General features: G+C 47.3%; 1 protein-coding gene and 2 long non-coding RNA genes across 10 annotated transcripts; 2 read left to right on the top strand and 1 right to left on the bottom strand.

The window, feature by feature from the left end:
- Window positions 1–19525: 19525 nt before the first annotated feature.
- COPS8 (COP9 signalosome subunit 8) lies at window positions 19526–33492 on the top strand. 2 transcript variants are annotated; one of them, XM_037009712.2, is made up of 8 exons: window positions 19530–19711; window positions 20674–20744; window positions 21877–21925; window positions 23067–23199; window positions 27110–27217; window positions 30634–30696; window positions 31726–31773; window positions 32493–33492. In XM_037009712.2, exons 1-8 carry the CDS (start codon window positions 19634–19636, stop codon window positions 32570–32572), a joined length of 630 nt encoding a protein of 209 aa, XP_036865607.1. In that variant the 5' UTR covers window positions 19530–19633; the 3' UTR covers window positions 32573–33492. The 2 variants fall into 2 exon arrangements, with proteins under 2 accessions (XP_073074030.1, XP_036865607.1); XM_073217929.1 differs by lacking the exon at window positions 31726–31773 and having other exon boundaries at window positions 19526–19711.
- A 6282-nt stretch (window positions 33493–39774) lies between these two features.
- On the bottom strand, window positions 39775–43999 carry LOC118970795 (uncharacterized). 6 transcript variants are annotated; one of them, XR_012123423.1, is made up of 3 exons: window positions 42703–43999; window positions 40742–40964; window positions 39775–40295 (listed from the first exon to the last, which is right to left on the bottom strand). It is a non-coding gene; the product is annotated as an uncharacterized lncRNA (long non-coding RNA). The 6 variants fall into 6 exon arrangements; XR_012123424.1 differs by having other exon boundaries at window positions 40742–40816; XR_005058922.2 differs by having other exon boundaries at window positions 39775–40964; window positions 42703–43362; window positions 43653–43999.
- A 7-nt stretch (window positions 44000–44006) lies between these two features.
- On the top strand, window positions 44007–48488 carry LOC140844900 (uncharacterized). Of its 2 annotated transcripts, none has more exons than XR_012123425.1 (2): window positions 44007–44630; window positions 47260–48488. It is a non-coding gene; the product is annotated as an uncharacterized lncRNA (long non-coding RNA). The 2 variants fall into 2 exon arrangements; XR_012123426.1 differs by having other exon boundaries at window positions 45049–48488.
- Window positions 48489–70917: the final 22429 nt, after the last annotated feature.

The following is a 70917-nucleotide window of genomic DNA, read 5'->3' as shown; positions in this document are numbered from 1 at the left end:
GGCTCCCTGTCAACTCAACCACAACAGAAGCTACAGTACGTGAGGCAGGGGCACGAGCCCACAGCATTGCCTCAGTGCCGACTCCGCCTCACTGCTGACAAGTGCCTTTCCCCTTAGCTGGTGTTTTAAGAAATATGCTTGAAGTAAAAAATAAAGTATATTTATTTTTTAAAAAAGAAGAAGAATATTAAGGGTATCTATAATCCCACTGTGTAGAGATAACCACTGGTGAAATGTTTATAAAGCATATAGTTTGAATTTACTGTTTTTCAACTGCTATTTTCTTTATTCCATATCACTGGGTATTTTTCAATATTGTTTATTTAACAGGTGCATAAAGCTCATTTTCTGATAAGTATAAATCCATTTTCCATCGTTTGGGATTGAAGTCAACTTCATCTTAAATATCATATATATCTTCCATCAAGATACACATGTCTTGATTCCAGCAGATTTCGTAGAAGTTCCTATGTTTCCCCCTCTCACCCTGGCAGGTGACCTTCAAGACAGTGGTATAACCATGTACTTCTTCAGCTCTGGCTGACTGTCTACTAAATATTTGCTCTGAGGCCACATTTCCTGCAGCTGGCCCCAGCCGATGACCAAGTGAGACAGGCCTGTCCTGGGGAGACCTGGGCTGAGTCATCTGATCAACCACACATTCTGGCTGTGATCACCGTGCTCAGATTAGACAGTCCTGGGAATGAAGCTCACGGAAGGCGGCCTCCCGGTGGCTGGCGGGACCAGGATGCTGGGCCACGGAGGGCTCCCCTCGGCCCTGAACGGCTGGCAGGATTTAGTGAGGATATTTCAGACACACTTGAAATTAATATTTTGTTTATACAAACCCACATACAGCACACTAAGAGACTAATAATTATAACAATTTGTTGTTTGTGTGAATTTCCACATGGATACAAAATACTCTTCCTAACGCCAAAGGTCTGGGTTCCTTCCCGGTGCACGTGATTTCTGAAGGTCCTGCCCACTCCATGTCTTCAGGCATGCCCTGCGCCCAGAATAGCGCACTGCTCCCGGGACACAGTGAATGATGCCCTTAACGGTATCTGGGGAATGTAAGAAACAACGGAGGCTGGTATGGTACACAAAAGCACACATCTAATTCTATGCTAGAAATAAAATCATTTTTGCTTAAAACCAGACTCCTCCCTACATCCCTAGAATTATTGGGTTAGGACAAAAGCCACATGATTGCATCTCAAAGGCTGCCCTGCCTGACTCCCTGGCTTTGCCCGCTTCCAGTGCTCTGGAAGGAGAACATTTATCCACACAGAAAATCACAAATGGCAGGGCATTCTGCGGCTCCGTTTGTGTTTACCAGTCGCTTTGAAGATTTCACTTTTCTTCCCCGTGAGTTGAGGAGTCGGCTCCCATTCTTCTGCACTAGACCGTGGAATAAGGCAGGATTAGGTTGTCCAGATCAAGCTGGAAATAGTGTAAAAGGAGAAGGAAAGAATGCCTAGGGAAGTCTCAAATTCCTTTTGTTCTTGTTGTTTTGGTAAATTGCAAGTTCATAGAAAGATCAGATTCCGAGCAAGCTGGACCTGGGCCTAGAATCCTTTTGTGGCGAGTGCCCCCTTGTGGTCCAGCTTTTTTGTTCTCCCTCCCAAGAACGCAAAGTACCTGCTCCCAAGGCTTTGGGAGCAGGGCTCCCCACCTCTCTCACCTAGACAACTATACGGAACTGTCCTGCCAGAGGGCTCGGTCCTGCCGAGGCCCGACCCAGGAAGCTGGTCCCACTTTCTGGAATTAAGACCGAGTGTCATTTTGTTGGCCCAGGACACCAGGGCCCAGGTGACCCGTCATGGCTGCTGGCTGCCAGGCCACCCCTGCTGTCTCAGGTTGCCCCCATACCTGAAATTATTGCCCTAGACAGTGCCCACTCACTCCAGCTGCCCTCCTCATGCCAATTTTGATTCAAAGCCACCACCCACTAGGACACTGCCCTGTCCCACCCAGCTACTTCCCTCCCTCCACATTCAGGCCTGTCCTGCCTGCTGGGGGAGGTCAAGGTGACATCCCCGGTGGGCCCACGAGGCTGGCATGACTTCATGTTGCTCACTAAAGATCCGTTGGGAGGCTCCGTGATAGGCGTTGGGAGAGACCCGAAGCAGCCAGGTCCTGTGGCTTCACAGCAGCATGAAGCTGAGCCAGAGCTCGGTGGCCGCCAGCATCCAGGTGCAGCTGGGCCCTGGGCTTATCTTATCTAATTCATTCCCACAACTCTTTGGGTAGCTATTTCCCCCACTCTACAGATGAGGAAACTGAGGCTCAGGAGAGTCAAGATAAAATGTTTACTTTGAATTTCCCTGGACATTATCAACCTGTTAAATCAGTTACCCGAATTCCACTGGCCTCTGGACTGCGTGGGAGATTTGTAGACTGAGTCTGTAAGGACCCACCCTGGATCGGGAAGCTGGAAGTACACCCCGCAGAATACTTCCACCACGGCAGAGCTAATAACCTCAGGTCTCTGAACCTCAACTACTCGTCTTCAGTGAGGCATCGCCTGCAGGCAGTAGCTACGTGCTTGACATGCTACTCAGGCCTGACCAGCTGCTGAGCAGGTGGGAGGTGGGGGCTCAGTGTGCTCCCTTTGGGGGCCCTCCAAGCACCACAGACTGCTGGGCTGGATTGGCAAGGTGCCATCTGGGACCTCTCTGAAGTGCCAGAGACGGCAGGGCACATGCTGATGCCGCCCGAGCAGCCCACAGTGGTCAGTTGCTTTGGCTTCTGTTTAGATGGGAGCAGCTCTCCACTTCCAAGGAGACTTCTGGAAGTTGAACAGGACCACCTGGGGAGACGGCCAAGCTGGCATCGCATCCTGATGCACATATGGGTAAGCCCCCCGGGGCCTGGGCTATATGCAGAAAGAGACCAGAAAGGAGTATTTATTTCATTTCCCATCCCCTGGACTGACTGAATGGGAAAGTCCTAATGTTAAGCGTCCAAAAAAGGTTTTAGGCCCTGAACTTGAGCAGGATATACTACCCACCTCCTGTGGTCTGTGCTCACAGACAGGGAGCACATGTGTGTCTCATCTCCACCCCATTCATCTTCCCCTGTCCTTCTTACCTCCTCAAGAGAGCAGCCACCTGTGATCCTGTCCACTTAAAACAATACAGTCACAGGCCTAGGGCTGCAGGCACTGAACCACAAAAGAGGGAAAGATGTGATAAATAACATTTAAAGCACTGCAAAGTTTGATTTTCATGTCTAATATCTGCCTCTGGAGATTCTGCTAAATGTCTTTTATTCCCCTGTTCATAAATTCTTATGATAACAGCTTTATTTGGGAATTAATCCAGATTTCCATTATTCACTGAATTGCACTTTTCTTGGTGTGTAAATCCCTTCCTCGTTTTAAGTTACAAAGCTTTGGAACCTACCTTAACTCTTTCTGGCTGCTAGAATGATCGGGAGGTATTGTTAATTCTCACATTTTAGAATTATATCTCAAAATCACTAATGTAGTTGAAAGGGGTTTCCAAATTAACACTCAGGTGAAAAGTGGCTCCTGAGAGAACCTGATTTATACTATTACGGAATGCTTTAAATACACTGCCATCTAGCCCTCTGTCATTACGTCCTGGCCCTACATACGGAACAGACACCCCTCCTGAAGCCACGTGGTAGAGGGGTTAAGCACACAGCCGTGGAGTAGGACCTCCAGCGCCCAAACCTTGACTCCTTCTCTCACTAGCTGTGCGACCTTGGTCAAATTGCAAAACCTCTCTGAGCCTTGGTGTCTTTATGTAAAATGGAGAAAATAACACCCACTTCATGGGGCTCTTGTTAGAACTGAAGGATACTGTGCAAGCAAGGAGCTGAGAATAGTGCTTAGCAAATAGTAACAATAACAGTTAACATTTACTGAGAACTTGCCAAGTGCCAGGCATTATTCCAAGGACTTTGCCGACGATAACTCACTGAGCTGCTCAACAACCTGCGAGGCTGGGCTCAGTGAGGGCTGCCCTTACCTGTCGGTCTGGCTCCTGACATCCACTCACCTGTTTCTAGTGACTCTGTCCAGCCTGAAGCAGGAAACCACCCCACCTGGCCTCCAGGCCCAAAGGCGGTGGGTGGGGCCCATCACATGACAGGGTCTCAGCCAATCAGAGATCTCACCAGCCTGGCCTCAGGGACTGGGCTGTTGGGCTCCTGTCTGTACTTGAACCTGAGAGAGTGTGGGGCTGGAGCTGCTGTAATTCTGAGCAGAGGTCCTGTCTGGGAGTGAGTCAGTTTACAGGGAACTGAGTCACCGACTGGACAAGGGAAGCCGGCTCTGTTGACACGGGGGACCCCACTCAGAAAGCCCCCCTGAAGCTGGCCCTAAGGTGAGGCCTCCCCATTGCTCGTGCCACCAACTCCTTTTGGGTTGAGACGGTTTAGCTGGGTCTCTGACACATGTGACATACAGTCCTAACGACACAGAAATGCAAAGCATGGCCACTGCACCTGGGACCCTGAACTCCATCCCTCGCTTGCCAAGTCCCCAGCAGGGGCCCTAACCGGGGAGCTTGCTGCAGAAGCACCGAGGAGGACCCTGCAGCCCAGACATCACCCCTCCCTTCCCCGCACCAGCAGGCAGCCTTTCTTCATGTGCTCCAGGCGGGGCCTGATGCCCACTGCCTCCACTGGCCCCTTCCAGCTGAACTGACAGAGGGCAGGTGAGCAGGCGCCAGGGCTGGGGCGTGGCAAGGGGAGCTATTGCTCCAGGGAGAGAGTTTCTATTTGGGGAGATGAAAAAGTGGAAATAGGTAATGATGAGAGCCACCCAACATTGTGACTGTGCTCAATGCCACTGCACACTTGAAAAAGGCATCTATGTTATGTGCACACGCATGTGAGTGTATGCACATATGTATAATCTGCCATAACACAAGAACTATTTTACAAATGAAACAAAAACGCAGCTCTGCTGACTAGGTCTCCTTCTCCTCTGCTTTGAACAGAGGCAGCAGGTTCCACCATGAGGAGCGTCTGTGGTGACAGACGGAGCCAGCTGATGGGCAGGCCACCCAGTGGCCCAGAACCAGCCCAGTGAGGCCTCCCGTCTGCCCATGCCGGGATGTGGCAGCCCTCACGCCTGCTCTGTCCTGTCTCCTCCAGCCCCGTCTCCCCCGAGGTCACTGTGACGTCCCTGAGCTCTGGCTCCCTGGGCGCTTCTGACAAGCCAGTGCCCAGTGGTCCTATAGGGCCCCGTTCATCGTCCACGGCTTCCTCCCAGGACTCAGCTTTTCTGCTGCAGCGTCGACTGCAGTTCGCCCTCTTCCTTCCCGGGGGCTGCCAGGACACCCATCTTGTGGCATTAGCATGGTTAGCAGCCAGGAAGGCAGGGGGTGACTCCTTCGCCATCTTGCGCTCTGTCAGATCCCGAGGAGGCAGCTCACGGGGCCTCACTGCGGCAACTTGGAAATAAAGTGAGTGGCCCCTCCCAGCGTGGGCAGGGTGGCTGCCTGGGTGGGAGAGCAGGCCTGCACACTGTGGGGGGAGGCAGCCAGGGGCTCTCTCTGGTTACATAGGGACCTTGGCTGTCGGCCATGGTTGGCACTGATCTGTGTCTTCCGTCTGGTAGCTGTGGCCCTAGGAAAACTCTACCTCTGGCCTGGTGGGTCTGCTGGGCCTGGACTGTCCAGAGATCCTTTATCACCAGCACATACCTGTGATGTCACCCCGGGCTACTGCAAAGGCAGGGGCCAGGCTCCCCGAGCAGCCACATGTCCCCTGCCCACAGTGCAGGCTCTCCCTGTCCCCTGCATCCACAGCCCACTGTGACCCGGAGGCCAAGGAGCCTTGTCTGAGCTTGTCCCAGGCCACACTTCCTAACTGCAGGCTGGCCCCCCCGCCTTTGCCACGTGGGCACCCAGTCTCGGTGTCAGCCCTTCCAACCTCTAGGTCCCCCTGCACCACCGCCACCCAGGCTTTGCCAAACCTGAGGTGGAGAGCGCAGCTCTCCAGACCCTCCACTTGGCCAAGATGCAGACGCCAGCTGCAAGTTCAGGGGTCCCCAGGGCCGTCCTCACTCAAATCATCTGGCTGCAATTTCGGGTGTCCCCACGGACACCTTCAACTTGATAATCTGCTAGAGTAACTCACAGAAGTTAGGAAGACGCTATCCTCACAACATTATCCCAAATGTTGATAAAACCACATTTTATTATTGCAAAAGGATACAAATCGGAACCAGCCAGAGGAAAAGACCCACGGAGCAGACCAGGGCTCAGGAGGGTTCCAAACAGGAAGCCCTCACGCCCCCAGGGCTGCAGGACCCACAGAGTATTGCCAACCAGGAAGGCCCCGGAGTTTCAGTTCTCAGGTTATTATCGCAGCTTCACTCCAAAAGTGGAACTGATTGAATCATCACCTGCCTGACAGAACTCCATGTGCAGTCCCCGCCTGCTCCCCCAGAGCTGGGGCTGATGCATGTGGCTCAAAGCCCCAAATCTCTAGTCACATCTTTGGTCCTTTTGCAATGGCCAAAAGTCACCACCTTCACACATCATCAGCATGAAATATCCGGGGGCTCCCACCAGTCACCTCACCTGCATAAACCATCAGGAGGCGCCCACCACGAACACCAAAGATGCTCCCATCAGTCGGAAATTTCCAAAATTTGGAGGCTACCTGCCAGAAACTGGGGGTAAAGACCAACCAGATTCCTTCCTACACAATCAGATACTGACAGCCCTTTGACTGAACAGGCCCGAGGGCAGGAACACTTCCACTGAAACTCTGCAACTAGGCAGGCATGTAACCAAACAGCCAGATCACAGCCCTACAATTGCGTGCATCGACTGTAATGCCTCTTCGGCCCCCTCTCTCGGAATAACTACTTTTTTTTCCAGTCTCATCATTAATATTAGTACCACATTCTATTGAAGACCGTCTGTTTTGCTGGAGCTCTGTTACCGGGCACCCTGACATTCAGGACCCCCACGTTGGTTTGTCCCCTCAGTTAGGGAGGGAGAAACAATGCGGCAACTGTCTGTAAGCTGGCCGTGCCTGGGCAAGCCACAGGGTTTGCTAGTGACTATCTGGAAAGTCACTTGCCACAGAGCTCTTCTGTGGATTTCAGCACTCGCTAATGCAAAACTAGTAGCGCTCAAAAGAAGTTATTGTGTTTGTAAAAATAGGAAAACTTTCCCTCTTCCTTTGGGCAAATAGGGGAATGGTTTGCTGTCGGCCCAGATGATATCACCAATGACTGAGGTCTTCACAGAATTCACACCGCATGGTTAGTTCCCAGGGCCTCCTGGGATGGAGAGCTCAATTTTGCCATCTGCATTTTGCAGGTTGGAGGGTTGTGAGCTGCAGGGCCCAGAGCTTCCAGGGTAAGACGGCGGCAGCTGAAAACCCAGGTCTCAGCTGAGCGAGTCAGGGAAACCATCCTGTCAGAACCAGAAATGGTCAAACCAGAAGAGTAACACGCCTAAAACAAAGCCCTCAAAAGGCTCAGCATCTTCTAAAATGCTACCTTGAAAACCCCATAATGAAAATACCAGATCTTGGAGGGACCAAAGCCCTCCCATCAACCCCTTCGCTGTCTGTGGGTGGCTTCTGGGAACCAACTTTCAATCTGTGTCACTGTGGTTGGTAGAAAGTGGGAATGGAGGCCTTGGATGACTTGAAAGCCCCTCACCACCAAGAGTCACGGGCCTCCTTGCCTTCCCTAAGGGTTACACTTGCCAAGGAGACCATGATTTCCATGCCCTTGATCATGACATCTGCCCCCAACCCCGAGACATTGTCGGACCTACCACCCATATTCCATGACGTACTCCAATCTCTCATAAGACAGCTGAGAAAGAGGAGGTGTTAAGTTGCTAGTCCTCTGAAAGAACTGGCACAATTCACTTCTGTGTTTTACTAGGCAAAGCAAAACACAAAGCCAGCCCAGATTCGGGATGCGGTCAGCTGCAGTGCGCAGTGGGAGCAATGGACGCCAGGGCGCCGTCTCCGGAGTCAGGCTCCCACAGCTCACGCCGATGTTCTTCAGCCCCTCGTGGACCTTATGCTCTGAAGGCGTCCCACTGAGAGCATGTGCCCCATGGCTTTGTCAGCCAATTGCCTGTATCTCAGCATTTAGGCTGTTTTCAGTTCCAACGCCTGAATGAGTAAGATTGTGCATGTTACTTTGTTATATATTGGATGCGTGTCCTCAGGGTACATTCCTAGGAGAGGCATTATTTGGCTAAAGTGTAAATGTATTCATTGCATAGGGCTGCCCTAACAAAGTACTACAAACTTTTTGGTTTTAAACAAATTTTTCAAGTAAAAGAAATTTATTCTGCCACAATTCAGGAGGCTAGAATTCCAAAATCAAGGTGTTGGTGGGACCATGCTCTTGAAGTAGCCTCAGGGAAAAATACTTCCTCGCCTCTTCCAGCTTCTGGCGTTGTCGGCCACCCTTGACATTCCTCGGCTTACAGACACATCACTCCAATCTCCGTCTCCAAGTCACATGACCTTTTCCCCATGTCTGTGTCTCTTCTCATAAGGACACCAGTCATATTGGATGTAGAACCCAGCCTACTCCAGTGTGAGCTTATCTTAATTACATCTGCACAGACCCTATTTCCAAATAAGGTAACATTCCCAGGTTCCAGGTGAACATGAATTTAGGGAGACACCATTCAATCCACTACTCTAAATGTAAATGTAGTTTGTTATATTGTGTCAAGTTTCCCTCCATGGGGTTGTACCTTATTGCTTCCCCTGCAGAAGTGTATGGGGGCATCTGTTTCTCGGCAATGGGTACATTGTCAAGTTTCTAATTTTTTGCTAACTTGATATGTGGAAAATGGTATTTCAGCATCCTATTTTTCATTATGGATAAAGTTGAGCCTTTTTTATGTGTCTATTTGTACATTTATTTTTCTCTGTTCAAATTTTTGCCCAGTTTTTGAATGGATTTTGGTCCTTTTTCCTCGATTTTTCATATAGAACTCAACTAGGATTTTCCCTCAACTCTGCTCTATTGTCTATTTTTGTGTGATGTTGTTCTTATGACCATTTAGAGGGAATCACGGCGCACACCAGCTTTTCCAATCCACAGAGCCCTCTCGGCTGTTATTTCTGTGAAGTGTTTCCATAATACGGCAGCTTGGCTTGTGAAATTCCTGGCTATTTTGCCTTGTTCAGTTGTATCTGGGCCCCCTCCTTCCTGTTTCTCAATGATCTCTTTTCTGCAAAATGTTTGTCCCTCTCCCTGAAGTTTCTCCTGGGCTTGGGGTCCTGCCATGGAAGAATGCCTGGGTGGGTCTGTTTTGAGGGTCAGTAGGTCCTGGACAGCCGCAGCCCCTTCCAGCTTTTCCAGGGACAGGTGCGGTCATCCACTACTGAGGTCAGCGATGCCCCCTCCCGCTTCTCTGCCGGGCTCACAACCCCCTTCTGGGCTTTATAGTGGAAACATGGCTATTAAAAAGTGGCGATTTGGGGGTTTTCCTCTTATTGGGTCCGTCAGATGCCCTGTTACTCCCTCTGCATTTTCTTACAAGTACAAAAACACACAAATCTTTGTTAGTGGTTTGTTCCCATCTGCTTGAGTTTTGAAGTTACTAATACCTCGTGACCCGTCTCTATGGTCAGTGTTATCCATGGTTTCTCTGCCTGAGTGTTCTGGCTGTCCTCATGGGAAATTCAGAGAGACTGGAAACCAGACCACTGCAAATGAGGCCTGTCTGTGCTCAGACATAGGAATCCGTAAATGTTACTGGAACTGGCCCTGTGTCTCCAATATACATTGCAAATATTTTCTGCCAGACTGTGTTTTGTTCTGTTTTTAACAATGTGTATGATACTCTTTGGTACACAGAGGATCCTTTTCCATTTTCGTGTGCTCCATTTGTACCTCCGGGGGGAAAATCCTGGGGCAAAATACCTCTGAAACCGAAATCAGTCAAAGAGAGAAATAAAGTCCAAGAAACCCGTGTATTTCTTACAAGCAGTTGTCTGGTGTCTCTCCAGACCTGGATGCTGAAGAGAGGGCTGCACCCAACCTCTCTGGTCCAGATAAGCCCCTGCTGGCTCATGGAATCACCTATTGATATGGAGATGAACTAAAGCCAGGTGAGAGATTCTGGAAATATTGCAATATTACCCACATTCTATTTCTCTTTCCCTTCATGACTCTGAATTTTGAGTCATAATGAAAAGCGATTTCCTCATGAAGAAATTCACTGATGCTGCCCTTCTGGAGTTGTGTGATTTCAGATTTTGTTGTGTATGGTGTGAGGTGTGATTATTTTAGTGCCTCAGCACCATTCATTAGAAAGCTCATCACTTTTCCCATATTTGAAATGTCACCTCATCATGGATTAAATTTCCCAAATGCCCTTGGGTAATTCCTGGACTTTTATTCCATGCCAGTGATCTGTGCGTCTATTCCTGCACCAAGATCATGAGTTCTGTTTTTTCAAAAAAGACTTTCTTTTTACTACTTGTATTTATACCAGACAAACAAAAAGGTTTAAAGAGTGGTACAATGACAGCCTATATACCTGCCACCCAACTTAAAAAGAATTAATCACCATCAGTTAGACCAGCCAGAAGGAGGCTGAGGAAGCTATTTATTTGCAAACACTTTCTGCCTTTCATGCACACAGGGAAGACGGCTGTGAGTCAGGAGCCCGGAGGGCAGAGCCAAGAGGTACAGAAAACTATTCCCAGGCCTTGAGACCTAATTGAGGAACTTTCAACATTGGTCTGGCTGAATTTTAGAATTGCTACAGACCAATGACTCCTTCATATCCTCCAGAGCACCAATCCCCAGGAGTCGCATAGGAGTTTGGACACAGTTGCAGTGAGGGCTCATTGGTGTGCAGGGGCCCCTCAGTCCCTGTGCAGTGTTGCTGAGAACACAGGCCTGGAGTGAGATAGCTAGAGTTCAGATAGCCGATAGTTACTTGCTGTGTGACCTTGGGCCAGAAACCTAACCTCTCTGAGCCTTGGTTTTCTTCTTTGGCGGTTGTGAAGATTACAGGAGATGGTGTAGATAAGGTAGTTTATAAATAGTCATTCGAATCCACTTAAATCTAGTTTAGAAGTCATCCTCATTTATATCAGACTCAGTCGCAGGCCTCCCAAGACATGCCATAGCCCAAGCCCCTCCTTCACCATCTGCTACGCCGGGGCAGGGACTGAAGGCCGCTGGGGCTCACACACCTGCGAGAAGGTCCTGAACGCTCTGGGAAGTCATGATGAGCAGCCGTCCCTGTCCCCAGGAAGCTCCCGAGGGGCCCGTGGTGGGGCTGTGGGATTCCCGAGGCCAGGGCTCCCTGTGCCCTGCAGGACCCCTGCTTCCCCATCCTCAGGGAAGCCTGCCTCCCACCTTCCTCGCCCCCTCCCCAGAAACCCCTCTAGTTTGCCCCCTGGAAGCCGCTCCTGACCTTTCCCGCCTTGCACACGACAAGCGCTCCACTTGAGCCACCTGGCTTAGAACGAAGCAAGAGGGGCCGCAGGCCCGAGGAAGCCGGGGAAAATTTAGAGACAAATACAAGGCACATGGAAAGGGACTCCTTGAAAGCACAGTCATTCTGAGGAGAAGGAATTAACTGTCCTGAACTGAAAAGTAAAGACGATGAAACAAGGCCCGTACCTGACTGCGGCACCCAAGGCCCTCCTGGCCACGTTCCTCCAGGCCGGAGGGAAGTTACAGACGCTGCACAGTGCCACAGCTCCCCCTGGTGGGGCGGCCTGAGATCGCACCCCGAGGTCTCCAGGCTCCTCTGCGCCTCCTGCCTTCTCCCCAGTTGTTTGGAGGAAAAACTGGAAATTGCTTCTCCAGAGATGCATGACTTCCAGAAACTTAAGTCTCATATTTGCTATCTTCTACCAAAGGTTAAACATTATGCATCTTAACACCCTGTGTGAATAAGGTTATGGGAAGTCCCAGTCTAGAGTTCGTCTGGTTGCTTTCACGAAATTAACAGAAATCACCATGGATTAGCCCAGGCACTGGGCCAAGACCAAACCAGCTAATCCTCCAAACAGCCTTGCAGGGCAGGCCGGGTGTTCGCTCAGTCTTACAGGTGCAGAACTAGACTTCAAGGGGCCAAGGGGCTCACCCAAGGTGAGAGGTCAGTGCTAGGATTCTAAGGCTGGACTCCCAAGCAACCACTATAAATGGAGTGGAAAACACAATCAGCTTTGTTTCCCCCCAGATACACAATGATGAATTCTGATTCGGTTTCCCAAATTCCTACATTTCTTTCCCTGGTGAAGCCTGACTGATTTGCAACTGCAGATCCCAGTCTATAAAGTATAAATCATCCTTTTGAGGAAGTTTATTTCTCACACACTATTTGCAAGGGAACTGGGATAGGTTCCATGGGGAAAGTCAGGAGGCTCACGTGCTGGGCCAGTTGTTCCCACAGTCCTGTGGGCACAGGACCACCCAGGGAAGCTCTGGTGACTCCAGAGCAAGGCCATGCGGAGACAATCTGGGTGAGAACTCAAATAAAGCGCACCTTCATTACCTAATGCTTGGTGCTGCTGTAAGGCCTGGGTTAGGCTCGGGGGTCACTGTGACTCCGATGACCACCAGCACATGTGTGGGGGCCTGGGGAGCCCTGAGCAAGGGGAAGCTAGGAGAGGAAAAGAAACAGGGAGAGAACTGCCTTGGAAGGGAACAATCTTGATCACACCTCTGCAAATGCCCAAGATTAGGACCCCTTATCAGGCACACAGAACATGGCAACTGTGAAAAATCTGGGGCAAATAGGTTGCAAGCACCGTTGTTCCAGCACAGGGATGCTGGCAAGTTTCTGTTTGCATGCCAACTGGGATCCCTTGGTAGGAACTGGCTGAGGTTCGTTGTTGTGGAGTCTGAGACCACCCGCAGGCTCCATGGAAAGAAGCCTGTGATTGATTGGTGATGTCTGCCATGGTCAGCATCTGGGGCAGTGGTACGATCCGTGCCATGAATTTGCCTTTTCTGGCTCCAAGAAAGCTGTCTGTACACAAGAACTCTCTGCCAAAAGGTTGAATGTGGAAGAGGTGACCGAATATAAGAGAAGAACATTCAAGAGGATTGGACAGGGTTGTAGAGTCCCAGTCCAGTGGGAAGGGACTGGGGTTCTGGGTGGCCCTGGAGGAGGCCCAGAGGACTGAATAACAACTAGGAGGTGTTGCAGGACGGAAGTAGGGTGTCCTGGGCAGAGGTGCTGGGAGCCACTGGGAAGGGGTCAAAGAAGGAGGAGAGGGGAATCCTGGCAGGTGAGCACATGGCGGTCCTGTCTGAGGCTCCCTGGGGGCAAGAGCAGTTCCGGCCCCACCTCTGTGCTGACGCCTGGAAGCGCACAGGAAGCCAGGCGCACTCAGTGGAGACAGAGAGCAGCATTCCAGGCCCCACCTGCCTTGAGAAGGGTCAGCATTGGGAGACTTGCCACCGGAGCCCAGAACACGAGGCCGCAAGGCGCTGTGGACAGCAAACGGAAAGGAAGCAGGGATGGGTGAGCGCAGAGGAAGAGAGGGCAAGGCAGGCCCACCCTCAGGGAATGAGTAAAAAGAAGGGGGCACAGTTAGTGAGCATTCATTCAACAAACGTTCATTGAGCACCTGCTATGCTACCTGCTCACAATACAAGAGTGTGAGCCCCACTGCGGAACTCACAGAACTAAAACCAGAAACGAAAAGCATAATGAACTGTTCTATGCTCCCTCTGGTGTTGTTAGCTGAGCGACAGGTCTGTACTTAGGAAATAAACAATGAGCGTGGGAAGGGGCTTTAAACGGTGGCGTTTTCTCTGAGACCGTCTGTTGTCTGCCCGTCACTGCCCGTGGTTCCCCTGGACCATTCGCTATTCTGCCATATGCTTCATTTATAAGCCCTTCGTCTCCACCACTGCCAGCATTTTTTTTTTTACCACTTTCCTTTATCTCTCCAGACTTCCCCTAACATTGATCTGCCCTTAGCTCTGGGGCCTTTCTGATGTTTTGCAAAAACGTTCTCTTTTATTTTTCACCATGAATACAAGCATTGGTGAAAAGCGAGGAAAGAAAGAAAGAGATGTATTCTGTTTTCTGAGTTTGGATTGTTAAAATTGTTTAGAATTTGGAGCAAAAAATGCCATCATTGAAATAATTCTACAATACGAAAGAAATCTTTGAAAGAAAATATTTTTTACCCATAATCTAGCCCCCCTAACCTTACAGAAGTTCTATGTTCCTTTGAACATTTACCCATACATCTCATCTAGAACAGGCATAACCAAGAGGTCTGTACAATATTATTTTCCATGTTTCTTCTGAACGTTATTTCAGAACGGCTGCTTTCACATAGACTTTATGTTTATGAATTTAATAGCTTCAAAAGACCCTGATGACCGACCACGATACGCATAGCCTTCCACCTATTAGACATTTAAGTCATTCTAAGGGGTTTAGCTGTTCTGTTTCACGTTTCTTTGCCACTTTTGTTACGGTTTGTTTCCTCTTTTGCAATGACTTCCTCAGGATGACTCCCCGGGGCAGAACTCTGCGCTGAAGGCTGGGATTATGTCGTGGGTCTCACTGGGCATGAGCTGCCTTGGCTTCCAAAACGGTAGCACCCTCTGGCAGTACCACCCGGAGGGGATGATTCTGCTAAGAACTCCGGGTGACATTTTACCAGTGGGAGGCACACGTGTCCCGCTAAGTCAATGGTCCGTGGCCATACAGGAGCACCTACCTCCTGTCCTCAGCCACATCAGCACCCCCCCCCGAAATCCCAGCTCCTCCAGCGGACTACCCACTAGAATTAACACGCTTTTCTACTCCACCACGTGTCTGGTGCCTCAGGAATTAAAAATGCATCCCTTTCCCTCCCTACCTGTTGTTCTCGCCCCACTGCCCCGTCCCCACAGAGGTGGCCGTACAGGCTCGGAGGCTGGTTTCCACCCTGAACGCCATGCCCCGGTCCTTGCCACAGAGGGGGGCTGGCTCAGAGCCGGTCCATTCCTGGAGCTACTTCCCAGCAACTCTGATGCAGGCACATGCTGTCAAAATCCACAGCCCTGGTCCTTTGTCACCGATCCTGTCCCCCCAGGACCTGCTGCCCCTTACCACTTTCTCTCTCTATGGATTTGCCTCTTCAGAATATTTTCTATAAAGGGAGTCATACAATATTCAGTCATTTGCAACTGGCTTATTTCACTTAGCATGTGTTTTCAAGATTCATCCCTATTGGAGCGTGTATCAGTACTTCATTTGCATTGCCAAATATTTCACTATATGGATACAGATACCACATTTTGTTACCTAGTCATCAATTGATAGACCTTTGGATGGTTTCCACTTCCTGGTTATTATGAATCACGCTGCAGTGAACATCTGTGTACAAGTGTTTGTGTGGACATGTTTCATTTCCCTTGAATCTATACCTAGGAGTAGGATTGCTGGGTCATGCAGAAACTCAATGTTGAAACTTTTGAGGAACTGCCAGGCTGTTTCCCAAAGCAGCTGCACGTTACATTCCTACTGCAGGTAGATAAGCATTCTAACTTCCCTTATCCTCATCAACACTTACGTATCTGCCTTTTTTTTTTATTACAACCACCCTAGCGAGTGGGAAGTAGTATCTCATTTGAGGCTTTATTTGCATTTCCTGAATGAGAAAAGATGGTGAGCTTCATTGCAGAGCTTTTTTGGCCTTTTATGTATCTTCTCTGGAGAAATGACTAATTCCTTTGCCCATTTTTAAATTGGGTTGTCTATTTTTGAGTTGTAAGGGCTATTTATTTATTCTAAATACATGTTTCTTATCAAGTATGTGATTTGCAAAATGTACTCCCATTTTGGGTTGCCTTTTCACTTTCTTGATGGTTTTCTTTGAGGCTCAAAAGTTTATAATTTGATAATACATTCTAATTTATCTAGCTTTTCTTTTGTTGTTTGTGTTCTTGCTACCCACTCCCATTCCATGAAGACTTACCCTACATTTTCCTCTAATAGTTTTACAATTTTAGCTCTTATGTTGAGGTCTTTGATCCCTGCAAATCCATCAGCCTTTAAATGCCACGTGGGGTCCCTATATCTAGCCAGTATCTCACCTTATGCCCTGATTGCTCCATTTTCCTCACCCCAGAACCCTCTTTCCTTTTATCGCAAAACCCTATTCCTCTTTCTAGCTCACAGCCTCCAATCCCCAAATTCCCATGCCTATCTGTTAAAGAATAGTTTAGTCCTCTACACAACACCTCCAACTCTCCCTCTAACCTGTGATTGTATTTCCAAAGCCTCACAGAGATTTTCCGTTCAGCAGAGAACTATCTATCAAGTCTTCACCTTTTAGAAGGCCAAAATATCTGCCAAAGTTTTAAAATCATGGTTTTCCCTTTAAATTATATTATGGGGCCATTGACCCAATTGAATACTTTTTTTGCCCATAATAAGTTGAGGACCATCATTCATGTTGAAAATTCAAAATACTGCTCCTCCTCAGAGTCAGGCCAAATGGTCTTTTGCCCTCCAGCCCCCTCTTCTTTGTATGACTGATGAAACTTTGTTGTTTTATTTTTCCCCAAAATACCTCTAGCCATACTCGTCCTTGCATACCTTCCTGTTTGAAGGTTGGCAATTCTTTGAGGAACTTTTGTAGTGAGTTTCTATCTTAATCCCATCCAAAGCATTACTAAACACAATCATTTCCACATGGAAAGTGTTGATTATGCAAAAATAATCAGTGAGGCTGTCACCACCTTGAAACTCTTAATAACTTTATCTTTGAGTGTGTTTGGAAATGAGGTCCATAGGGGCAGTGCAGCACACGCATGTGAACACAGAGATACGGGCAATACTCACGTTCGCTGCCTTTCCGTTAGCGTAGCGTTTAGCATACCCCATGAATGTAGAATTCAGGGGGAGCCAAATGGCTCCTGCAAGACACCAAGTGAGTACAATGTAAGTGTGTTACGTCTGCAGTTGAGCAAGCCGGGTGCTGGTGAGACAGGGGCCGTAGGTTTTGGCAGAGTAGGGTGAGGGCCACCGGAAAAAAAAGGCAACCCAAGATAATCACAGACAGAACAATACAACAATGTGCAAAGCAGTCCTTACTGAAACTCTGTGTTAAGCATATGGAAAGTCAGAGTCACACTAATTCTCTAGGGTAAAGATATCAGACTAGGAATATAGACATTCTTCAGTGAAATGAGTTAAAGCTCAAAAGGCCAGGAGCAGCGTGGCCTGGAATGTCCAAAGGTATCTCAGCACAACCTGTGACTTTATTGTATCAATAAGGTCATGACACTGTAAAATTTACCTTAGCCTGCTCAAAGACCCAACTTATTTTTACCTGTACTTACATGCTATATTTCCTTCTCTAATCCTAATCAAGTTAATCTGCAACAGAGGCAAAAGATTAAGTTAGTAAGCAAGCCCAGCTATAAACATCCCAAAAAGTTAGGAAGACTCTTAACACTGTAGCAAACAGGCAAACAGGCAGTGTTAATTGATATGCTCCCAGAGGGAAACCGCTATCCTGAGAAAAATGAGAGCTGCAAATTTCTTCTACTCATCAAAAATGAGCATTCTACAAGTCTGCACCTCTAGCCCTTTACCCCCATTCCTGAAAATCCTCAACCAACTATAAATCCCCTTGACCATGCACCACCGCGGGCTCTCTTGTCCCCTCCTGGATGAGCCGGGAGCTCTGTCCTCTTGGTTTCTCTCTAAAAGCCTCCACCTTGCTCTCCTAACCGTGAGTGTTTGCGAAGTTCATTCTCGGGCTCTGTGAACAAGAACCCCGGCATCACTGGCAGGCCGTATTTGCCCTTAGAACCTGAACTTGCTTCAAATGCGTAATGAAAACTGTGGTGTCCCAAAAACATGAACTCCCAAGGGACCCTATCATATTCCTCCTTACGCACATTACTTCCCAGTATCATGCTGAAAGACTCCTTTGTGCTGAAACTTGTCATTTAGCGGGAAGGGAAAGTTTTTCTTTGCAGTCCTTCCTTACCCCTCAGTAAACTTAAGAAAGTGCCAGTAGAGCATGTGCATAAAAAGAAACTAAACAGAAACATCTGAGTTAGTTTTATTCACTTCCATGGTTCTGATAACAAAATATTTATGCATGTATGCGTTATGGAAATACAAATTGTGTAATTTCTGTAATTCCACACAAGTTGAATGTACTTATATTGTAACTGGGCCTGAAGGACTTCAAAGCTGCTCTCTAGCTCGTTGCAGGCCACCAGGAGCAAGATAATGATAAATGGATAGAGAAACATTGTCTATTTTGTTTCCGGAGCTCAGAGAAAGAAATAATTCAGAGGCAAACCAAGGAGAAGAGCTGAAAGTTACCACAAGACCCTTAATCAACACTCCTTTTTAGATTTGCCAAAATAAATGCAGCTCTGCCCATACCCTGTTAATAATTTCGCTTACAGCTTGAGAGATAAGGCAGTGATTGTCTTATCAAGAGTTTGCAGGAACGTCATGACGGGGCCTGTGCTGAAGGGAGTCCACGGCCCGGGGACAGGGCGTTTGCAGCCCCCTCGGACCCTGGCTGATGTACGGATGTCTGCAGTTGCCCGTCGCCTCCTGTTCCCTCTTCCCCCAGCATAAAAGGGGCCTGAAATGAACCCTGGGTTAAGATGGGCCTTTGGGACAACAGTCCTCCCATCCGCCAACCTGCCGGCTTGTTGAATAAAACTCTTTCTCCACTGGACACGCTGTCCCTGGGTATCCTGGCTGAATCGGGCAGCAGTGGAACCGAAATTCATGGTTAGTATTTTTATTTAAAACTGGCCTCACACAATATAAATATGAATGGCATAATTCACGCTAATAAAGTTTTGATTTTTCTTAGAATATTAAATGACTTTTAAAATGCTATGAAAAATTGAGACACTGCGACGGAAGACAAAGCGTTATGTCCTATAACCTTAATGGCATTTCCTCCCTTTATTTGAACAAGGGCCCAGCAATTTCAATTTGCCCCGAGCCCACGAATGACACCGCCAAGCGCAGCAGGGCCCCGGCGGAGGCCCGTCCCCTCGGGTCCGCGGGCGGGAAGCGCCGGGCGGAAGGCGGGGGCGGCCAGGCGCCCTGCGGCCGAAGGATCTGGAAGTCGACCTTGAAGCCTCAAAAGCGAGGGCGACTTCGATTTCAGGGGTCCCAGCAGGGGCAGGCGCAGATCCGACTCGCGTCTCAGGGACACCCCGGGGCCACCGGCGGGAGGCAAGGGGGCGGCCCCTGCGTCCACGGCCACGGGGCGACCTCACCCAGGCGCGGGGTCCCAGCAGGGGAGCCCCGCCGCGCGGCCGGGGAGGTTTGGGGGAGAACCCAAAGGTAGGCTTTGCGCGTTTTAGGGAGCACGTGTACGGGCCTCAAAGTGGGGGCGCGAACAGCATCCCGACTTGCTCAAGGCCGGGTCGCCCCGGGTTTGCGTGCGCGCTCGCAGGGCTCCTTCCCGCGGGGCCGCGCCGGTCCTCCAGAGCACTGAGAGCGCAGGCCAGAGCGGCGGCGACCCCGGCCGCAGTCACGCCCACCGACGCGCCGGAACCGACGGTGCGCCTGCGCTTGGGCGCTCCGTGGCGGCGGCGACTTTGAGCGTCATCGCGGGCGCGACGCCGCGAGAGACAGTTTGGGGTCGTCTTTCGTGGAGGTGCGGAGGCGGACCGGCCGGGAAGATGCCAGTGGCGGTGATGGCGGAAAGTACCTTCAGTTTTAGAAAGTTGCTCGATCAGTGCGAGAACCAGGAGCTCGAGGTAGGCGGGGTCTTCTCCGGTCTTGCGCGGCGCCTGTCTCCGGGGGAACGGGCCCTGCGTCCCGTGGGGCTAGTGGCTGGTGCCGGGTAGGCGCGGGAGCTGGGCGTGTAGGGCCCGGGGCGCCGCGGCCTGTTCCGGGGGCTGAGGATCTGGGCCCGGCTCCCCGAGCTCGCAGGGAGCTTTTCGTTGTTTGTGTTCAGCTGGTCAAGCCCGAGAACCCTGTGCATCCTAACACTCCAATACGCTTCTCGTATTGAGACCGGACGTCCAAAGGCCTTGGCACAGGCACACACACAGACCAAAGACGTGACCACTGTGATCTTTTATTGACTCAGAGAGACCTTAGTCTCACTCATCGTGTAAGCTTACCGTTCTGTCTTCAGTAAGACTCGTTCAGGTTTTGTCATGCAGCCATTAAAGTTAAAGATTTTTCTTAGAAAGGCACTTAAAAAGCACGAATAACATTAGAAAGTTAATTAACCAAAAGAGACGACACCCAGAAGCAGCAGCGCTCTAACAGTTAATAGGTGTGTTCTGAACGAACTGCTAAGTTAAGTAAGAGAAATGTCTTTGTAATTCAGCTGTTATGTTCTTCTGCCTATCACTCACTCACTTAGATACTCAACATATTTGATATAATGGGCAGAATCGTAGTGCTTTAGGAATTTGTTGGAAACATTTGTGTCTTTTAATAGTAAGACCATTTAAATAAGAATTTTCGAACTGGGAAAGGGATTGCATTTAAATATTGTTGTGCATATAAAGGCATAGAGGCTCAGAGGGACATAAATCATAGCTGATGACAGATCTAAACTTTATTAGTCTGGTTTATAGTGCTTGGTATTTGAGCTGTTTCTACATCTGTAATAGTTAAGTACTATAAAATACCCTTACTGTTTTGATTAGTGTTAATAAAATACTTTCAAAAAAATAAGTGAGTTTTTTTGTTTTTGGCCTTTTAGGCTCCGGGAGGAATTGCTACACCCCCAGTGTATGGTCAGCTTCTAGCTTTATATCTGCTGCATAATGACATGTAAGTACCTTCTACTTAAAGCTTAGAGCAGCAGCCTTCTTAAGCTTATACCGAAATTATTCTTGCATTGAAGTAGTGTAACAAAGTCAGGCACAAGGAGCTCTGTTTTATTGTATTTAACACATCTGTATCATTTATTGAATCATGACTGAAGAGTTATGATTAGTCTATTTTAAAATACACTTGTTTTCCATATACTTTCAAAAAAATGTTCCAGTTGGTCATGAGAAACTAGTGTCAAAATTAATTTTTATTGGCCTTATCTTTTTTGTCTTTTTATAAAACCTTCTTATAACATGTTTACTTCACGTTATCATTAGGCTAAGAGAAACTGAAAGGGAAGATTGAGAAAGCTAAGAGGAATTCCTTTCCCACATGTATGAGATTCCTTGACAGGTTTTGCTTTTTAATTATTCCTAGTTCACACTCATTGAAGAAAAATAAAAAAGCATAACTGTGCAAAAAGAATTTCCTTATCGTTCCATGCCCTGTCGGTGATTATTGTTAGACTTTGTTTTAGATTCTCCTAGACCTTGTCATTTCATACCTTGTGAAAATTTCAACTGAGATTTTGATTACACGTCTATCATATAAATTATGTTTGATTTTTTGTAATCCTGTCATCATGTTCGTTGTAGTTCAAGCTTCCAGGCTCTTAAAAACTGCCTTGAAGTTTCAGTGGCTCTGTGCCCACTGGTGGGAGAAGGGGTCATGATAAGGAAAAAAGCATTGTGTACCGTATATTTTGTCCAGGAATCCCAGAGCCTTGAGACAATATAAATTTACTTTTATACACAAATACATTAGTTAGGTGGTTCTGTTTTAAGTGTTTGTGTTTTTAGTGTACTGTTGTGTAGTGTGCCTTAATTTAAGATATGGATCATTAATAAAGAATTTACTGACAATGCCAAAATGTTACTTTAGTAAAAATATTTCATGTGTTTTATCTGGAAAACTACTCTTTCTTTCCCGGAATTAATTTATATGAAACTACATTTCATTTTATGTTATATAGAGAGTATTTTAGAGTATACATCTGTGTTTTTGCAGTGGGATTTAGAATTTTAAGCATTTACTGAGATTATTTTCTTTTAATTGCTTATTTTTCCTTGGGGGGGGGGATTTAAACTAGGAATAACGCAAGATACCTTTGGAAAAGAATCCCACCTGCTGTAAAATCTGTAAGTACTCTTTCCATATATTTTACTACTATAATATAGTGATGACATCCATTCAGTTGACAATCTCTCAAACATTTTTGTGTGGTTCACATAAATAGTTACTAATACTGGTATTAAAGTTTCAGAATAGATCTACAGATTAATCAGAAATTTTAATTTACCTTGGATGGTATAGAAATCTGTGTTCAGCTCCCACTGATCAGATTCCATAAGACACTTCTTGAGTCACTTTACCCAGTAGATACAGGTTTGGTTTTTGTTTGTTTGTTTGTTTACCTGATTTATGCAGTTTCCTATAATGGTATTTATTTTGAAACTGGTATTGTTTACAAGAACATCCTAAAAGTGATGATTAGTCACAGCATCAAGATTCTTTTTGCTAATTAGAGTTTTAGATATATTTTAAATGGGAGATAAGAAGAGTTAATCTCTTACAAGTTTGTTCCAAAGTAAAATGAAGTAAATTTTTTAAACATTCACAGAATATTACCAAGAATTCACCTAAATGCTTTTGGTCATTATGGATATTTAGCAACACATCAGACTGGCACCTCTGTTCTCTCTTCCTTTCCCAGACATTGTTTTAAATAAGACTAGAATGTTCATTAACCATCACTGGCTTTCAACAAAGAACAACTATAAACTATATGCATAGTTTTGGTGATATTATTGGGAACCCCACCCTTAGGGAGGCCGTAGTGTGTGACGTCTTAGGTTGGCAGTCTGCACTGTGGCCATTTTGCTATTACTGTTTGTCCAAAAGATATGCATATGTGTATATATGTATCTATATTTTTGTGTGTGTACATGTATATATGAATGTTATATATTCTTTATATTACACATGTGTATATGAAATATAAATACAGCATCTTTAAAACACAGTGGTTAAGAAAATTAGTTCCCAGACTTAGTTCTGAAATGTTTTGGACTGCTTCCTCACGCCTTAATTTTATATTATAATAAAAATGTATATAAAACACACAAGTTTTACATTACTATTCACAGCATCTAAAAGCCTTTTTGATAGTGATTGAAAAGTAACTACATCTCCTAAAAGAAATATTGAGTTCTGTTTTAAGATACAGTTGTTGGTAAATCTGTGCATCAACTATCTTCAAGGCAATAATATTTATTGCAGGCAAATTCTGAACTTGGGGGAATTTGGTCAGTAGGACAAAGAATCTGGCAGAGAGATTTCCCTGGGGTCTACACAACCATCAACGCTCACCAGTGGTCTGAGACAGTCCAGCCCATCATGGAAGCACTTAGAGGTAGTGTTCCTTTATGGTTAAGAAAAAAATTAGACTAGACTTGTTCCCTAAGTACTGTGGTGTGGAGGTAAGTCAATGGTGTTTTAAAAAATAGGTATTTTCTCCTGGTAAATGGGGCAGTTTCAGAATTGTGTTTTAGATTTGCTATAATCATGCTTCATTTCATGTTGCTGGAGAGTATATTGGGAGCCGGGGCCTCACTGTCTCTTAAGTTCTTGTCCATAAAAGAGTATTTCATTCATATTACTTATATTTTGTGTTACTAAAATGAAACTGTGTAATACTCTCTAAGTTCAGGGTATGGGTTGGTTAAGATTTTAACTCAGGGTACTGGAAAGAAGAGACTGTGCTTTGGACTCTGTCAGCCTCAGCCTTTGATAGGCATTGTCTCCAGCTTTTGATTTTGTAACTAATGAGTTAAATGTGTAGATGCTCAAACATATTTTAAGTTGCTGTGAAAGATTATCAACCTGGCACTGCGTAGCACTGATCCCACAGTAAAGCTCCACCCTGCCTGTCTCTACTCCCACCCGATCCGCTTCCAGTGTCCCTGGTTCCTCCTGTGATTCATACGGTAATCTCCTTTTATGTTCCTACCCTTGTTTCTGTACTAAACACCTGCCTTCACTGTCTGCCTTCCTGCCCTGAAGGAACTGTGAGCAGGAATATTTGAATAACTGCTCATCACAGGCGAGGGAAATCAGCTTTTCAGGGGAGCAGAAGGTAAAGATGGCTTGCTCTCTTGGACTGCTAACACTGCCTCAGCCTAAAACAACCACAGAAGTGACAAAACAGGAGGCTCTTGCTTATGAAGGAAATGAGTGGAGTACAGGGCAGCAGGTGGGTGGGAAAGGAGAAATGTGGAAAAGCTTGCACAGGCCCAGTAGGGGGAGATGTGGATATGCACATGGGAAGCACCCTCAACCTTTTCAAGCCCTGAGTGTAGTCATGGACGTTGTCATATCTCATTCAGTCTTAAGATTGTAGTGTGAGGACACAGGCCATGTGCCTTCCCCAGCATCAGGTAACAGGACTAGGGCTCGGGCCTCCTGACCCATTCAGCACATGCCCCTTTGTCCGCCTTCACTGGATGTAGTTTATTCTCTCCCAGTGCCGCCTCTGTGGATTCTTCATCAGCTTACGGAATCCAGTAGGCCCTGGAACGGCTGCGGGAGTTGGGCCTCTGAAGCCAGGCTGTGGAGGGCAGGCCCTGGTTCTGTCCCGTACTAGGAGTGGCCCCTCTGTGCCGCGTCTTCCCCGCTTGTGAAAGGGGGTTGTAGGTATACTCTCCAGGTTGTCACAGGTGAATGCTGTGTATGACCGGGAATCTCACTTGAAGGCACTCTTCTGCTGACCTGTGTCAGTGCGTCCCGAGAGCTTCACGACTCCTGGCGGCTTGAATGGTTCTGTATTTTCCTCTGTAAAATGCAGCCTCGGGAAGGTAGTCTCATAACATCTGAATTACTACTAAAGTTAATATTTTGCATTTTAATGTATTACAAACTTCTGTATTCTAGTTGAGAACACATTCTTAGATCTTCATTTTGTTCTGAGTTAGTCACAGTCCTGTTACAAAATTGGCTTAACTGAAGAAAGACTCGGCTAGTAAAAGAACTATTTCCAGGGAAACCAGCAGGGACGGATGAAGGAGCCAGGGACTGGGTGTAGACGTAGCCATTGTCACCTGGGACGCAAAGGCTCAGGCAAGGGAGCAGGCCTGCTGGAGCCGTGGGAAAGGGGCTGCCCCGCGGGAGCTGTGGGCCCAGGCGCTCCGCAGGAGCAGGGCGGGGGCAGAGGAGGTGCACTCACCGGCCTGCAGAGCCCCCTTCATGCGAGAGGGCTCGGGGGCCACAGGCCTTGGCAGCTGGCCTCCGGGATTGGAGGAGGCGGAACAGACAGCCATCTCCCTCTGTGCCCAGCCGGGCAGGTGGCCGTGCCTGGTGGATGACAGGCACTTTGAGCTATTTTTGAACAACAGAATGAGCCATCTGTTAGGGTCTCCCCAAGACTCTGTCCCATGATGATTGCCAGACAGTAGGTGGCTGACTCAGTTCGTTCCACCTTCCAGCTTGTCACTCTAGTGCATGCCCTCACAGGGGGGCAAATCTCACAGATCTCAGGGTCACAAGTGAGCGGTTTGCACGTCAGGGTTACGACCCTCAGGCGGTGCTGTGCGGCGCTCGGCCTGCCTTTGCGCTTCCTCTGTCAGCCTGCTGCTGCCTCCGCACCATGTGTCCCTCTGGCATTTTCCAGCCCACCCCTGTCCCTTTCTCTCCTCTCCATCCCTGGCCCATCCTGTTCCCCAGATCTTTCCTCTCAACTCAGAAATCTGACCAGAGCACTTGACCCTCGGTAAGCATCTGTGAGGCACGGGCCCGCCCGCTGAAGTGCTTCTGCGGTGCTTGTACTGGGCTCTTCCGCTGTTGCCCGGGTCCTTCAGTAGGACAAGTTCCTTTACCTCCTAAGATGTTTGAAAAGTCTGATTTAAGGTTATTTGCTGAGAGGTTGGTAGTAAGAAGGAGGGAATGATTGTAGACAAGCTAGGAGTAGCAAATACTGGCCCAGAGGCAGTGGAGAGGGGGTCGGGCTCAGTGAGAAATGAAGAAACTGAAGGGACACAGCCTAAGCCTCGGTCCTGGTGACACACCACTGAGCGGGCGTTCAGCACATGCTTTGGAGGAGCGCAGCGCTACAGGGCTGTCAGGGTAAAAGACACGCCTCCTGCAGAGAAGTCGGGCTGTAACTGAGGGGATGGCAGTGGGGAGCGGGTAGAGCAATGCACGCCATCCGTGGTAAAGGATGCTTGTTAAGTAGGGATGGTAAGCAATACAGTGAATTTAGAGAAGGGCAGAAGTTGCAGTCAATTTCAGTGCTGCAGGAAGAATTTATAAACAGACCCAGGAAGAGCAGAGGGGAGGGTGTTTCAGGCCACACAAAAGCACGAGCCCAGAGATGAGCGAGTGGAAGGCTTGTCTGAGGCCAGGAGCAAAGAGTGTCTGGGGGATTGGAGCAGCTGTTAGCAGTGTCTCAGGAATGGAGAGGGGGTTTTCAGTGTGTTGCAGGGCTGTCTTGTACATGTACATTTGGCTATTAAATGTGGCAGGTGGAATCCAGAATATTCCCTGAGCCTGGTGGTGGAGCCCCTGTGTTACTGAGAGAGCCCTGGACGGGAAGACAGGTCAGCCAGCCTCCACTTCCTGTCTCCCGCCTACTGTCTCCACTTCATTCCTGAATTATTTAACGTGGACACTTCAGCCTGGGAAAATACCATATGTCATACTTAGGGAGGAGGTTTTGTTGCTGGGATTGTTTACAGCCCCTTCCTTTGAGGCTCAAGTCATTCAGGGCTTGGCCTTGGTTTTTGAACCCAAATGAAGTCAAGAGTTTAGAGCAGACCGGGACGTTAGGGAGAGGGCTCCAGTTACAAGGTTTGTTCTGCACCTTCCAGGTGTGACCCTCTATCTCTCCTGAGAAATTACTGAATTAGTTGGAGGAATTAGTCCCTCTAGCTAATTCCAGAAGTAGGTAGTTTCTCTCAATTCATTCCAAAGTTTGTAAGTGGCCTAAATGAGAAATTTTAAAATTTATATCCCAGATGCATAAATACATTTAATGAAATTTTCATAGGGTTTCTGTCCTGTGTGTAATAACTGTTTTCCATCTTTACAATTTTTATTGTCATCTGAGATTTTTCATCTAAGGGGAAATACAAAAAATGTACTTCTTTCTTCAGCAATATTTGTGCACCTTTTAGATTCCAGGCACATATATCTGTATCGAAAGCACAGAAATTTTTGCGTTGATCTCCTCTGGCTTAGAAAATTTGGACAAGGACAATACAGTAATTGTGTTTTTTAAAAATGTCAGCTCTCTTGGTTCATTGTGTGCCAACCCCCCACCCCTACAACAGATGCAACGAGGAGACGCGCGTTCGCCCTGGTCTCCCAAGCCTACACCTCCATCATCGCCGATGACTTCGCAGCCTTTGTTGGACTTCCGGTGGAAGAGGCCGTGAAAGGTATTTTTGGCTGATTTTCTACTTTCAAAGAAGATGAAAGTATAAATTACAGGTTCAAAACCCTTACCTGAAACCATTGGAACAGAATGTGTTTTTGGAACAGAGGCTGTATTTGTTCTTTACAAACGGATAGTAGACATGGGCCTGAACCGCCAGCAGGGCCTTGGGCGTCCTGTAATCAAGCACAGTGATGCTGCGGCAGTAGGCACGTTACTTGACTCCCCACCGGTGGCAGGAGGGAAGATCGTAGACTTCCAGTGGTTATGCCAGCTCTTGCCACCAAATGAGTTAAAGAAAAATTTTTGGTTTGTAGAGCTTTTTATAAGCTTACCACTTATTTCTGAGTGGATAAGTGATTTCAGATTTGTGTTTACTTTTGAAGCACTTTTGCAAAAGATAGGCACCAATTAAAGATACCCTAGAATAGCAGCTCTGCGGAGGAATATTTTGCCTTTTTTTTTTTTTTTTGAGAGGGCATTTCTCATATTTATTCATCAAATGGTTGTTAACAACAATAAAATTCTGTATAGGGGACTCAATGCACAATCATTAATCAACCCCAAGCCTAATTCTCAACAGTCTCCAATCTTCTGAAGCACAACGAACAAGTTCTTACATGGTGAACAAGTTCTTACATAGTGAATAAGTTCTTACATGGTGAGCAGTGCAAGGGCAGTCATCACAGAAACTTTCGGTTTTGATCACGCATCATGAACTATAAACAATCAGGTCAAATATGAATATTTGTTTGATTTTTAGACTTAATTTATATGTGAATCCCACATTTCTCCCTTATTATTATTATTATTATTATTATTATTATTTAATAAAACGCTGAAGTGGGAGGTAGATGCAAGATAAAGGTAGAAAACATAATTTAGTGCTGTAAGAGGGCAAATGTAGATGATCAGGTGTGTGCCTATGGACTAAGTATTAATCCAGGCTAGACAAGGGCAGCAAAACATCCACGGATGCAGAAGATTTCTCTCAAAACGGGGGATGAGGTTCTAAGCCTCACCTCTGTTGATCCCCAATTTCTCACCTGATGGCCCCCCTGCGACTGTGCCTGTCTTAGGTTGTTCCTCCCTTGAGGAATCTTACCCGTCTCTGGCTAACCAGTCATCTTCCGGGGCCATACAGGGAAATGTAAAGTTGGTAAGTGAGAGAGAAGCCATATTGTTTGAAAAGGTTAGCTTTTTACTTCTTTGCAGATTTATGCCCTGTGGCTTCTATGCCCAGCATTTGTCTTGAGATATCTTTACCACTTGGAAAAATTATGATACTCGGTAATTTTCGATATGAGGCATGAATTCTACCAAAGGGTTGTAATTAGGAAGGAAGAAGAAAAGCTATAGAAGTAGCAGACGGAAGAAAACATGGGAAGATTGATTATTTCTTTGACACATCTTGTAGAGTAACATAAGCATGTATAGGTTTTAAACTACTAATTAAATTGCACACACATTAACATACTAGGAATACAGCTACATAACAAAAGCAGACCTACAATTACCAGCCATCTCCAGTGCAACCAAGAAAACCAGTTAGGCACCCTAGGTATTTGTGAAAACTTATCAGTGATATGATGGATATTGTCTAACTGAATTTGAATAGTTTGAGAAAAATCAGACAAATTAAAACAACACATTCCTGGGAACTGTTCACATCCCATATGTTCTTTTAACAGTAGATAGTCTATAGTCACATGATTTTGGAGCACTGCAACTTGCACTTCTCCTAATTCTTGGTTGAGTTCCAACAGTATAGATCCAGGCAGATTTGTGGTTTTACTGTGTGCACAGGCCAGCTTAGATATCTCCTTCTTCATTCCAATGGCAAGTCCAGGAACCGGTGGGATGAATGCAGCTACAACTGCAGCAGCGCCAGGATCTTTGTTGAAGTTTTTTGATGATCATCTCCTGGAATGACTCTTCCAGAGAATGTTGATGTTGGAAGTTCTTCTTCATATCTTATCTTAATTCATTTTCCGGGTAGCCAAATTAGGCTTTGATCCTCTGTATAAACACAAATGAACCCTTTGTCCACACTTTGATATGACCTCTATACCATTGTGAAGAACCTATTGGAGATCACCACACAGGAACTGCTTTTTTTTTTTTAAGAGAAAAGAATATTATCAGAAAAATGTACTTCCATAGCTGATCATCTGACACCCTTTAAAAGATCAACATTAAGGTTATGTAAAGCATGCGTTAATCGTTGATTTGCAGTTAGTTTTATCCTATCAGGGAGTAATCCCCCTTTCCTTTCTTTTTTTTTTTTTTTTGTTATCATTAATCTACAATTACATGAAGAATGTTATGTTTATTAGGCTCTCCCCTATACCAAGTCCCCCCCCACAAACCCCATTACAGTCACTGTCCATCAGCATAGCAAAATGTTATAGAATCACTACTTGTCTTCTCTGTGTTGCACAGCCTCCCCTTTCTACTTTGCCCTTTTTATGAAACTAAAATTTGGTTGTGTTTCTGAGATGCACCCTTGTTGCGTGTGATTATTCTAACTTTCCCTTACTAGAACCTCTTGAAATGTTTCTGCAGTCATTTCTTACCATGATTTCCATTGGCTGACCCCTGAATATTTTCTGCCTTTATCTCTGAAACATGGTCAAGACCTAAATCATGTTAAATGGTGGTGAGCCCTCTAAGTTGATGCCCAAAATACCACAGTTGAGAAATAGAAGGAAGGTTCATGAAAGCTCTTACAATAAATCATACTTTTCTTCAGTCAGAGAAACATTTACTTGTTTTGACCATTTTTTTTAATTGATCCATAACTTGTTATCTAATTAGTAACCCACCTCAGAACACATCCCCTTAACTGCCTACCAGGGTGGGAATCCTGGTGCCCCCTCCCAGCTGGCTGTGTGACCCCAGACAAGTCACTGGAATTCTCCAAACTTTATTTTCTCCATCTGTTAAATTGTGGTCCTAGCCTCATGGAGTTGTGATGATGACATAAGCTGATCACTGTAAGCACCTGGCCCGGCACGTACTGGCCAGCCTTCTACACGTGAGCTGCTGTCTTCATCATCACCAGCCTCTTTGTTGTTACTGATGTGGTGATTACAGACATTACAATATAAGTTTTCCTTATGCCTATGTTTAATAATATTGATAAGGTTAATACCATAATATAAACTTCATAGGAAACTAATAATCTGTTAGTGGTAGAGTAAAATGAGGCTTTGACATATTTCAGAAATATAAATACAAGTTCACATGAGAATACTGTATAGTATATACCTTTCTAGTAAAAACCCACATCAGGTTAAATTACACACATCAGGTCTCCTGTACAAGTAATATTGACAGATTGTGGCTCTTTAAAAAAAAACTGTTGGTTAAAAGGGGTTGGTTATTTCTTCATTTGTGAGTTAAAATGTACATTTTTAGGAATATTAGAACAAGGATGGCAAGCCGACTCCACCACAAGAATGGTTATGCCCAAAAAGCCAGGTAGGTGGAGCTCTTCACCCATTTATTTATATAAGACTGCTTTAGTTTTTCAAGCATTGAATATGAATAATTTAATATAAAATGCTGCTATACTAACAGAATAAAAGTAACTCATGTTATAGATGTAGAATGACAGACACTTAGGGTAGAATGGATCTTAAAGGTCATTTAGTTTTACCTTAATTTTTAAAAATGTATTTCTTGTATAAAAAAGTTTTGTTATTAGTGTTTTATAATCCTTATTGTAACAACTTTTGCTAAATACTAATCTCCCATTTTATTTATGGGGCCATTGTTTTTTTTTAAGATTTGTGTTTTTTTATTTCATTTTTTATTTTTATTTTGGCATCAATATATAATTGCATGAGCAATGTGGGGCCATTTCTACCTGCTTATTCTTAATAACTAAACTATGGCCTTTTCTAAAAAATATTGTATATACTCAATGTTCCCCTTTTCTCCTTGTAAGCATGTAGAATTCTTCTGCTAAACATGCCTTTGAATAGCTTTAACTTTAAAAAATTAAGCTCTCTGGCCTTTTAAGGTCTTAAATGATTTGACCTGCCCTGTTGTCTGCATCCGAATTCCGAGTTCCGTAATCTTCCTCTTGGAAATGAGCCCTGCTCACTGCGGCCCGGGCCAGGTGTTCCTCCTGCGTCGCAGACACGTGTGCCCGGGCTTCAGAGCCCGGTGAGCAGCCCCGCCTGTGAGCCCTTCTGACCTGCTTCGGCCCAGAGCTCCTTCCCCGGCGCTGAGTTCCTCTGAGGCTCTGTTGACCCCACAGTAAAGTATTCCACAAATCTCCATGGGCTCGACCCTGTGAGGGTGCAAGAGCAGTAACTCACGGTCCCAGCCAGTCAGGGTGGAGAGAAAAGACTGGTATGATGAAAAGATGCATGTGATCAAACAGAGCATGATTATCTCTGCCTGAAAGTGAACGGCCGTAAGTGCCATTGCATTGAAACGACATGTTCTGTGTGAAAGTTCTTTACACTGACTTCTGTAAATCAGGTTGTAAATTTTATTTAGTTGCAGGGGCGCTGGATGTTTCCTTTAGCAGGTTTATTCCCTTATCAGGTATGTATTTTCATGTGCTCATTGAAAAAAATATTTCATTGTTCATTTCTTTTTGCATTGTGCATCTATTTTTTTTTTTTTAGCTTTAACTTGTAAAAAAAAAAAGTAAAATCTACATTTGATATTTATAACACATCTGGTTGTGAGAGTGACTGTGTGGGTTGCGCTCGGTAGCGCACCCTGAGGCACCAGCACCCCGGCCCAACCCCAGAGCCTCCTTGGCACTGTACGGGGAGCCATGATCGGGCTGCCCTGCAGCACTTCCCTGGGAGGCACCCCGAGCTGGCGTGGTGACTCAAGTGTGAGAAGTGACGCTTTGTTGATGGGGTTCTTGTGTGTTTTTGTTCACTGACAATTTCATCTAAAGCCATGCCTGGGCCATGGTAAGCACTCTGTAATTATTCATTGACCTAAGTGTCACCCGGGCAGGGGTCTTTCCAGGAGCAGCTGTGCTCCCCTAAAGGAGATGCTGCATGCTGGAAGTGTTTGTAACCATGTGGAAAGCTGCCATCCAGCAAAAGCAGACCGTCCTTAGCTCCCAGTTTGAGGAAACTACTCATAAAAGTTGAGACTTCTTGGTGTGTTTTTCAGAAATGCCCAAAATCAGGGCAAATCTAAGAAAGCCTCCTTACTGTGAAGGACACGGGAGGGTGTGGGCGGCAGGACCAGAGCCCCGTCACCCCGGTGTCTGACCTGAAGTGTTCCTCGTTGCCCTGCAGAGCCTGCCCCCGTCCCACCAATCCCCAACGAACAGCAGCTAGCCAGACTGACCGACTACGTGGCTTTCCTCGAAAACTGATTGGCCGTTCTGCGTTCAAGGCCCGCCTTCAGAATCCTGTAGACCGACAGATAGAAAAATGTAAAACTTTTATTTTCAATTTATTGGATGGATTCAGTACCTCAGCATTCCTACCGAGTCTGTGATAAAGTACATGTAAAAGGATTATATATATTTTGTCCCTAAACATTATGCTGAATAGTCGTCAAAACAATCCTCAGTGTGAAATATTTGACAGTTTGGATGGAGCCGGTCAGTATTACGCGGTCAGTTTATATTTGCTGGCGACTCGTGAGCTCGGGGTCCCCCGCTTCGCGCAGACAGCAGCCGTCACCGGGTTTTTCTGCCCCGACACGTGCCCACTTCCAGCTGCACCGTCGCCGGTAGTTGCAGTGATTGATTTGGGGTTTCAGGACGGCCGTGCCAGGGGCGCTATGGGAATTAGTGAGGATTCTGATACACCCTCTTCAGAAAGTATGTTCTGTTCTCATGCCTGCAAATCGCTCATACTTGCTGAGATACAGCTGAGGAACAAAAAGGCCGTTTGCTCAGGAAGCCAGGGCTTAGCTTCCTGATGGTGGGAGTGCATCTGTTGCTGCAGTGCACGGCTTGCCGTGAAAACGCAACTTATTTAAGACATTCGTGAGAAGTATTAAGGTGTAGTATTTCCTTTCGGAAGAAAGGAAATATTAAGGGTGGAATGCATTTCATTGGGAAAGAAGCCATTAACATAAGTGATACACTTGGTGCAACTATCCTGCAGCCTGTTGTTTGCCTTTATTTATCCCTTGGTTCAAGTTTTGGAGAAATACTGAACAAGTCTCTCCTTTTTTGTGTGACAGCCCTCTAAATCTTTAAAGTTGTTTATTGTATCTTCAAGTTGAAACACCCCCTAGTTCACTTATTCTTTTGTTCAATAAATATTTAATTGAATTCTTCAACTGTTTTGTTCAGTAAATATTTAAATGAATTATTCAACTGTTTCATCTAAAGTAGTTTCTAGAAACTTCACCATCCTGCTCTTTCTGTGGATACATTCTAGTTTGTTACTGCCTCTTAAAATATGAATTTCTTAATTAAATAGAGATAACCTATACAGTGGTAATTATATGATTCATATTTTCACTCATTTTAAATGCATTTTACTGGCTGTTTCAGTTACTGTTAACACAGTGATACCTTTTAAATTAACATTTTATTGAATGCTGATAGGTATGTCATGTTTTTAAAACTTGTTTCATAATTGAGAAAATGGAAATTCAAGAAGTCAGAGGATCAATAGTTAGAAAATGATGAAGCCAGGTTTTGAATTTTCAGGTATTAAGTGCAGATTGTATCCAAGGGCCTTATTTTTAATGTCAGGATCAACCCACGTGTTCATTAATAGGGGGCTACCTAAGTAAACTGGTGTACGTATGGTGCCATGCAGGTGAAGGGTACATGAATGAGTGAAAGAGGATCTCAAAGTGATTTCTAAAGGGAAAACAGAAAATACAAGGGGTTTAGGGGTTTATGCTGTTATTTTGAGAGTAAGAAAGGGTGAATGGATACAGATGTGCATGCATACCTATTTGCTTACATTTCAAAGAAACAGTCACGAAGGATAAACCAAAAATTAAAATGGTTCTCTAAAGGGGAATGGGAGGATGGTGAACTACATAGAGAAAAAAATTATTTCAAGTGACTCAAGTACAGTATTTTGATTTTACATCGTCAGTGCAATACAAACTAAGGAAAAAAAGCCTCATGCTACTAAATGTGGTTTCCTGGTTAATTAAAAATAATCATCTTAGTATTATCACTGTTAAAAGTATTTGCAGGAAGAAATAAGTTTGAAATTACATAATCTTGCAAGAAGCTAGTAATCGTGAATTTGACTTAAAAAACCTCATATGATTTATTTTCCTTTTAAACAGTAAATATTTAGCTGTTACCCAACTGAAAAGGCCTAGAGTGATTCCACTAAAAGTAACCACGAGATCCACCAGTGCCCAGATTGTGGTCTCTGCGTGCCGTTTTCAACTAAACACAAGAATTTACTTGTAAAATAGGTCATATTGGGTCTGGGGCAATAATTATACAGGTTGCTGTTGGTACAAGATGTTCAAGAACTATTTCAGAAGGTTACAGAAGCCAACTTGAAGGAGCTCCCACTGCCAAACATGAGGCAAATTGAGCATGAAAGTATGTGTATGTGTTTGTTTTTAATCCCAAATTCACAGTAATAAAGTAGCCTCATGTGAGATGAGTCCTTGATTCCACCTCTCCCTTACTTAACAACTTTCAGAATAATGATGCTGTAGCAATCACCAAGGTAACAAAACTGATCAAACAAAGTAGACTAGTCCACCTGATAAGTGTAGATACAATTAGAAAATAAGTACTTTGTAGCCCCAGTGAAATAAGGTATCTAGGAGGTAATTATCAGTGGCTGCTGAGACCATGGGGTGAGAAAATGGGAGTGAGCACAAGTGTGTCTGGCACACACATGGGCCCATCTTTGTGGCCTGGCTGCTGCTGAGACTACTTGGGTCCATGGAGTGTCTGCACCTGTTTGCTCTGGGGCTTTCCCTGACCCTGCTACAAGGGCCGCCCTCAGGCCTGGTTAAGAGGGATTCGCCTCTGGAGCAGCCCTTCGGCAGCTGGGGGCACGGTACAGGGCATAAACACTTCCTTGTCTAAGACAATCCCAGGGTACATTCCATTCCTGGTTCCTGCAAAAGGACCCTGACAAGATTGAGCTGTGGTTGTCCATTGTAAGCAGTCCACGGTGTGGCTGTGGATTATTACTCCATCCCAGGTCCCCTTCTCGGTCCTGATACCCAAAGAAGTGGGTTTATCTACCTGCAAGCTGAAAGCCCCAGAATCCGTCATTCTTAGCCTCACAGGCAGTGGACAAGTGAGCCTGAGGTGATGGTGTCGTGAGCACATAGCACCAGCCACGAAGCTCTCTTGTCAAAACAAACCCCTCCCACAAAGGTGGGCATGAATCTAATCCAGATTTTAGATTTAACTGCCTATTCACATAAAGTAGGAATTGGATGAACAAGTTAAACAACCCACTAACAATCAGCCAAATCTAGAAATGTGAGTAAGGACAAATAAGTGCATTTCATTTAGAAATAAATGACATAAAAAGAGAAGAGGTGGAAATGGCAATAAGTATATGATTAACTGCTCCTGAGTTAAAGTGCTTTGAGGCAGACTCATAACTGGGCCAAGAACTACCAAAGATGGCTGCCTGCAGAAATGACCTGTCTAAAGGTCATAGAAGAAGAGAGATCTTCTAAGGCCAGTACAGGCTCCTGCAGAAAGGCCTAGAGGAGCTACGGTGTGGGCGAGGAGAACTGCACAGGCCATCTGCAGCCGCCTCTGTCTGCGTCGCTGTGTCTGGGTGGAGCTCCATGCCAGGAGACCGCAACCTACGGGATCTGGGCACTTGCACGGGACTGAAGTGGCAGCGGGACTGACTTGGGCAGAATCACACACCTGTTTATCCTTTGAGGCACGTGGTGAGATTTTAGGCTGCTTGGGGTCGGAAGTCAAAGGCCAGGTCGGAAAAAGAGAAGCGGCCTAGTTTTCCCACAGTCTTGCTGTGCCGGGCCTCAATCAGCACGCAAGGCTGGGTGCCGTGGGGTGCCCATTTTCATAAAACAGTAGAACATCGTAAAGCTGGAGGTCAGGCCAATAGGAAATTGTCCAGTGAAGAAAGTAAACAGTGGAAAGAGTGTCAGAGGCATTGCACGGCCAGGAGATGTACCATGTGTGTAGCCAAGAAGAGAAAAGGAAAGCAAGAAAACAATACTTGTACTGGCTAAGAATTTTCCAAAATAGAGAAATCAAGCCATGGATTCAGAAGGCTCAGAAAACCCCACAGGTTAAATGTAAAGAAAACCACACCCTGCGACACGTGGTAAAACTACTGAAAACCAAAGACAAAGGGAAAATACTGAAAGCATGGGTTGGGAGGGGACACTATCTTCAAAGGAGGAACAATAAAGCCAGAAGACAAATAACATTTTTAAAGTGTTAAAAGAAAAAAAAATTTATCAGCTATTTACAAGAGACCCACTTTTACTTTCAATCTGTGTCGTTAAACTTAGAGGTTGGAGAAAGATACGTCAATGTAAACATCAACCTAAAGAGAGTTGGTGCGGCTTTGGTAATACTAGGCAAAGCAGGCTAAGACAAGAAACATTTTTAGAGAGAGAAAATTCTTTTTTAAGTGTTGTGTTGATTTCCAATTGCTGCTGGAACAAATTACCACAAACTTACAGTTTAACCCAAAACAGACACACCAACTTTTAAGTTTCTGTAGTTCTGAAATCTGATCCGGGTCTCACCGGGCTAACACCTGCTGTCAGCAGGGCCGCGCTCCTTTCTGCAGGCTGCAGAGGACATTGTTTCCTCGCCCTTTCCCGCTCCTAGAGGCGTCCACGTTCCTTGGCTCGTGGACCCCTTCCCCAGTTCAAAGCCAGGAACGGAGTTCTGAGTTCTTTTCCTGCTGCCACCTCTCTCGTTCTCTGTACTGCCTCCCTTTTCCACTTTTAACCCAAGATTAACACCCTATTTTAATATAGGCCGGTCGGCCACCTTAGTCCTGTCTGCCGTCTTAACTTCTTTCCTGTGTAACTTACAGATTCACAGGTTCCAGGCTTAGGATAAGGGCATCTTTTTTTTTTGTGGGGGTGGGGGAGCATTTTTCCTACTATAGGGATCTGTCCAGCAGGCAACAATATATAGTTCTAAATCTATAAACCGAAAATTAAATCTAAATAGAATCAGACGTTGACAGAACTGAAAAGACAGAGTCCTCTGATCATGGGGGCGGGGGAGGGCACCAGCCCCACCAGCCATTAGAACAATCTGTGCCTCCATTGCTAAGAGACCGTGATGCTGCGGCCTGACCAGCAGGTCATCCAACGGGCTGGAGTGGAGGTGAGAAGGCACCGGATAGAGAGAGAATGTGCTGAGTGACGGAGGTGGCATCTCGGATCACTGGGGTAAAGTTAGGCTTTTTAATAAATATGGGAAAACTGATTAGTCATTCGGAAAAATAAAAAGTTACAACCATTAGAATAAAATCCAAATAGATCAGGGATCTTAATGTAAAATGAAACCATTCCAGTACTAGAAGAAAAATGGATGAATTCTTATTAACCAGAGCAGAGGAAAGGCTTCTATGGCTCAAAATTATGATTTATTAAGGAAAAAAAACGATCAATTTGACTACATAAAAATTTCACATGGCCAAAAAAACAAAGCAAATTAAAAAGATATCTGACAACTGAGAGAAAATATTTACAGTATAAAGGCCCGGTAATATTACTAATATATAAATCTTAAAATTGAGGAAACTAAAAAATGAAAACTAATAGAAAAAAATGACAAGTCATGAACAATTTACAAAAGATTTGCAGAAGTGGCTCTTAAACATGAAAAGACGCTGAACTTTGTTTAACAAAAAATGCAAGTAAAAATACAGTGAGTGAGCATTTGTGAGCCATCTAATTGGCAAAAAACTGAAGAGTATAATAGTGCATTCTGCTGTGAAATTCTTGGGAAGTTGGTTCTCTACACTTAGCTGATGGGAGTGCAGGATGGGACCACCCTTATGGGGGATCTGGCGATATCTAAGAACAGTATGTGCATTCATTTCTTACCTCCAACATCCAACTTTAAGGACTTTATCCTGAAGATGCAACTCCCCGCAGCATGAAAACACAAACACACTAGCTTATTATTGCAGCTTTATTTCTGACTAAAATACTGGCAACAGCCTGAATGCTTATACAAGGCAGATGCTGAGGAAATGACGGCACATCCATGTAAGGAGTGCGGTGCCTCTATGATACGAAATCACTGATCTGAATTTCCAGGACTCTGTAAAGGAAATAAAAAAGCAAAGTACCTAAAAATGCCTCAAGTATGCTATTTTTTGTATCAGAGAAGAGATAAAGTATATGTGCTCATCAGTAGGACAAAACAGGAAGGAAATTGAAAATAATGGAATTGTTTGCTTTCAGGGTATGGGAAGCAATGTGGAGGAGGAGAGGATAGAGTTGGGGAATCGGGGGGGTGTCATTTCACTTTTCTACAGTTCTGATTTTAGAATTATGCTAATGTTTCACATGCTTAAAGAAATAAATGATTGGCAGAGTAGGCGTGAGCCCAGGTGTACTTCACACGAATCACAACTGCCCTGAAGGTAAGCAACAAAACTCAAGTTAAGTTTTGAACATACTGTTTAGACTATATGCCCAGAGGTAAAAGATAAAGAACTTAAAACATAATCTCCAGTTAGTGAGTTTTTTTCTACAATAGCAACAGCAATTTTAAAACTACTTTGTGTGTATTCTAGGACTGAGCAAATAAGAAAGCTTATTGTAGATAATGGGATCCAGTTTTTTCAGTGTCAGAGGAATTATAATTACAGACATACCTTGTTTCATTGTGCTTCCATTTATTGTGCTTCACAGATACTACATTTTTACAAATCGATGGTTTCTAACAACCCTTATGTGTCTTATTTTAATAAATTGCCACAGCCACTCCAGCCTTCAGCAGCCACCACCCTGCCAGTCAGCCGCCATCAACATCAAGGCAAGACCCTCCCCCAGCAGAAAGATTATGATGGGCTAAAAGCTCAGATAATGATTAACATTTTTTAGCAATAAAGTATTTTTTAGTTACCACATGTACATTATTTTTTTAGACATAATGCTTTACTTTGCACATGTAATAGACCACAGTGCCATGTAAACATAACTTTTATATGCACTGGGAGACCAAAAATTCATCTGACTTAATTAGTTGGTGGTCTGGAACTGAGCCCACAATCTCTCTGACTCTGCCTGTATAGAGGAGATACATAAAGGAAGGAAGGCTAGAATGAATCCTGGGGCATTGGACTGGAACTAAAGATATTGCTATAAACTCGTGATTTTTTATGTGGATGGGTAGATGGATATAGACATAGATGTATCTCCTTCTACCACTGGGAAACTTCAGTAATGAACGTATTGCATATATTGACAGTATGGACGCAAAATAGTTCTGAGAATGCAGTGCTCCCATTGATGAAACCGTTTTCTTACTGTATTATTTATTAGCTGTATTATTTATTACTGACACAAGTACGTATATATGTCCCTGCCACAACTACTCAGTTTTGCTGATGCAATGTGAAAGCAGTCATGGACAACACAAATAAGTGGGTGTGGTCACGCTCCAATAAAACTTTATTTATAAAACAGGCAGCGGGTGGTTTGGGCACACAGGCTGTGGTTTGCCAGCCCCTGGTGTAACCTGTGGAGTTCATCAGATGCCGTCTGTCCCCCAGTGATGTGCCTTACAGTGGCATTATTGTCACAGCAGTGCTTTGAGCTGTGCCTCATTGGCTTCCTTTAACTTGGAACCAGTTTTCAAACTTTTGTTTGTCTTTAATGAAATTGGGTTCCTGAAGAGTACAGGCCAGTTATTTTGTAAAATGTCCCTCATTTGGGGTTTGTCTGATGCTTCATTACTCAGCTCAGGACACGAACACCGCAGACGTGATGCTGTGTTCTCGTCAGTGTTTCGTATCAGAGGGCACGTGGCAGTGGACGTCCCTGGCTCCTTCCGCTACTGGGTGTCGCTGCTCTGGGCCCTCGCGGTGGACGGAACCAGGAGATGCATCTGTGTAGGTGATTCTCTATGTATCACCAATATTTGAGTCTCCCGAAGACTTTGACACTTCCTCCCTCTAGTAGGAATTATTAAATTAGAGCTGTCTAAAAACGCCTCCAAATTTATAAACTGTTACTGCCCAGTATCTTAATCCTAAATCGGCAAAGTGTTCAAGGAGGAAGAAAGACACAGATTGATTTTAGACTTCAGGTTAAGGTGCCTGTTAAAATCCAGGGCTAACATCTGTTTCTGCCCATCTACTTAACTAAATGTCTGCAGAAAATTTCCCAGTCTGGAGCAACTAAAATGCTGTTTAGATCGTTAAAATGATTTTTTAATATACACGATACATCAGCAGAAAAATAAGAGACATCCTCTAAGGCCAGAAACAACTAATCTCCAGCTGTGGAGCCTGCATTTGCTCTTGGGGTGTTTGCTAATCTTGACGGCCTAGAACCTGAGTGAAAGTATGAAGAATGAAATGTGCTTCTGTGATTCACCTGGCACACGGGCCATTCTTACCCCTCCATTCTTTGAGCACCAGGTCGCCGCCACTCGTGACCGGAGACACAGTCTCTGTAGAGCAGTCAGTCTTTCCTAAAGGTTGGAGAAAGTGCCATCAACTATTTTGTGAGAGAAGTTTGGTTTTCTCAACTTTTAGCTCTTTGACTGGCCTTGCGATGTCTGTCCTCCTGTCATGAGGATGGGATGCGTGAGTGTACTGAGACTTGGCAAGACAGGCGATCTGCGGGGAATTTGGAATTGAATTTATGATGATTGGAAAAAAGAAAAGATTCATCTGAGGTATCATTTTCAGGAGTAGAGGTGTCACACACTTGTCACTGATCAGTTTAGGAGACCAGATCCAAAGGTATGCTAAATGTACAAACTAAAATAGACAAAACCTAACCAGACTATCCCGGGCATTGGCTGAGAGTGCAAAGATCACCTGCAGCGTCGGCATCACAGAGCTCCCTCGGGGGCCTGCCTAAGGACGTGGCCCCTCCACGTGGAAGTGGAGCGGCCCTGGCCCCTGCCCAGGTCAGGCCTGTCGGTATCATGAGGGACAGGCAGAGGTCAGAGTGGGTGGCTCTGCCTTTGCAACATAGGACACAAAAGCGCCCAGCTGTCGTCAGAAAGTTAAGTCCAAGTGCTCTGCTAGCCAGATTTTATCAAAAGCTCAGTTGTGAAAAATAATGGAAGTTTCCCTAAAGCTCTGATTCTCATAGTGGGTTCCCTAGGCCACACTGGGCATCGATGGCCAGGGAGCTCCAGCCCAGACCTACTGAATGGAAACCTGCATTTCACTGTCACACACATGGGACATTCATTTATCTTCCTAAACTTGTTAACCTTTAACTCCTTTCTATTTATTGCCCACACACCCTATTTTATTTAATTCTCTTTATCCTGAATGAATTTCTGGATACCCTCCATATTTTTTCTATTACAAGTAGGGAAATGCATTAATAAATTAACATCATTAATGAAAACTAACAGCCTCCTCTGGAGGTGATGTTTCCTCAGGAAGCCTTCGTGATGTCTTTCAAAGAGCCATTCACCAAGTTCCCGGGCCCGGCACTAGGCCTTCGTGTCCACCCTGGCAGCTGTGTCCAGCGGCCAGCTGCGAGCGACACCCGGGATCTGTGACCATTTGTCCTTCTGTCCCCAAAAGGCAAAGCAAGACTCCGACTCTCAGAATTGATGTTGATCTTTGCCTATGGATTTAGCGCTCAATAAAGGTCATTATTTTACTTTAGCACATGACTGTGTTCTCCAGATGCATGATTTCACCCCACAAAACTAAAGGACCGACTCTGTGCCTCCATCTTGTACATTGTGAAGGTGTTTGCGCTTCTGAGTGTGCACACCGGGCCCCAGAGCTGGCAGGCCAGGCCAGGGCCCCCATTATCACACTGACCACACACACACTGTACACACACACACACACATACACGTACGCCACACACATACCACCCCACACCTACCACACATCACACACCACACACCAACCACACACACCCCACACCTACCACATACACCATGCACATACATACATGTACACCACACGCCACACACATACCACACATACCCCTCACACCTACCACACACACCATACACACACATCACACACTACACACCATACACACATACATACACGTACACCACACACCACATACACCACACACACACCGCACATGCACACACCACACACCACACACACACACCACACACACACAAGAGCTCAAAGAGCTCACCAGAGTGCTCCTGAGGCCACAGATAAGGAAGACTGATTAAGCAGGAAGCTTCAGAGAGAAAACTGAAAACGCCTTGAAATCCCGACCTCAAATGTTCAGATTAAAGCAGCACATGGAAATACCTCAAGGACAGCTTAGCAGTTTGACGCAATCATTTTTCTCCTCATTTTTTCTGAAGTAATCTGAGGTGGGGCTAAAGATTCGAGGAACAACAACATTGCTCACCGCATGACTCAGGAAATTCAAGTGGCCTTTCACAAAGGAAGCGACTTCTGACATCTCACCAATGTGAGCGGAGGCTTGGACAGCAAGCTCCCTGACCCGCGCACTGGCCGGGGCGGGCGGGGGGCCCCGGCCTTTGGGGGTGGGTCTCGCGGTGAAGAGGCCGAGCAAGGAGTGAACCTGACGAGTGGCCTCAGCGTCCTGAAGGAACTCCTGCGCTTCACGACCGGGGACACCGCGGCGGGCCTGTCTCTGCGTGTGGAGGGCCGTCCAGTCCTCCTGGTGGCTGTGTCCGTCCAGGAGGGGTCAGCTGTGGGGACACCGGGTCTCTGGGCTCTCAAGCACGAGCACGTCAGATCTGCGAATCAGGATCTGCTTCCCTGTTTATCAAACGGTGCAAAAAGATGGCGGTGCCTGCCAGTCCCTGAATCATGGCTTCTAACAGCCGTGAATGGTTCTTACTTCCACTTCCAAAACCAGCTTCGGGAACACAGGCCTTCACAGTTTCCGAAAATGGCCTCAGACGCCCAGTGACTCCTCTGAGCGCTTTTCTGTTCCCACCCGCCCAGAATCCCGGTCACCCAGCAGGTTCCAGATGTCTCCAGGGGGCAGCACACGGCTGACATCTCTGACTGAATTCATTCTTTGGTGTTTACAATTCAGCTTAGTGTAGTAAGAAAGATGTTAAGGAAAGAAACCCACCGCTCTAAACATTTCTGAAAGAAGAGCTGCCTTTGTTTATGGGACTCCCCTCCACGCCCGCCTGCCATGAGCCGGCCCGCAGGAAGGAGAGGCCCCCCGTGCTCAGCCCCTCCGCCTGGCCTGCCCCACCAGGAGACGGGCGCCAGTGCCACCCCGGCCCACCCCATCTTCGCTCTCCCCACAGTCTATGTAATTCAATAACATTTTGCTAAGAATTCCTGGATAAAGTAGAAAAATGGAAGCTGGGATACCTTACATTGAAGGAAGTGCCTTTTACTTGAAATCCTCGGAAGGTCTCCTGGCTACCTATATACATTTCACAAGGTCCTGCAAGTTCGTCGTCAAGTAACAACCCATCTTGGGGGGGCCTGCCCAGCCCCCCACTGTTGTTTTCCCTGCTCTCCCCACCAATGTGCCCCGAGGCCTGGGATCAGCCTCGCCCGGACCGTTCTGCCCGTGCAGCACCAGCTCACGGAGGGAGCACCCTCCCAGCCTGCCCCGCTCCCGTGTGCTGCCAGGCAGCCAGGCCGGGAGGGCACAGGGGCCCACACCACTACCTCCCGTCAGCCAAGTTCTCGTGCAAAGGTCACGTTTGTTTTGCTTACATCCTTGCAGCTGAGAGGTCACATGTGGGGAGAATTTTCTCTTCTGCTGAAAGTGGACTCTGAGCCACCACGCTGACGCTGGAAGCTCCTCCCAGCTGCTCCCTCATCTCCAGGGGGGCTGCAGGGCCCGGCCCAGCCCTGAAGGCAGCCGGCTTCCCTGCTGGCTGCTTCAGAGACCAACCCTGGTCCCTATGGGCTCCCACCAGGACTCTGAAGCTATTTCAGCTCATCTGAAGCTCTTGAGACTTTAAGGTTTACATACAAAGCTCATGATTAATGGTATTTCAGCCATTTCTCAGGCATGGCCTCCTCTGATGCCCCAGAGGCAGGAGGCCCGCAGGGTCACAGGACTCACCCAAGTTCACATTGCGGAAAATGCAGGCTGAGAAGAGACCCACTGCCTCAGTCACCAAGTGGTTGGTCAAGCGGGAGCCATGCACCCCCTGCTCCTCCTGGGCCGTCTGCTCCTCTCACTGGGGCCTCGGTCTGTGCACCCTCATCAGAGCCTGGCAAGCGCCCCCTCTCATAGCATGGGAGAGAAAAGGGTGCCTGCTTGGGGTGATGTGGGGAAAATGGAAGTTCCTGCAGCCAGCATCCTCACCTGACCCTGAACTACCTGATGAGGTAAGCACCCTGCTGCTAGGCTAATGCTCCCACACCCGTAGGCAATGAGCTATTACTGACTGAGTCACTATGTAAAGAGCTCTTCCCGGTGCTCTGGGAGGAGGCAGAGATGGAGGAGGATTACGTACCTGCAGACCGCTGGGCACAGACGTGATCCTAGTGCTCGACCTCCCGCCAGGAGAATAAATCCAGGTATAGACTGTTCTATCCCAAGAATATTCTGTTGTCATTTCTTGGTTTCCCTGAATCCAGGGCTGAAACCCTCAGGCAAGACAAGTGAGAACAGACATTTTCCCGCCTAAGTCAGCACTGGGAGGCTGGGTGTGCATGTTTGCTTTGTGGAGACAGCACTGTGAAACAGAGCTGGTGCGCTGAACAGGTGTTTGAGGGAGTCTCGCACCCATTTCCCCATCACCAGGGGTCCATGTTTAGGGATCTACAAGCAACCTTAACATTGTCCACCCAAGTCACAACGGCCGGAGGAATGGAGGGAGAAAAGGAAAGTTCCCAGAGCTCCTGCTCAGCATGGAGCGAATCCCTTGCCAGCTCCTAAAGCCAGGGTCACCCGGCGTCCACTGTCCCCTGGACCTGAACGGCATGGGAGCTATCCCATCTGCATCACGCAGGTGGCATGAGAGGGTAAGCCCCTCCCTCCTCACAGGTTCCCATGGCTGCTTCCCTGCGCATCCAAAATAAAACAGAAAGGAAAGACTTGTGCTAAAGGCTAGTAGATTGAACAAAATACAAAGTGACAGAGACACAGCGCTGGTGGCCAATGTCAGTGAGTTCCTGTCTGTGCCACAAAAACAGATCTCAGAGACAAAGCACAATAGATTTACGCAGCAAGAAAGTTTAATTTAAGCAGAACACGCACTCAACGGGGCAGCTGGGTGACCTCAGAGAGGAGGCGTGCTTTAACCGTTGAGAGTTTGGGGTTTTATGGAGTTTTGGGTCAGGGTCTGTCAAAGGCATCATGTATACAGGCGGTTAATAATTTCTTTGAAGTTTTGTCTTAAGAATAGGGTTATTTAGGTGACTGCGTTGGTCTGAATGTCAGCATTCTTTACCCATGTAGGTGTGTAGGTTCATTTACCCTCCAGAGGTCTGTCCCTCGGCCTGCTTACAATGTTGCTTGATTAATTAAGGTACCGGAAGAAGAGGAAGATCGGCATATAGATGGAGTCAGGGAATGACTGGGCCTTTCTCACAGTAGATTCTGCAGGGGCAGGACCCTTGTCCCATTTCCCAGCTTTACCTCCACCACTGAGGAGAGGGGAGCACAGGTTCTCTCCTGCTTCAGCAAGTGGCTGTGCTTCCCAGGTCACTGACTGGCACTCTACCTTGGCTGCAAGGGTTCCGGGGTGCCATGCTGATATCCTGCCAGCCTCAGACTCCTATTCTGAGCCAAGGAATGTTCCACACAACTTGGGGGTTTGTTTTTGTTTTCCACAGCTGCTGGGGGAAAAGAAAGGATACAGGTGGGTTACCCCACTCCTCTGAGATGGCCTCTGCCCCGGGGCTGCTTCCCCTGACCCTGTGTTCCTGCAAGGTGGGCAGCCTTTGAGTGGGCCGCCAGGCCTAACCAGTGCTAATGAGGGATTCCCCCCAAATTCACTCAGAGTGCCTCAGAATCTAGGACAGCTGGTCTGGTTAGAAGGAAATTTCTGAGAGTTGCAGCTGGGCCTCTGTAAATCACTGAATCTAACTCCTTTGAGAAGCAGTCAAAACAAGTCTCCTGATTTCATCCATTTTTGGCAGCTAAAACACTCTACTTTGCCTGAAGCAAATATTAACAAACACCCTGAGGCAGGAATTCAGGAAACATCCATTCCTGCAGCCTTATCAGCAGCTCCCAGATGAGGGCCCTGCACATCTCAGAACAGCGCCTCCTGTCCTAAACTCTCCAGTGTCCTGGCAATTCCCTGAGCACCACGTCCTCTGAAACAGAAACGTGTCTAAGGCTGCCTGGATTCTGAGCTCGCCTGGCTGGCTCGGTGATGGCCTGGTGGTGGGCCCTTCCTCAGGGGCAGCCCCCTCCCCGTTGATCGGGAGAACCAGGGTGCCTCCTGCCTGTGTGAGCCTGGGGGGCTCCCACACGGGCTGCCTCCTCACCTGCCACATCTGGAGGCTGAGCCAAACCTTGGGGTGGGGCCCCTGCTGGTTCCCAGGGCATTTCTTGCAGCACACCCCCTTTTAATTCACCACTCATGAATGATCCCAATTTTCTTGCCCACCCTTTCCCCACTTCATGCCCCTTACTGCCCAAGAAAACACCTGGAAGAAACCCAGTGTCTCAAAGTGGCTAAATAAACAAGAGGCGGGTGACTCATTGCAGACCAGGCGGCTGGACAGTGGAGCAGTCCAGTGCCAAAGCCATCATGTGGTGCTTCCACTCCTGGGAAGCCTGAGTCATAGGAGCGTGTGCAAGAGTGTGTGTGTGTGTGTAAGAAAGAGACAGTCCTTAGCAGTCTGAGTGTGAGTGTGAACTGTATGTACATGTGAGCAAATGCATAGGTGTGGTGTGTGAGCATATGTGTGTGTGTGAGACACTGTGGGGAGTGTGTGTGAGTGTGTGTCCAAGCCCGTGCATGCTTCCCTTTTCTCCCTCAGTCTCCTCTCACTTCCCCAGGTTGCTTTCCCAGGAAGAGGCCTTTGCATCAGGCTCTGTCAGCGGGCACCTGGCTTCCATCAGCTGTACGATCGGCCATCATCTCAGCCTACACAACCATCCAGCCGCGCCCCTGCCGCCCCTACCAGCCGGTCGGGGTGGATCATGAGGTCTCACAAAGACTTCTTGCTCACAGCACCCCGCCTATTTGTTTACTGAGGGGGTCATTCTGTGTTGATTCAGGACATGTTTATGAAAGTCTCAAGTTCTATTTTCAGAGGTTCTGCCAGCTCATTAGGACAACTAAGACTGAATGCGGCAGCAAGGGAAGCCTGCCATTCCTTATGCACCATGAGGAGGTAGAGAATAAGCCCATGAGAAGGAGAAAAGAACAAAACTGGAAACCCCACCAGCCTAAACCAGGAGAAGAGCATTTCGGTGACAGCCTTCCTGACTGTTTTAAACATGTGTGTCCTTCACTCCTTGGCTTGGTATTATTTTACAGTCTGAGGAAATTGCCCTCTGCCCCGAGACACGCTTGACCCCACATGGTGGGAGTTGTGCAGCCAGAATGCTAACTCCCTCTCTCTGATTCTAGCCCCTCTCTTTCCTCAATACCAAGTGGTCTCAATTTTTTTTTAAGTATTTGAAAAGTATTTAAAGTATTTCACTTTAAAAAAATATTTTACAGAAAAAACATCTCTAGACCTGGAGAGGGGCCTAAGTTTGAACTACTGCCCTTGAACGATGGAATCATTTATGTGAATTCTGACCTGAATCCTCACCTGACCTGCATTTGCTGCTCAGCAGAAAAGCTGTCCTTTCTCAGAAAACAAATCCAGTGTGATTGTGTGGCCATCAGAACTTAAGTTCACTTGTCCCAAACCTTGGGGTCTCCCTATTGTTCAGGATGGCACCTACAATCGGTGGTTCTCAGTGAACTGGGTTAAAATGTCAATAGAGCAATTCCTTGGTTTGCCTGTTGGTTCACTGGCATGAGGAGGGCAAAATGACTCCAGTGGAACTTTTTCAGTGCCCTCTAGTGGGAGCAGGACCTGGAATCCAGGGGGGCCTGAAGTTGCTGCTCTACCATAACGGGCAATACCAGTTCCCTGGGAGTGAGGTTAACAAGTTCTGCTGAGGACACACCCTGGACTTCAGCTGTAGGTTTAGCCCCAATGTGACAGCCTGGGAGACGGCACCCTGCATTGTTCACTGTGCCTTTATTAAAACTCTCTTATATTATGCAACTTGAGGGTGCCATTTGTTTCCTGCTGGGGCCCTACCTGACGCTACACTCACCTTAGAGTGTTTCCCAAGGCCCAGAACTCTGACACATTTCTAGTCCACAGCAAGAAGAACCCAGATCTGGGGTTCCAAACCCCTCATCCAAGGGTTTCTGTTTGACTTGCAGCATTTTCCACAGTCGTTGTATCAATGTACACTCCCATAAGCAGTGTATGAAAGTTACAGTTGTTCCACCTCCTTGTCAACACTTAGTATTGTCTTTTTTAAAAAATGAATTTGTTTAGTCATTCTGTAGTGTACTTTCACAGTGTTTGTATTTGTACTATGCTAACGACCAAGGAAGTTGGGTATCTTTTCATATGTTTATCAGTCATCGAATATAGTTCTTTGCAAAGTCTTTTGCCCATTTTACTGTTGTATTGTTCTACTATTTTACTATCATTAATTTTTAGGAGCTCTGCATATGGTCTAGAGATGAGCCTCCATCAGACGTATGTAATGCACTCTCTTCTTCCATCCTGTGGGTTGCCTTTTCACTCTCCATATGGCATTCGTTCCAGTGTTAGTAACCTAACATTTCTTTTCATTGTACTTCTGGTTTATTTCCATTGATTCTTGAATCTCATGTCTCCTTTTTCTTAGGTTCCTCTTTCATATTTCTGAATTTTATTTCTAAGCACACATTTTTCTAGTCCCAGAAAGGACATAAAGAAGGCAATATCCTAGTTCTAGAATGTTAACAGGTCTTTATTTTGCCTTCATCTTTAATTGGTAGTTTAGCCAAGTACATAATACTTTGAGAATTCTTCTTCAATTGCATTAGTGAAACAGTCATGAAGAAAGAATATCTCCTCAAAATTTCATTTAAAATATAAATTTCACATTTCTTAACCTTGTTTTTTTCTTTTTTTTTTTTTTTAAGTTTTCTTGGGTCTTCAACTATCTCTTTTACAGAGGCTCAGTTTACTTGAATGGGCTGACAGCTCTCCATCTTTCCATCTGCAGAAGCTGGGTGGGGGAAGGGGGTTCAGTGCTTTTTTAGCCCTTCAGAGGGAAATTTATCCCAGATGAACGATTGGGAAATTTTAGAATTCTTGGCCGCCTCCTTTTGGTAGATTTAATGGTATTTGATATGCAAAATACAAGCGGCAGTTAGTGGAAGGGGAGTCCCTTTTTCCTGTACCATCTGCTGTGGCAGTCTCCGGCCAGCTGGGGGTGCTGTGCCTCTATCTCCCATTGCCAGCTGAGTGACCTAGGCAGGAGCTGACTCAGCGGAATTCCCTGCTGTACTCAGAGGGCCCCCCTTCCTCTCTATACAGGCGGTTATTGTAGGGTGAGATTGACCCCAGACCCGGAGCTCAACCCCGGGGCAGCTGCAGGATGGAAATTCATTCCCCATGAACGGAACCACCATTGTCTGCAGCCCCCTCTGCACCACATGTAAATGGTGGGATGACCCATCTTTCCTTTATCTCATTTTTCCTGGTACCATTTCTCATTGTAAACCATCAGGAATTTAGGACTTTGAATGGTGCCTTTTCTAAATTCCTAATGATTACAGAGAATTTTCCCTATTATTTTGTTAGGTCATTTTAGTGGACATTCGGTAAAGTCCGGGATTTGGAAACTACAGAAGATCAGACTGTCATCCTGAAAGAGAAGTTTTGGTGGAAGTTCTGTGACAAATCATCTGTAGTTTTAAATGCGTGCCAAACAGTAAATTCAGAGATTAGGATAAAATGTGATTAAAATCCAACTGAATAGGCAGATTTAGGACTATTGGTTCATTTTCTTCTGGTAAAGCCCACAGCCGGTTGAGGGTCCCCTTTACCAGCTCACTCTGAAATCATCAGCAATTCACTTCTCACTCAAGGGATCCGACGTCCCTGGCTTAATGACCCGTGAAAGCGAAGCTGGCCTTTGGCTAAAGAGCTAATTGACCTGCTTCCTAATTCGGCTGCAGGAAAGCAAGGTATGTGTCAGAAAATGCCCTGATTGCAGGCATACATTTGTGAGATTATCAATTAATCTTTGTTAAGTGTTCCTATGTGTGCTGGTTTGAGTTCTTTTTTAACCAGGACAGCATGTCAACAATCTGCAGAGTCAGTTCAACTTGACCTCTTATTAGTCAACACTGTTGATTTTGGATGACTGTCAGCTCCACTGCTCACCCACCACTGAGATACAGCCCCAATCCTACCTCATTTTCCTCCCAAGATTTTAAAATAAATTGTGTTGTTAGTTTGTTAATTTTTAAAGATGAAACCAAGCCACGTGACCTAACGAGTTTCCATATTGTCACAACATCAATTTTCCCCAAAGTGATTAATAAGTGAAATTCCCAATGAAAAATTCTGAAACCGTACAAAATGATGCCATTGTTTTTTGCATGTTTGGCTTTTTATTTTGAAACAATTTCTGACTTATACTACAATAACAAATGCAGTGCAGAAATCCTACTATACTCTTCTTCCAGCGTCTGCAAATACGAACATCTAACAGGACTCACGGTGCAATTATCAATAGCAGGTTGATGGTCAGCATGCTGATCCGCAGACCTTACTCCCATCTCGCCAGCGGTCCCACCCTTGGCCTCTTTCTGATTAACGCTCTGGACCAGGGCCCCACACTGCGTTTCATCAGCATCAGCCTTTCTCCTTCGTCTCCTCTACCCGGACGTTCCTCAGGGGCTCTTTCATGGCCTTGATGTGCATGACAAATACAGGCCATTATTTTGCAGATTGCTTCTCAATTTGTATTTGATATTTTCTCGTGATGAGATGGAGCTTATGAATTTTTGCCAAGGAGCCCCCGGGGCAATGCTGTGTCCTCAGTGCATCACTGCTGGGCAGCCACAAGGTAGTATGTTTTCCTTTGTAATTAAGAAGTTTCTAGTCGGGAGATACTTTGAGACCATTAAATACCCAATTTCCCACCACACTCATTGATTTCCTCTTGATGGCCTATCCCAGCGAGCATGGGGCTCCGGACCTCCCAGTGAGCTTCTCAGGGTAAACGTCCCCACATTCCCTCTCTCAGGTGACACTGTTTGACTTGTAAAGACCAGGGAAGACCCGGTTTGGGAGGCCAGGCAGATGCAATAATGTCAAATTAGTGCTGAGTGTAGAGAGCCCAGGAGCCATTCATTAAGGGGCATCAGAAGGACTCTGGTTGAAAGTTCATCTCAGACTGGGAGATGGTGGAAGGGATCAGGTCCGTGGCCACAGGCCAGGGTCAGAGGGGTCCGAGGTCTGGCATCCAATCCAAGTGGCCTGGAAGAAGCCTGACACAAGGGATGGCACCCAGTGGAGGGTCTGCCACAGGGACCCCCACCTCCGGGACCCCTGGGATGGACACTGGGATTCCAAGTTTTGAGAGCAGGCCAGGCAGAATGGGACTCGGCCTCAAGGCCTACAAACCAGCAGTTTGTCAAAAACGGTCAAAGCGAGACCTGTGGCAAGCCTGACTGTGTTGGAGCCAGGGAGCTGCTGTGGCCGTCACCACCCTCCTTGAGCTGGACCCGGTGGAGCTGCGGTCCCTGGTGCCCTGAGCAGACGAGGCTGGGAGAAGCGACAGGTGCTGAGAACAGCTGGGCATGATGGCCGGGCCGGGGCTCAGGTCACGGTGGAGTGGGCTGGCCTGTGCAGGGGTTGAGCCTGACACTCTGAACCCCTTTGCCCTGCGACTTTGCAGAGTGGACCGTGGCTCCCCAGTGTCATGCTAGTTTCCTAGAGACCTGCTTGCTGTCCCAGAAATGCTGTGGATTTCCTGACACACGGGTTCCAGCAGGTGGCTGGGACTGTGGGCTGAGCGATCCTAACTGGAACCTCGGGGCTGCTGTCATCCCCCAGCCAAGGCCACTGACGCACACTCCACATGCCTTCTCCTCGGTATGAGGAAACTGCGCTCGGCCAGCAGCCCTTCGCTGTGAGGCGGAAAGTGCTTCAGGACGGAGAATGCCTAGCACTCTTCATTCGGACATGCTTTCTGACCACAGTGAAAAGGCAAAAATCATCCGGAGACACAGTTTCCAGCCTCGGCACACAGAGTCTTTTCCTGCAAGTCCCATGTCCTCCCGAGAGGACCGCAGCTCTGCAGTCAAGGGGCCAAAGAGTGTGAGGTCAGGATGGCCCAGACGGGCCCACGCCGGCTTCTCTCCTCCTCTGTACTGGCTGCCCCAAACCCCACTCCCCTCCCTGAACTCACTCACTCTGCAGAGATATTTTTAACTATTATAAATCTTCAGTTTGTGGTTTAAGATGACAAGCCCCTAAACCAAAGCTTTCCCTCTGCAAAATGGAAAATGACTGACAAGTGAACCAGCCCTGGAAACGAGGATGGTGGATACTCACAGGCGAGAAATTTGCAGATAAGTCTCCCGCGTCTCCCATGTCCCGAGCTGCCGCGAATTGCAGGAAGGAGGTACTAACCGAGGCAGCTGCCCTTGCCTGGGAAAGTCTGTCCTGGGAGGAAGTGGCAGCTCTGTCCGTGTGGCTTGGGCATCCTCCTACCACGGTGTATGCGTTCCAAACATGAACGTCCTGACGTCCAGAGAGACAGAGCAGACCAGAAGGCAGCTGCGTCGTTTTATGACTTAGCCCAGGAAATCAGCTGTGATTACCCTCCGTGTCCAGGGGTCAGGGTGCCCGCGTCCCTGCCCAGGCATGAGTGCAGGGAGCTAGACCTGCCTTTCTGGGGCTGGGGTGGGGGTGGGGGCGTCCCAATCACACTGTAAGGAGGGCATGTGGAATGGAATAAGTATGTACCAGTATAACTATGTGTCTTTGAAACATGCAATCTGGCACATTTCTGTTCTGATCATTAGAAATTGAGAAAGTAGCTTCACATCCACCTTTGTCAAAAATTACTGGTGATCAGACACTGGTTCTGTCTGTCCCATCTGTGAGCAAAGGTGGACCTTTCTCACCAAACTCCTCGTTTGATAAAGACTGTCTGGAAATATTTATAAAAAATGAAAAAACTGGCTGGGTTAATGAAGAAGCCTGAGAAAGAGAACACCAAAGAACAGCTTAAGAATTCATCAATTTTATATCATATTGAAACTTGAGAAAAAAAAAACCCCTGGCGGTGGGCACCAATGGTGTGATTGCCCGCGGTATGTGTCTCTGAGACCCCGGGGCAGTGAGGTCATCTCCTGCACTCAGATTGACGGCCTTCCTGCTGCTCAAGCCTCTGACCCTGTCTGACCCTTGACTCACCACATGCCTTTGCCTCCTCCTTCCCAGGGAAAGCAGAAGCCGTCCTGGGCACTTTCTGAGGACCCCTGGGGTCCTCATCTACCACCCCGCCTCTCCGGCACGACCTCCCCTGTGGGCACCATCACCATGCGGGCTTCCACTCTCGCACATCTGGGCTCTTTTATTGTCTCCTTTTCCTCATTTCATGCCTGTCTCACCTTAAAGACACACACACACAGTCACTACCACCACCGCCAGTCAGAACACCACCGGCAGGCAGGCCTCGGTGAGCGCGCCCTGGGCTGGGTTCTCCGGGAAGCAGAGCGGGTAAGACGGGCAGATGCACAGAGCTGGCCGTTCCGGAGCTGGTGGGCGCCCTGACCGCCCGCGGCTGCCTCAGACGCCCCCCTCCCCTGGCTCCCGTGGCTGCGGTCTGTTTCACCCAGTCACAGCCTTGCTTCAAGAGAAAGAACTTGGAGGAAGGAAGAAAAAGCAAGTCACTGCTTTTGCCCTGAGGATCTTTTCTTTGAGGCCCCTCGAGAGACAAAAGGACTAGAAAGCCACAGCTGTGTCTCCTTCTGAGGATATTGAGATAAACAAAAATGACCTGGTGATTAGATTAGCAAATCTGTGCATTTGTGGGCTTTTTATTTCCCTCTTCACATATCACTGGGATCTTCACTCAGCTGAGAACCTTACCTCTTAGCGTCATTCCAGCCCAACTGTTTTAGGTTGTGTGGTTAAAACTTCTTTATTTGTGATTATTTCCTATGATCTGTTTGGACCATGTTTTAGTTTTCAGTTCAACATTACGTAATTCAAGTTGTACTGAGTTTTATTTTTCATGGGTTTTGAGTAATGTTTATTTCACCCCAAAATTCTTTCTACCTGATTTCTTACTTAGCTTGGTGATGGCATTAGTCTCGTTTGGGAGCCAGGCTCTCCCCTGGTGGTACAAAGCCCCTCTGTGCTTGGTTTGATCTCTGTGATGTGCTTTGTTTGGCACTGAGTAGTCACCCCCTGAACCAAGTATATTAGTTAAAATTAAGACAAGAAGGGCATTTCTCTTTCTCTGGTTGAAAGAAAGAAGCCATTTCTGGAGGAGCTCTATGTCAATACCAGTAGGGGTACAACCTTCCAAGAATCCCACTGTCAAACAGGTTGGTGGCACAGGCCCTTGTCATCCAGAACATTCTGGATTTTTTTGAAATCCAGGAGTTTGAGTTCTTCTCAAATAGCCTACTGTCTAGTGACTGGTTGGTCTGAAGCCCACCTTGTTTATTCTCCTCCCAGAGAGCCGCTAAGCCACCATCCCCATCGCCCTCACCAGAGAGAGAGAAGGTAGGGTATTTGCAGGCCACCCTGGAAGGCTGCTGCTCTGGGGAGATAACAGGTACCCACCGTAGGTTTCTTCTTACCTGGGCTCCATAGCACCAGTCTCCCACCTCAGATCTTCATGTATGAATGATTCCCACTACAGGCCATGTGGGGTTCGGCCAGAGAAGGACTGATGGTGGTCACTGCTTTGAGGTTTGGGTACTGATCTGTCACTCAATGAACTAGGAAGGTCAGGTCCACAGCAGTTTGGGTGGCCAGCTGTCCATGAACCTGCTTTTGTAGCCTGACTGGACTTGGGAGCCAGAGGTACTGGGGGTGGGAAGGGCCCAGGCCTCTCTCCACACATGAGCTCCAGGAGATGCCCGGGTGCCACACCTTCCCAGTGGACAGCCACGACAGCAGAGGAAGCGCTGGGCCTGGGGCCCGGTGTGCGTGCAGCTCAGCCAAGTGCTGGTCCCGGTATGGGGTCTGGGTGCTGCTCTAGTTATTTTGGTGTTTGAATGTTGCCAGACTATTAAATAAAAATTCCAAAGGTTTTGATCCAGTCTTTGCAGTAAAGAGAAAGGATAGGCTGTCCTCTCTAAAGCCCCAGGGACTGGGAAATTTGTGGGTCAGGTACTGATCGGTCCAGAGAATCCCTTCACTTTTCCTCCTATCTATCTTCTAAGTCTGTCTCTGTTATATGCTTATCTCCTATGTCTGTCCATCTATTATACGGCACTTTGATGCCTCGGTATGATAGACTTCTTAGGTGACCCACGACCTTCACATCCATACCTAGCTCTAAACCCAGAACTGAAGATGCAGGTCAGAAAAGGACTGAGATCTGGTCTCTCTGCTGTAAAACATGTTCGTTTCGCCTCTAAGACCTGTCCATTTATTTTGCATAGTCCTATATTGTCAGTCTTACTGGTTTATCATGTGGAGTTGATATTTCATTTTTTCACTACTTTTGAAATTGATTTGAATGTTAAATTTATAATTCACAAACATTAAAGGTAAGGGTGAAAGAAAATTGCATTTAAATAGGATCTTACTCAATTCAGCGTGCATACAATTGACCTAATTCCCAGCCTCCTGTTCTCTCTGGAATGTTTCGGTACCATGCCCGAAGCTAGGGAAAGTTGAACACCGACTGGGCTCATTGTGGTCTCAAACTGGAAAATCGGGGAGCTGCCGACTTTCTGACCTTTAGTTCCCTCGCAGAACACCCCTGTCAGACCGCGTGGCGAGCCCTGCCGGAGCCCGCTCTCAGGTAAAGTACGCAGTGCTCCGTGAGCACTAGTGCTGTCTTTGCTTACCAGCTGTCCTGAAGGACTTTCTGAACCGAAGGCTTTAGGGAATAAGGCCCCCTTTCAGTGTTGACACCCCCCTGCTCTGGAGATCACCTGACCTGCTGTGGGCATCCTGGTGACCATGGCAGAGTGACAGGAAGGGAAGCAGACCCCGCATCTCCTGCCCACCACGGACCCCAGGCTCCCAGGCCGCTGCCCGCACAGGCCGTCCCATCCGTGCATCTGGTGCCTCGCTCTTAAACGTCAGTGGCAAGAATCAAGGAGCAATTCAGGAAAATCATCTACGGAAAGACCAGAGGCCAAAATGAAATAGAAAGAAGGAACCCAGAGAAAACAAAGACATGGCAGGAAGTAGAAGAGAGCTTAACTGTTCATCTCCGGGGAGGCAGCTGTGGCACCAGGCAAGCCAGCGTAGAAGTGACCCAAGATGAACTAGAATATGAAATAGATTTCAATATGGAAAATACAGGAGCTGAATAAAACGTTCGAGGTGAGTTAAAAGAGAAAGTCAAGGAAATCTCCAAGATAGTAGAAGAAAAGGAGACACCATGAAAGAGGAGAGAACAGAAAGGAAAATGGGAGGTGCGACGTCAGGTGTGCTGGGCGGCTGCTGGTTCCCCTGCAGACCCCTGCTCCTTCGTCTGCCCTTGCTCTGCACCCAGAAGCTGACCTCTAGGGCTGACCCCAAGAGGACCCCCGCCCCTGGCTTCCAGTCGATGGGGCACCGAGGAGGAGGCTGACCAGTGTGCCTGCAGCTCCTCCCAGGCAGCCCTTCCCACACGACTCTCCTGGTCCTGGAAGCAGCTCCCTCCCCTCCCCTGTCTTTGGCCTTTGAAAATTCTCACTTCTTCAAACCCTCCTGCAGTGAAATCCAAGGCTGCTCCATCGTCTCCTGAAGCTCCGGCTAATCACAGCTCTAGGAAAAGAATACAGAGAGGTGGGGAGGGAGAAAACTATCAATGAAATATGCCTAAGACAGTGTGTCAGAGCTTAGGATCCTGCCTCCAGACTGAGTGGGTCCACTGAAGGCCAGGTGCCACTAATAAAAGGGAAAGAAGACCCACGTGGCTGCACACCGGTATGAGATGTCACAGCACCTGGGGTTGGGGAGGCGGGAAGAGCAAAATTCTTCAGAGGGAACGAGCCGCAGTCAGGATGGAGATGCCCAGACGGCGTCGGAGCCTTCAGGATCGGTGCTGGGCTCTGGGAGGCAGCGAGGCAATGCCTTGGAAAGTTTAAAGAGGAAGCTAGAGCGCTGTAACCAGCCCAGCTGTCCGTCATTCTTCCTGAGAGCACTACTGCAGGGTGTGTCCAGCAAAACCAGGGTCCAAACTAAGTGAGAGACCTGGGACTCAGGAGAGAGGGGGGTCCCAACACAGAGCACGGCAAAGGCTGAACCCCGCTGTGGCCAGGAATGCAGTGAGTTCCAGAGATGCAGCCTCCGGGGGGAATAATGGGAATGGAATATTCTTTCAAACTATTTAAGCATTTGGAAAATAATGTTGCTGGGCATTTGCTGGATCAGATGGGTCATTTGCAAAAGGTAGTGATAGATACTTGTCTTTGTCTACACAAAGTCAGTAACACAGGATGCAATTATAAACTCCAAAAAACCCCCAAGTTTTATAAGTAAAACCTCAATAGAGAGATAATAGAGTAGTCACATGATTTTATAAAATCTTATGATTTAATCACATCGGGAACATGAGAAAAGGGAGCAGAATTGGAGTGGGTTAACAGACCTACGCCCGATGCATTCTAGACCCTCACTAGAGAGATAAGTCTAATGTTCCACACTCATGATTTATCAGGACAAACGTATTATTTAGATATCCAAGAAGAAATTCAGTTTTTAAAAGGCAAGTATGAGTGGAAGGTAGAAAAGTTTGAGTGATGGGAATACCAATGTTGGCTGAATCCTTACAGTTCTGCTTAGTCTCAAATGATGTGGGTGTACTACCTTGACAAGAGCTAAAATTTATTTCTAAAAGTGTGTTTAGAAGAGAAGGAGGATGGAGAAGAAGGCTCTGGCCGGCCAGCGCCAGATGTTGCCACGTGTGAACTTGAGCCTTATATACACAGAGATAAGCCAGAAATTCCGATTTTCACATGACACATCATGCTGTAAAATGGGGGTAAATAATTCAAAAAAGACTTTAAAACTGTGAAGGGCAAAAACAAACATGTAAACACCACGTCTGCAGGCCACATGCCCCTTGGGGCGCCACTGTGATGATGCCCCTAAATTGTCATTCCCAGGCACCATCTGTGTTACTTTCTGGGGCTGCCACGGACTTGGGGGCCTAAAACAACACACATTTAATCTCTTACCAAGAGTTCTAGACCCGAAGTCCAAAGTCCGTTTCACTGGACTGAAGTCAGGGTGTGGGCAGGACTGTCTCCTTCGGGAAGTGCCGAGGGGAGGACCTGCTCAGGCCTCTTTCAGCTTCTGCAGGCCCCGCGATCCCTGGCTCCCGGCCCCCCCCCCCCGGTCCGTCTGCAAAGCGTGGCACTCCCATGTCCGCCTCCAGGTCACCTCCTCTTTGACCTCTTGCCTCCCGTTCACTAGGGCTCTTTAGATTCCACTGGGCCAAGTGGGTAACCTAGGATGATCACCCCATTTCAAAAGCCTTAACTTAATCACATTTGCAAAGTCTCTTTTGCCATACAAAAGGCGCTTTGTCAGATTCTGGAGATTAGCACGTGGACATTTCCAAGGAGCCATTATTCAGCATTTCAGTCTATGGGTCGTGACCACGTAATCCGTGGATCACGGATCACAAACGGCATTCTTAAAAAGGAAATAGACCAGGATAGTCAGAGGTGCCACACTGGGTACAGGCCTCTGTGATATTCATAGACACACCTGCACAACAGCACACGGGCGTAGGGGGGGGTCCCAGGTTAAGGGTTGGGCAAAAGTTGGAAAACTCTGGTGTAGAACACCTGGTGGTGTTGTTTGCATACAGCAATTAGGAGAGGAGAAGGAGGCGACTGGCTCTGCCTTTCATTGGCTGTGTGACCTTCGGTAAGTCAATTAACCTCTCTGAGTTTGTTTCCTAGACTATAAAAAGGGGATGATCATACTATTGGCCAAGGTTGCTGTGAAGATCAAAAGAGACTTGTGAGAGTCCTTTGCAGACATAGGGACTCCGTAACTGCAAGGTAATGCAGCTTATGTTCAAGACATGGAATTGCCTTCAATGGAAAAGATCCTGTGAGGCAGTCTGAAGTGTTCGCTGTCACCTCCTCTTCCCACAAGATGGCACCCTTGACCCACAGGGAGGGGACTAGAGGCGGCTTTTGGTGCCCACAGAGGCTGAGCTGATGGTTCTGATTGGCTTTTCCCTACCAGCGGCAAATCCCCTCGGATGGGTAAGCTCTTTGCTAAACCAAGCAGGCATTTCCTGCGCTCAGAGCAGCTGTGTGTCACTGCAAACAGCCCCTAAACAGAGCATCGGCTGAATCCAGGAATGTGGCGGAGGTTCTCAAGGAGCTGTCATCCTTCCACTCACCAGCAAGCCGGTCGGGGGCTCCTGTCAGGCTGCTGCCCTGCATGGTCCCCCGCGGTGGGGGGGCCGGGGGGTGCAGAAGGCGCCGGCCTTCAGAGGCTCCAGCAAGGTGCGCTGGGCGGGGCAGGCAGGCAGGCAGGCCACAGGCCCTTCCCCGCCGAGAGACCATGAGAGGCCGCGAGGGCAGGGGTGGTGCTCCCAGGCAGGTCAGCCCTGGACGCATCGGAGGGCGCTTCCGTCCTGGTGATTTCCCCCTGGCTTCCGAACGCTTGTCTCCCATCACCGAAGACAAGCGACAGAACCCAGTCCCTGCGCACCGTTACGGCCCGTGTCCTTCCTTCCTGCGCGGCCAAGTCCCTGGAAGAGAACAGCCCCTTGCCTTATCCCTCCACAGTTTGCTGACCGGCTTCCGACCCATGATGGCACAGACCCCCTTTCCGGGTGGCCTCCTGGCCGCCAGCTCCACACTGCGCCCAGTGTACCCGGTAAATGTCCTGGGGTCAGTCGGCTGTGCTTGACCCATAGGTCTTCCGCAGCTCACTGGGCCCCCCGAGTCCCGGCTCCCCTCCCGCCAGCTGCCCCCTCTCCTGCTCCACCTCCTGGGCACTGCCTCCCCCTGCTGGCCACCCAGACGTCTGTGTCCCCCACTCTGCTCTGTCCCCTCAAAGCTGCCTGCAGGGGTGGGGACCCACCTCTCTGCTCCAAGCTCCTGCCTGTCCAACAGGGTCTTCATATGTCCTCTGGGAGATGGGGACCCAGCTCCCATCACGGTGGGATGCAGACCCAGGGGGACTGTCAGCTCTGGGTCGTGACAAGGTGACAAGGAAGGAGGCAAGAAGCCTTTCTGGGGATGGGGTAGTTGACTAGATGAAGATCACTGGTTTCCAAGGAGGGAAGAGGTGTGAAGAATTCTGCCCTCAGGCCACACGGAGTCCGCAGCGTGGCAGGACCCGCAGCACAGAGTTCAGAGTGGGCACAATGACCCCGAGGACTTGGGGTTCTGAAAACCATGTGACTTTCACATGCTTGATGTGTAAAATGAAAGGTCACTGGGCAACTGTTGGGAGGTGGTGTCGGGTCACCAGTGCGACAGGCGGGCACCAGGCCCCAGGAGTGGAGCGTGTGCCATTGCGCCATTGCCTCGGCTGGCGCCTGGCGGGGACTGGCAGGACCTCCTCATTCAGCCTTGCCGCGCTCAGGGAAGGGCAGCAGCCGTTCACGAAGAAGGGGGCTGAGGCTCCCAGCGCTGAGTGTGTCCCGGGTGTGCAGCCAGGGCGGGTCCTCTGAGTGCCAGGCAGGCGGCCCAGCAGGGTCACCACAGGAGGCCTCGGACTTGCATCAGGTTGTAGTGGGCATTTCCTGAGGCCACGAGCATTCTTTTTTAATTTTTTTAAAACAGAGGTTGGGGCTTATTTACCTAGAAAGTTCTTTCTACATCTGCGTACACTGAAGAATGAAAAGTCTAGTAATTGGCTGTAAGGTCCAGAGAACAATTTTCCAAGGATAAAATGACACCTTCCCTTGGCACAGACAGTTCTGTGACACCCTGTGGATAAAATGAGAGTTCCTGTGGCCAGGATTCTCACCTGGCTCTGGTTGACTAGCTCACTGCACACCTGTGGGCAATACATGGCTGTTGACTATATATAAAGAGCTCCGCCCTGTGCTCTGGGTGACATGGTGGCAGGGCTGCAAGGCTGCAGGAGAGCAGAGCAGAGGCTGGAGTGGTGGCAGCGCCACACAGAGAGGCCCAGAGGACGGCTGTCCAGACAGAGGGGCCCAGAGACAAGGGGAAAGACCAGCTTGCTGCATGCGGACTCGCTCTGAGTGAATGGGATTTTAGTGACTGACCTGCTACCTGGAAATAAAGTTGGGTAATAAATCCTTCCACCCCAAAGAACGTTTTGCTGTCGATTTCTTTGGTGACACTTAATCTATAGCGAACTTGCCCAGGTCTGAAACTCATTGGCAAGACACACCACTTCCTTCCTTCTTTCCTCAAATTCAAACATTGACATTGGAGAATTCTACTGTCCTTACCCAATGGTCAGTGACAAAGGCCACATGACATTCTGTGGCTTGTGAGTGAAGAGAACAGAAAATAGAAAAAATAAAGACCATTCTAGTGTTGCCTTTGGAGAAACACCCTCTGGTTGGTGTCAGGTCTGAACACAGCCGCAGCCCCCCACCCCCAACAGCACCAGCAGCAAAGCTGTGACTCGTGGAGGGAGCCGTGCGAGGAGGACGGTTTACAAATTCCAGGATAAGTGTTCAGTAGGAGCGGCCAGGCGGCCAGACAGCTCTCATTTCCCGATTGCCTGGAAAACATGAATCAGAGGCCACAGAATGGGGCTCCCAGGCTGAGTCAGGCCTGCACTGCAGGAGCTCATTTCAAATCCCTGACCAGAGAACACGTTTTCCCCAGACATACATGGGCTTTCTCCTGAGGGTCCTTGTCTCTCCTGGACCTTGCTCAGCGTGTGCAAGGGCCCTGTGCTCTTGCTCAAAGGCCAGCCCTGCCCTGGACCTTGCTCAGCGTGTGCAAGGGCCCTGTGCTCTTGCTCAAAGGCCAGCCCTGCCCTGGACCTTGCTCAGCGTGTGCAAGGGCCCTGTGCTCTTGCTCAAAGGCCAGCCCTGTGGCTCCAGGTTTATGGTGAGCATCACTGATGGGGTGACAAGACCACCACCAAGTGGGTCAACCCCTCGGATCCTCAGGGCATCCCAGAGGAAAGGTGCCTCTCTGCCCATTTCTCAGATGAAGAAAGCAGGTTGGGGCATGGCAGACACATTTCCAGGTTCCTGTCCTTGGAATTCACGCCACCATCAAGAGCTAACGGAGCACAACTTTTTTTCTTTTTGGACTTTTTGGTCACTCAAATATTTCCTCTTTCTTCTTCTAGCTGAGGTATAATTAACCTACACCATTCTGCTAGTTTTGGGTGTATCACATAATGATCCGATTGCATACGTTTCAAGATGATCGGCATAGTAAGTCTAGTTGACACTCTGAGCACAGCTCTAAAGGCACCTCTGAAATGACCCTGTGCTTCCTGTGTCCAGCACTTCTGGCAGTCACGGCCATGGGGATGTGGGTGTGTACAGGGAGCCCCTCACCCACTCAGCCCAGGGCAGTGGACGCAAGAGCTCTCCGGCCTCCCACAGGCCTCTCAGCAGCTCTGGACTCAGCATCCTCCTTCCCAGAGAGAAGAGGTGCCAGCTGTCTGCCCCTCCTCCCCTGCCCCGCTCGGCTGTTCTGCTGATGTGAAGGAGGGCATGGCAGTCCTGCCTCTCCCAGCCGCAGCGAGGAGCCCCTGGGATCAGAACAGCAGCGGGGCTTGATCTCCTGACCCCTGCCGAGCCCTGTGCTCGGTGCCTCATCCCCATTGAGCCAGTGGTCCTACAGCAGCCCTGTGATGGGCACCGTCTCTGTCCCCACTTTGCAGGCTGGGAAACTGAGGATCAGAAAGCACCACTGAGTTGCCCGTGGCCACTCACACATCACGCAGCTAGGCCAGCATTTGAACCGTGGGCTGCTGGCTTCAAAGCCCATAGTCTTACTTAATTCCGACTTTCCCTCCCTCCTCCAGCCCTCCCGGCTACCTGAGCGTGTGGCGGGCAGCACTGAAATGTCTGCATATCAAAAAATGCACTTTTACACCACTGCTCTGCTATTTTACAAAGTTCCTTGCTTGCCTTCACATAATATACAGCTAATTAGTTTCCCTCCTGGAGAGATTTGTTATGCAGAATGGTGCCTCGGCACCCTTAGAAATCTGGCTTCTCTCTGCTGTTACGGAGGGACAGGCAGACAGCAGGTCTTGACCCAGGCGAGAGCCAGTTCAGATGGGCTCACAGGTGCTGAGGACACTCAGGGGTTATGTCGAGCAGTTGTTAAGCCCAGCCATTATTATAGCTTAAATCATATACATTTACAGTGCAACAAGTTATTATTGACAAAGATAATAAATACCCAAACTGACCATTTCTTAATTATTTTTTTACAGTTTATTATCTGTGTATTGAATCTGAATGGTCTAATGTGATACTGTGTATGTCTCCCCAACCCCATGTCCAGTGACAATCATGTTCGTAGCTCACAACTGGCAGAAGTATTTACACCACGGAACTGGCAACAATACAAGTCAGGTGTTTCTGGTCTTCCAAGAGCATCCACCTAACTAAACATGGACAGCGAGGTGGACCCGAAATCTAGAAATCTAGACTTTGCAGAAGTCTAATTAAAGAGTACTGAAATGTAGGTGAAGACTGGAGAAGTAAGAATCCTTAAGCACTGCTACACTTAACCTGGGGGACAGACCTGCGTACTCAAACAGCCAGTGGCTGAGGCTCCGATGGGACGCTGCTGCTGCATGCTCTCCGAGGCTCACGCTTGCTCCGTGCAGACCCATCAGACCAGTCCGTATATCACGTTCACCCGTGAAAAAGCGGACCGGTCCTGGGGTTGGGATGTAGAGAAAATGAAGGTTCCTGTGGCCAGGATTCTCACCTGGCCCTGGTCGGCTGGCTCACTGCACAGGTGTGAGCAATACTTCATTACTGACTCTATATAAAGAGCTCTGCCCAGGGCCCTGGGCTGCACAGCTGCAGGAGAGCAGAGGCTGGAGTGGTGGCAGCGCCGAGGACAGAGGCGGAGAGGCCCGGGGGCAGAGACCGGCTTGCTGCTTGCAGGCTCACTCTGAGTGGACGGGATTCTAGTGGTTGACCTGCCACCATGGGAATAAAGCTGGGTATAAACCCTTTCACCCCAAGAATGTTCCATGGTCATTTTTTGGTCTCACTAAATCAAGAGTGAACTTGCTTGGGGCTAAACCCACTGGCAAAACCAGGGGAGAAAAGGAAATAGCAAGTTATTTATCTGGGGGCTCCCGTGCCACGTGGACATCACTGGACTTCAGTCATGGACGTGCCCAGTGGGGGAGAACCGGGCCCAGGGCAGGAATGGAAACGGGACGCGCACAGAAGACGCTTTCCGGTGCGGGAGCAGAGCGGGGAAGGAGGCTGAGGGCCTCGCAGCTGGGAGGGAAGCCCTGGGTGGACCCCGGGCTTGTGGGCTGAGTACAGGGGGCTTTTTCTATTTTTTAAAGGAAATGCTAAACAGCGTTAGAATTCTCTTAGGATGTCCTTCTTTAAAACTTTAATTATTTTGAGAAAAAGCGTCTCTAGCAATGCCTTATTTTCCATTTCATGACCTGTTCAAGAAGACTACAGAGACCTTAGAAGAAAGACATGCGGGCGCCCCAGAGAAAAGGGTGGGGAACGTCCACTGCACGCGCAGCAGATGCCGCCGAGCGGCCGGGCCTGGCCACCCCAGTCGCAGAGGGCAGAGCACGGCTGAGATCGCAGAGCGCAGATGTTTGAAGTCACCCTGGTCACCAGCAGGGAGGTACGTTTGGAGGCACGGCTCTCAAAGATCGTCCAAACCACTTCTATCAGGATTGGTAAAAAAAAAGTTCCCTAAACGTGTGGGTGGGAAGCACACAGAGAGCAAGGTTTCCACGTTGGAAGTCAGAGCTACCATGCTGGCCGGGAAACGGCCACCGTGGGCCGCGGAGGATGTCAGAGGCGCCCGGTGAAGCCTTGGCAGGGACCACGGGAGGGGCAGTGGGGTCCACAGGGCGCTCCCACGGGGCAGAGGCCAGCAGTGAAGCCCAGAGGCTGGGCCTGCCGCTGCGACTGGGTGCTGGGGCATGGTGACCCAGAGGCCCCACAGACTTGATGCAACTTGGAGAAGCTGGGAGGGGCGGGCGGGACACCTCCAGGCTGCCGGTCCCATGGCTGCAGCTTTCAAAAGACATACACACACGTACAATAGCCTTTGCCCTAGGAAGCCCACCTCTAGGAGTAAGGCTGAAATGCCCCTGGCTGCTTTATTTGTAACAGTAAACAGTAAGAAATAATTGTATTCACAACGACCGAGATGGCTCCAAGTACTAGTGTACCAGCAGATAGGAAAAAATCAGATTTCTGAAGACAACTTAATAGCACAGGAAAATCATAATAAATGACAGTTGTGAAAAAAGCGACATAACCAAAAGGTCTGTGTGTGAACGCATAGAAAAGGAGGTGCTCCAGAATTCCGCCAAGTTCTCCTCTGGTTGCTTTTGCGTAATGGGTGAATCCTGCTTCCTTCTTTACATGTTCTCTTCACTAAGACTATCTTGTAAACAACCAGAATGAGAATTAAGCTGTCATGTGTTGGGTAAAGAGAGAAATTTGGAAAGCACGGGGCTTGGGCTTCCCGGGGGAGGCTTCCCAGAGAGACGCTGCTGTGCGAGTGTCCTGCCCCCGCTTGGTGGACCATCCCTGGGTTCCATGGAAACTGGAAAAAAGACACACTATAAACTCCTCCTTTTTAATGGGGAGCTGCCCTCTATAGCTTAGTGCAGAAACCTGGATCAGATGAAGAATAAATATTCAGCCAGCATCACATGAGAAGTCATGAGAAGGACTCAGGAAATGAGACGCTCAGTTCTACCCCGCGATCTAACCACAGTGTTCACGTTGCTTCCCTTCGGAACCTCCTCGGAGTGTCTGGATGATGAAAGATATCTCCCCAAAGACCAAAGGCTGGAGGAAAGGGGTAACGTGTCCAGAGCGAAGGGAGGATTTGGCAAGGCGATAGCAGGAAAAAAGACAATTCATCTAAAAGCTGAAAGGTTTCCTCACTCTGCAGTGGGATGGTTTTGGAAAGGTCCCTGGGGAGTCCCACTGAGTGGCTCAGGGCTGGCCCAGGAGGCCAGGGGGAGTCCGAACGGTCTGGGACATCTGCAGCAGTCTGCAGAGGAAGAGGGGCCTAGCCCTTGGCTTCGGGGATCAATTTCAAGAGGTATTCTTAAAGGTCCTCCAAGTGTCCGCCTCCCGGGGTGGTGCCAGGGGCTGAAATCCCCACTGCAGACACTCCTTTGAATGAGGTCCCTGGAGCCCCTTCGACCTGTGGCCTGGAAGTCATCACCTGGAGAAGATTGACTGTGGCTTCAGGAAGGGCAGAGGCTGTCTGGGAATTGTGGACGGGACCCGCAGCCCCCCAGCCGCCCACTCCTTGGCTTCAGCGCGGCTATACCCGCGCCACATACAGAATTTGCAGCTCTAACGATGTTTGAAAACTAGTTGCGAGTTTGGAAAACTGGTTGGATAGTTTTATTTTGTAGCTCCTCATCATAAAATTAGCCCATTTGGAAAGATGAGGAGTATCTTATTTTGGTCAACATTAATTTGGATTTCCCCCAATAACTAGTGAAACTGAACAGTTTCTCAAAAGTCTGTTAGTCATTTGGGTATGTTCTGCTATCATCAGTTGACTGTTCATGTCTTTTTTCCATTTTTCTATGAGAGTGTTTAGCTTTCAGCCCATTTATTGATTAGTTTGATTAGGCTTAAAAGGTTTCTTTCTTCTTTTTTTTATTAAAGTATCATTGATATATAATCTTACAAAGGTTTCACATGAGCAACACTGGTTTTAACCTTCACCCATATTATCAAGTCCTCACCCCCCCCCCATCGCAGTCACTGTCCATCAGCGTAGTAAGATGCTGTAGAATCATTACTTGTCTTCTCTGCGCTATACTGCCCTCCCCATGATCTACCTACACTGTGATTGTTAGTTATACTGCCCCTTGATCCCCTCTCCCTCCCCTCCCACCCTCCCCAACGCCTTCCCTGTAGTAACCGCTAGTCCCTTCTAGGAGGTTGTGAGTCTGCTGCTATTTTGTTTCTTCAATTTTGCTTTGTTGTTATACTCCACAAATGAGTGAAGTCTGAAGTCATTTGGCACTTGTCTTTCTACACTGGACTTATTTCACTGAGCATAATACCCTCTAGATCCATCCATGTTGTTGCAAATGATAAGATTTCTTTTCTTTTAATGGCTGAATAATATTCCATTGTGTATATGTACCACATCTTCTTTATCCATTCATCTACTGATGGACACTCAGGTTGTTTCCATATCTTGGCTATTGTAAATAGTGTGGCGATAAACATAAGGGTGCATATGTCTTTTCCAATCAGGGATCTTCTTTTCTTTGGGAAAATTCCTAGGAGTGGAATTACTGGGCTAAACGATAATTCTATTTTTATTTTTTGAGGAACCTTCATATTGCTTTCAACATTTGAACCAATTTACATTCCCACCAACAATGCAGGAGGGTTCCCCTCTCTCTGCATCCTCGCCAGCATTTTAAAAGGGTTTCTTTATAGAAACCGGATACCATTCATTCATCAGATTGCATATGTTGCATACATATCACTTCTAAGCAGTGACTGGCTTAGCTTTGGCAGGTCAGCAAATTTCTCTTTTTTTCTGTGTGTGTGTGAATTTTCTTTGGGAAATCCTCCTTTACTCTAAAGTTATAATGGTATTTTCTTATACTCTCTTCTAAAAGTTTTCAAGTTATGCTTTTCACATCGAGTCTTTAATCCAGTCGAACAGGCAGTCGTCCCTGCTCCATTTTCTAAATAGTCTGTTCGTTCTCTATTGATCTGCAAATACCGTGAGGATCCTCTTAAGTTCCAGAATGCCTGTGGGTATCTTTCTTGGCTCTGTTCCATTGGCATATTTGCATTTTCCTCAGCCAGTAACTCACTGTTGTAAATACTGGAGCTTCATAGTATGTCTCAGTATTTTTTTGAGTTAATCCTTTTTTCTTCTTTTTTAAATAGCTTGGCCAATAGGGGCCATTTACACCTCTACACAAATTCTAGAATCAGCGGGTCACATTCATTAAAAAGCCTGTCAAGTTTTATTGGTCTAGCATTAAATTTAGTCATTAATGTGGGGAGAATTTCAATCTTCCCATCCATGAGTATAATCTTTCTCTCTATCTTTTGATTTTTTTTCTCTTTCTCCATTTATTTAAGTTACATTTCATGTTTTTCAATAGAGTTTGGTTATTTTCTCTCCAAACAACTTGTTTTTACTTATTCTTGTATGTTTTATGACTTTATGTTACCATGAATAATTAATTTTATTAATTTTGTAATTCATTTTTACTAGAATGTAGGAATGCTGTTGCTTTTGGCATGCTCATTTTATATCTAAGAATCCTGCTGAATTAATTTTTTAACAATAATTGCATGTAGATTTGTTAAATTTCATTAGTCACCAATCATACTGTCTGCCAGTAATGACAACTTGGTTTCTTCCTTTGCAATATTTTACCTCTTATTTAATTTTTCTTTTGCTATTTCAATGTCCGGAACTTCCAGTAAAATGATAAATAGAAACTGGGATAACAAGGAACATTTCTTTTTTGACATTTAAGAAAATTAAAGAGAATATTTCCATGGCTTTGCCACTTACTGTGGCATCTGTGTGGTGGGTGTCCTCAATCAGATTTCAGAAACTCTCTTCTTTTCTTGGTGATAAATTTTACCAAATGAGCTCATTGGCTCACTCTCCCCTCTTCTTCTAAACATATGTACTAAACATATATATATATACATATATATCTGTATCTAGAGAGAGAGTGTTGAGCGTATGATCCTCTTTAACCCGACAATATAATGAATTATATAAATAATTTTCAGGTGCTTCTTGTACTATTGGTATAAATCTCCCCTGATCATACTTTTAAAAAAAACCTCTTAAACACATTGCTGGACTCAGTTTGGTTGTTTTTCACTTAGGATTTTTGTACGTTCCTAAGTGAGATACTTTTTTTTGGCATCATATCATCCTTGTCTGGCTTCAGTGATCTAATTTATTGAGTGATTGGAAAGTATCCCCACTTTTTCTAATCTCTGGAACAGTTTGGAAAACTAGGATAATCTTCTCTCTTCATGTTTGATAAAACTTCCTTATAAAACTGTTAAAAGTGATTGGCCCACATATTTTTCTTCGCTGTATTTTAATATTAAAAATAAGCTATGAATCTCTTTCAAAAGTGAATTTGACCCATTTTTTAACGAATACTGATCACATTCAATCCTACCGTCCTATCTTGTGTCTCCTGTTTACCAACTAGCATTTCCGTTCACCCCTTTTCCTAACTGCTGCTGTCAGTGAGGTTCTTCCCTCCCTTTCCCTCTGCTTCACGGCCTCCCCCTCCCTCCCCCTCCCTCACTCTGATTCATTCTTATCCCAGTCTTCATTCCTCTGAAACTCTTAGACTTTTCTGCACTCTCTCTCCTCGTCTCTGTGCTGATTCCCAGTGATATCCTCAGTCCTGTTGCTGACCTTTGTTTTGTCTGCTGTCTGACCTACTTCTGAGTCTTTCCATGGAGTTTTGCCTTTGAACGACTATATTTTTCAAACCTCGCAGGCCTGCTTGGTGCTTTGTTTAAATGACCAGCTTTTCCTTCATGTTTTCTATGTCTTCTTTTATCTCTGTCCCTTTAAATACTCCTTTTTTGAGTCATCTTTAATAGATTGTCTTCTTTTTTTGTTTCTTGGAGTAAAATTCTACCATTCCCTGCATATGCCAATCTTTCCTTATGGTGGCTAACTCCCCTGCGGGGTTTGTGCTTTTCACTGCAAGTGCGCTGCCAGTGGCACCGTTCCAGCCATGAGGGTCTCCAGCCCAGGTGCATGGTGTTCCTCTGGAAAGGCTGTTATTTGCATCTGGGTTATAAAGGATGCATCAGACCCAGACCCATTATTCTGTTCATTTCTAAGTTCGAGATTCTCATACTATGCAGGTCCTTCAACTCCTAACTTGTTGTGTGTGAGGTCACAACTCAATATTATCATTTCTCAGAGGGGCAGCTTTTCTCCCACCAAAGGAAGGGCTTCCCTGCCATCTCTCTGGTGAGCACAGGTTGCTGGTCCCTTCCTGCTTTGTGCAGGCTTATCAGGTCTAGCTCCCTAACGTGAATGCACCCACAGTCCTGTCTCCTGCCCTGCGTGTACATGAACACTCAAACGCAGGGCCCCACGTCTCATTGCCCGGACTGCCATGACATCACTCTTGGGTTGGAGTTCTCTTCTGGGGCATCTGATGGTTCCCCGTCTGGCCCTGAGCATGGCTCTGCACCCACTGTAAGCACTCTCTTCTCCTGATCTGAAAGCCTGTGTGCGTTTGCGGCATGGAGGGGGGCAGAGCACAGCAGCCCTGTCTTCCCTGCTCCCAG

Source organism: Manis javanica, chromosome 12 (assembly GCF_040802235.1).
Source record: "Manis javanica isolate MJ-LG chromosome 12, MJ_LKY, whole genome shotgun sequence".
Classification (NCBI taxonomy): Eukaryota; Metazoa; Chordata; class Mammalia; order Pholidota; family Manidae; genus Manis; species Manis javanica.
This window is presented reverse-complemented; position numbering and strand designations above follow the sequence as displayed.

What these genes read in the sequence shown, in the direction of transcription:
- COPS8 (XM_037009712.2), top strand. Translation starts at nt 19,634, where the DNA reads ATGCCAGTGGCGGTGATGGCGGAAAGTACCTTCAGTTTTAGAAAGTTG. An exon ending in TATCTGCTGCATAATGACAT is followed by an intron (nt 20,745 to 21,876) that starts GTAAGTACCTTC and finishes GATTTAAACTAG; the next exon opens with GAATAACGCAAGATACCTTT. An exon ending in CATCATGGAAGCACTTAGAG is followed by an intron (nt 23,200 to 27,109) that starts GTAGTGTTCCTT and finishes CCCCTACAACAG; the next exon opens with ATGCAACGAGGAGACGCGCG.